Source organism: Prionailurus viverrinus, chromosome B3, assembly GCF_022837055.1.
Source record: "Prionailurus viverrinus isolate Anna chromosome B3, UM_Priviv_1.0, whole genome shotgun sequence".
NCBI classification, from domain to species: Eukaryota; Metazoa; Chordata; class Mammalia; order Carnivora; family Felidae; genus Prionailurus; species Prionailurus viverrinus.
Window position 1 is genome coordinate 46,367,790 of NC_062566.1, and position 72,089 is coordinate 46,439,878.

General features: G+C 39.0%; 1 pseudogene; it reads left to right on the top strand.

The window, feature by feature from the left end:
* The first annotated feature begins 17,159 nt into the window (after positions 1–17,159).
* On the top strand, positions 17,160–38,426 carry LOC125168044 (tubulin alpha-1 chain-like; annotated as a pseudogene).
* The last annotated feature ends 33,663 nt before the right edge of the window (positions 38,427–72,089 follow it).

Genomic DNA, 72,089 nt, shown 5'->3' on the forward strand with positions numbered 1-72,089 from the left:
TCCTATTGCAGGAGCACCTGGTACAGCCCACAGGAGGAATTGAGCTATTTAAGCTGGAACAAGGGGAGCACACTACAGATACCATGCCCAGAAATCTGCCAGACTGCTCAGAAGGAGGAAGAGGAATTAAGATTCCTGCCTTGCACATTAGCCCTGGATCTTGAGAATGAACTCCTCTATATAAACTGGCTTGGGGCGCCTGGGTGGCGCAGTCGGTTAAGCGTCCGACTTCAGCCAGGTCACGATCTCGTGGTCCGTGAGTTCGAGCCCCGCTTCAGGCTCTGGGCTGATGGCTCAGAGCCTGGAGCCTGTTTCCGATTCTGTGTCTCCCTCTCTCTCTGCCCCTCCCCCGTTCATGCTCTGTCTCTCTCTGTCCCAAAAATAAATAAACGTTGAAAAAAAAAATTTAAACTGGCTTGACTGTCACAGTTATCCATGGAGGCAAGCTGCCTTTTTTATGGAAATGCCCCTTTGTACACCAGGAGACCCAACCTGGAAAGGTCTGGAATGTGAGCAGACCCGAGGAAGCTCTTAAAAGGGAAGTCCTGGTAAGCCTGGGACATTTGGTTTACATGGGGCAGTTTTGGCTTATACCTGTTGCCTGGCATGAATGCCATTATTTCTAGATAGTATGCTAGAGTATACAAAAGAATAGATACCACTACTAAGCATTGCTGTCCTGATAGTGTGTATCAAAGGTTGACCCCACTGAGAAGGAGAAAAAGGTGGGAAGGGGATGAGACACAGAAGTTAGCTGAATATTTATTATGCTTGACTTAACCCAGTGTGTTTTAAGATACCTCAGGGAATCCAAAAACATTCACAATTATTGTAACATGCCAGGCACTTTTGCCTAGGTACACTGTTCTAAGGTCTTATGTTTCATTTTGCCGACAGTAAAATTAAAGCTCGGAGAGGTTAAACAACTTGTGTCGGCTCACACAGCAAACACAAATTTGGCTACAGCTCGTGTGGTTCCCATCACACCTTACCAGAACACACTGATGGCCTTCATATCCCTTCAGGCCTTTCAGGCTTTTATTTGGCCCTGGAAGCATAGCTGAAAGCTGGCCCTTTCCACTGAAGTTAAGAGTTCTCCCAGCTTTGTTCTTCCGGCTGTTAAGCTGAAGTCTTTCTGAATTTTGGGAAACTTTTTCTATCCAGGCTTTTAGGATGTATCTCCTCATCCCCATTCCAGGACTCCCTGAATCTTTAGTCAAGTTAAACAAGAGAAAAAGGAAATTACAGTAACTAATCTAGCAATGCAAGCATCTAGTAATGCACACACACATACACACACACACACACACACACACACATACACACACAAACACGTACACATGCACACACAGACATAAGTACCTGCTAGCGTCGCCAAATGAAATGAAAGAGCCCAGCTAAGTTTGAATTAAGATAAACAATGAATATATTTTTATATAAGTACATCCCAAATACTTCATGGGATATTCTTATTCTAAATCCTTACTATGAATATCTGTAATTTAAATTTAACAAAGCATCTGTTATTTTTCTCTGATAAGTCTGGCAACTCTTATTACCTGCCCTTTCATCTAATATTACACGTACCATCAAATATAGACTAACAAATACACTCAGTCACACACACACACAGAACTATACAAACTGTAAATGGAAGGAGTATGCATTTGTTACACATAATTCAGATAGAAAAAATAACTTTAAACAAGCTTTATATGCTCCAATTAAAGTCATATATGGCTCTGAGCCTCTATTCATAGAGTTATGATATTATTTTTTTTTGTTTATGTTTATTTATTTTTGAGAGGCTGCAAGTGGGGGAGGGGCAGAGAGGGACTAGAAGATCAGAAGCCTGCTCTGTACTGACAGGCTGACAGCAGCAAGCCCGATGTGGGTCTCAAACTCACGAACATGACCTGAGCAGATGTTGGATGCTCAACTGACTAAGCCACCCAGATGCCCTGAGTTGTAATATTCTAATCTCAGTCATGTGTTTGGAAACCCCATCACCTCCCTAGGGTTATATAGGAATCTGGGAAAGAGCAGCCATGTGGCTGTGGAAATATGGGAGGACCCTCATCTTTGGTCACATCACCAAAACAAGGTAGCAGCTTCATTCAATGAATGAATAGCACCAATAGTAAAACAAAGATCCTTCTACCATGGCTCCCACCCACACCCTGATCTCCTGGCAGCCAGTCAGGCACAATTCGTAATCCACCCTCTTCTGGGTTCAGGGTAAGTATGAGACACAGCCCCCACTCCTTTACAGAAACATGTTATGCCCTCTCTTAGGAAGACTATGTATCCTAAAAAATCCAGGTTTATGTTACCTATTAGCTAAAAGTTAGCAAAGCAAACCTGTTTTTACTCTTTCTTGGCTAAGTGAGGACACTAATCTCCAAGATACTTGAAGCTTAGTTATTTTTGGTAGACAGAAAATAGAATGGTGACTCCAGAGGAGAGAGAAATATAAATTTATGATTAAATACACTATGAAAACTGCTGCAGATATATATTCAGGAACTCAAAAAAAAAAAAAGCTTTACATGTCATTCACAATGACCTTTCTATTATCACCATGTTATAGATAAAGAAACTGAGATAGAGATGAAATAACTTGCCCAAGGCCACTTAGCTAGTGAGTTGCTATGTGCAAGATGGTGTGTATGACAGAAGTGGAGTAGGGGATTGGGGAACACCAGGGAGCACCTCTGGGGAGAAGGCTTGAACTGAGGGTTTTGGCAGATGAGCAGGAACAGAGAATTCTACTCTGCGGAACCTGCAGGAGTGTCACACAGAGGCATGGGCCTGTGTGCTGTGTGGAGAGCTACAGGTCTTGTGACTGCTGATGTGGCAAAGGATGGGGCTAAAGGAAAATGAAGAAGTTTGAGCTCCATCTTAGGAACTAAGGGGAGTCATTGAAGCTTTTCAACAGGAGCATGACAGGATTCAATTCATAATTTGGATCAGACAGGAGAAATCCAGGATATAAGGAACACATCTATAAGTAACCAAGGGCTGTACAACTCTAGGTGGGCTTATGCTGCCTGACCTCTTGTCATATCCTTAGTGGGCTTCTGATGATTCCTACTCAACCAAGACACCTTCTATGTTGCCCCTATCCCTTTTCCTTTCTGTAATGTCTTCTTCCATTTTTAATGTTCTTTTTATATTGGAACAACAAACCACAAATGCTCTTCTTTCTATGACATTATCTACGTAAACTAAAAAACAGCTACAATAATTTTTGACAGAAATAAAATACTTCTTAAGTCCTAAAGTGGTCTTAGCAATAACTCCTTTTGGAACAGCTAAATCAACTTACACATTTTTTAAAGCAGACTTCACCAACAACCCTTTGACCAGATTGTGTCCCCAGAAAGAATTGTGACCCAGAGAAACTACTTGACAGAATTGCTTTGACATCTGTCTCAGAACAGAGAAAGTCCAGCAGTAAGCCTGGAGTAGAGAACACACCCAGCTTAATTGGCAGCATAAAAAGTATTGATAATAGTTTGCAATCTTCCATTATTTTTGTAATAATCTTCTATCAATGGAGGTGTGGGTGGTTGTTTTCAAGGTCAAAATTCTTTCAGACACCAAAATTGAGCTATACCATCTGGATTGTAAAGAGTTTGCAAATCAGGGACTGTCTCACTGTTGCTTGAAAACATCTTATCAAAAGATAGTTTGGGTTTCCATATCCACTATCTCTTGACTCAGAAAAGAAAGAAATAAAGAAAAAAGAAAAGAAAGCTTGATGAGACAAAAAGCAAGAACATTAGATAACCACCAGTCTATATGACCTTTCTCCACAACAGCTCTCCAGATCTCATAGAATTTTGTAGAATCCAAACCAAAGTCATAAGGATGTGATGATCTGCCTTCTAAGAGGACAAATTCTTTGTTTTCAGCTGCCAGAAGCATGTGGCCTCTAAGTAACCATCAGAAGCTCTGGGTTTAAGCCTTGGTTCCATCTTGTGGGATCTTAGACAATTCAGTCTCACTGGTCCTCAAGTTCCTTGGTAATAGAAGAGAATCGAGATTGCCTGTCCTCTCTTCTTCATATGTTCACTGAACACACTGCATGCTTTGTACCGTTCCTCTTTTAGAGAACATGCCACACTGACCCATGAGTATTTATGACCTTGTCTGTCTGATTAGATTTTGAGAAGTAGAGAACAGGCTTGCAGTTCAGGTTAGCTCTGAGCTCCTAATGCCAAGCACAGTAGATGTGCACAATAATTGTTCGTAAAATAAAAGCTGGGGAAGTAACCACCAAGTTGTTTAAAAGCTGAGCACCTGTGCATTTAATGATATTTCTCAGCCTCTTGCCATCCCCAGGCTAAAACTCGGAGCTAGCAGAGAGAAATCTGCATGGACCCTGAAGTGAGTTGAATGGTGATCCCCAAAGGAGATACAACCAAGTCTTTACCCCAGTACCTGTATATGTGATCTTACAGTAATCCTCCTTATTCACAGTTTAAGTTACCTTTACCCATGGTCAACTGCATTCTGGAAGCAGATTATCCTCCTGACATATCATCAGAAGGTTAATAGTAGTGTTATGCTACTTCTCAGTGTCTATGTTATTTACCTCATTTCATCTCATCATGTAGGTACTTTATCATCTCATATCATCACAAGAAGAAGGGTTAGTACCATACAATAAGATATTTTGAGAGAGAGACTACATTCACATAAATTTTATTGTTATATAACATTACATAATATTCACATAAAATTTATTGTTACAATTGTTCTGTTTTACTTTAGTTACGTTGTTAATCTCTTTTTATGCCTAATTTGTAAACTAGTATTTTTCATATATATGTGTGCAAAGGAAAAAACATAGTATAGATAGGGTTTATTACTAAATGCAATTTCAGGCATCCACTGGAGGTCTTAGAACGTTTCCTCCACAGATAAGGAGGGACTATGGTATTTAAAAAGATGATCTTTCCAGATGCAATTAAGAGTCTCAAAATGAGATCATCCTGGATTAACAGGGTGGGCTCTAAATCCAATGACAAGTGCCCTTAGAAAAGACAGACAAGAAGGCCATGTGAAGACAGAGGCAGAGATCTGAGTTACATAGTCATAGCCAAGGGAAAACTAGAGCCACCAAAAGCAAAATAAGGCAAGGACATGTTCTCCAATAAGGTCCCCAGGGAGTATTACCCTGTACACAACTTGATTTTGGACTTCTGAGAGAGAACATATTTCTATTGTTTTAAGCCACTAAGTTTGTGGTACTTTGTTTTGGAAGGCACAGGAAATTAATACAGCTCAAAACCTTTAAGGTTTGTGTCTGCCTGATCTGAGTCCCTCTTTGGGGCCTCCAGAAGCCATGGACCTTGTGACCAGCAACTAGGGGCCTTTGGAAGCTCAGACTCCCTGTTATGAAGACAGGTGATCAAAGTTTCATTTGTCGTTTTTGACCACTGGCCTTAGAAATAGTTAGAAAGTGATGGGAAATTCAGAGTAATGTGATTTGTCATCCAGAGAGCAACTAGATGAGAGGGCACCAATTACTGGCTTGCTCAGCAGAGGGAAATGAAAAATAATTGTTGGAAGTAACACAAAAAGCTCCCAGAAACAGAAGGTCTATCATTTGTGAGACACCAGCCTCTGAGAAAGCTTCTGGTGTGAAACTGCCTCTCTGAATATTATTAGAAAGGTCTGTGTGCTTCAATAGTTGAAATACGGCAAAAATTAAGTTACATGGATTTTGTGTGGCTGTTCTGTTGATTTAAATTCAAAATTATCTAAATAGCTTATGAGTGGTTAGATGGTTCTCTCTAAGCCTCAGTTTCCCCATCTATAAAATGAAGACAACAATAATTCCTATTTCACAAGTTTTTGACAGCAATAAACATAGTTTTTATAAATAGTTAGCATAGTAATAAGAACACAGTATTCAATAAGCACAGCCATCATTATTATTACCTTTCCTACTGTTGCTGCTCTCTATGTCGAAAGGCAGTGAAACAAAAGAACAAAGTGGTCAAAGCTCAGGCTGTGGAACCAGAAAGGCATGGGTTTGAATGCTGGTTCCAGCACATATAAGGAGTGTGATACTGAAAAATATTCACAAAGCCTCAATTTCCTCATCTATAAAATGGGGATAACAACAGTTATCCACTCAAATCATAGAATTGTTAAGAATTAAAGTATCAGATATAAAGCATTTAACACAATGCCTGGCAAGTGGCCATTCGTGCTCCATCTTGTTCACTTTTAGGGGTTAAATTTTACTTATTCATTCATTGATTTGACAAATATTTTAAGATCTGTTAATGCTTTATGTCACACAAGTTCTAGGGGTTTAGCAGTGAAGACAGTAGTCATATTATCTGCTCTCAGGGAGCTTACCTTCAAGTGGGAGAGCAATTAGCTAATCATGAAATAGATGGAGATGACTGTATGTGTCAGAAACCCATTAGAGATGGCTGGCATTTTTAGAAAAATTAATTGACATGCTTGCTGGAAGTAGCAGCATATGTAACTCAATGAACCTAATGTTGGTAGAACCATTTTTATCTCTTCTGGCTCCCAAAAGGAAAGAAACCATAGATCACTCTAAACTCTAGTGGCAGGAAGTGAGGAAGAGATGAAAGGTAGTGCCAAGGAAACATTAGACACCTGTGCACTCTGGTCCTTTCCTGTCTCTCACCTCTTTAACCAGGGTCTAAACACATGAATCGCTTGATGGCAAGTGGATTTTCTTTGGTTGAAAACCAGTGAAGAGCCAAGCTACAATATTTCCATCTAGGTTATGAGACACAGGGGACAGGGCACAGAATCTTAACTGCACACCCCAGTTTTGGAAGAGGACAAAACAAAAGCAAACTTGTAAATAAGGGCTGGGCCAAGTTTAACTAGGTGTTCTGGAGGTAAGATGGATCCAAGCCACACAAATAGGTTTCCTTGAAGTGACTATTTAAATATAATTGGGGTCTGTATAATGTGATTAGTGTTACAAAAGCTGCCAGAGCTTAATAGAGTAGCTAACATGGTGAGAAATCAAGAAAAAGCCTCTGAGGAGGTGATGTTTAAATTGTGATGTGAAGACTGTTATGGGGCCAGACCCATGGAAGCTGAGCAGGCAGCAAGAATAGCATGGATTAAGGTCCAGGGCATGAAGACTGGAGTCATGAAATGATGAGCAAAAGGGAGTGTGATATGGGAGGAGACCAGAGAAATTTGTGAGGGCTGACAATGCAAGGCCAAGGAGGCCAAGGCCAGGCATTCTGGTAAATAGCCCTTTAAGACCAGGACTTCTCAGAGACCTATGGAGGGCTGACTCCTATGCCATTTCACTATGATGAGATGTTAGAATAGGGCTATCAGAAATGTGATAAATTGAAATATTTACATTCCATAAATTAGCACTTCTGTCACCAAAAATGCAATGATATATAAATGTGCTATTTGCAAGATAATGGAAGGATTTGTTTTTAATTGATAAACCTATAATACACTATAGTTTGTGTAGTCTGGAAATGGAACACAGGTTTCATGATGTATTATCAATGTCTCTGTTCAACTGTATCATGATATCACTAAAACCTAACTTTAAGAAAAGGTCAGAAAACGTACATTAGAGGGCTTTGGAGACATGGCCCCCGCGTGCAGGCCTTCTACCTCTGTTCCTGGTTCTCTGATGGGGCCTCAGCTTCAGGAATCTGAGAGAACCAGGGTTTTACAGAAAGAGATAACTGTTTCCTAAATACTCAAGACTGCCGTATTCACAGTGGCCAGCTCCTTGCATACTGCAGAGCTCACAGTAGATACTCACTAATGCTGATGAAGAACTTTTCACAAATGACTGGCTGTTGGCACAATTCTTTCCCATACAAAAAAAAACAACCCAAACCAAAACAAACAAACAAGAAAACATCCTATAAGACATGATTGACTCCCCTACGGCAAAAAAAAAAAAAAAAGAGAGAGAGAGAGAGAGAGAGAGAGAGAGAGAACAATATGAAACTCAGAAACTATCAACAGTTTGGATGCCCCAGACATGTTTTTAAATTAACTCAGTTTTTCTAATGCTGTTTTCTATCCCATTGCTGCTGTAGTTTGAAGCGGAGAATGTGGTGGACTTTAAGCACTAATAAACAACCACAGAATTCCATTTGGCATCTGCTCCCATGAGCCTTGCTAGCCTAGGACCGCAACCCCAGGCTTCTCACCTTACAGGCAGAGGGTAGCTTTGAAAGAACATAATGTTACTCAGAGCTGTGTTCTCATTTTCACTGTCTGGGAGAGGAAATGAAAAGACTCCAATGCTCAATCTTGGATAATTTATAAGAATATCTCATCTCTGCTCTGAAACTTATTTATAGAAGTTGAATCTTTATTAACTTGCTGTGTGACCTTGAGCAAGTCAGTTAAACTCTCTGGGACTCCTGATAAAGTCTAAATTATATAAAATTTACTTCATGAGACTATTGCTGGGCTTCCATGAAAAAAACATTTAGTAAATAAATGATAAATTGCAGGGGCAGGTCCAAACTTTCTGGGAACTGAAGCTACTAATATCATTTTGAGGGCCCTCTTTTAGAAAAGGAATTTAAAATTCTTAAGTACAAGAATTTAGGAGGTGTCTATATGAGTGAGAGTCTCTGAATCTTAAGCTTCATGGCAATTCTCTCTTGTGGAAAACAATAATAAGATTATAATTATTATAAGAATTATTAGCACAAACTCATTGGGATTTCCTGGAAAGTATAGGCTAGAAAGGAGATTTTTTTGACCATGCCTGCAGTTGCTTAGAGAAAAGAAACTGCATTTCCTGGGATGGTCTGCATGACCTTTGCTGCCTGAAGATCCCTTTTTACTCAAGCTGGGCTCAGACTTTAAGTTCTTTCCTGTGTAGACAAATATTCTCAGAGTGTGATTTCAGTTGAGTCAATCTAGTGCATGCCTCTGGCATATACTTCAAGAAGACATGGTGTTTTTCATTGTGACTGGAGCAAGATCCAGACGGAACCTGGATGGACAGGGTTCCTGAACTCAAAACTTGCAGTCTGCCTGAGGAGAAAACCTAGATACACATCAAATAAGTAGAGAATATGATGCTAAGGTATCATGGCAAACTGCAATGGTGCTCATCAAATTCTCACCCTCTTTCTGAATAAGCTTAAATCACTCTTACATTATAAAGTGTGCCCTGAGTACCCAGCCCACAAACTCCCTGCCTCCACCCAACACATGGTACACTTAAGTTCAAGAATACATATTTGGCATCTTCTATAACAACTCTTGCATCATTCTCTTGCTATTTAATTGCATGCGGGGAGTGGGAGTGGTGGGGGTGGTGGTTGTGGTTGTTATGATGATGTTTCCTCAACAAAATGATCAGCATTTTGAGGGCAAGAGCCAGGTTATTTACTTTCATATGATCCTGTGGGCTCTGCTCTGTCCTACTAAGTGAGGGAATATGTATCAAATATTGAACTGGACATTCCCACTTAGCTTATCACATGCCATGGGCTGATACTGATAGAAAGAGAAGAGAGGGATGCTGGTAAGAGGTATAGGGGAGGCAATCAGGAAGGTTAAGTTCAATCTTCATAAACTTCATTTCTCAGAGTTAGTGTACTTCCCCCTAGCTCTGCAGTTCAGCATCCCCATTTTTCAGCCTCATGTACCAGTTAGGGCAGAGGCAGCAGGGTGATTTGCCAATATAAGAAGGGAGGTTTTTCAAATAAGGAAGTGACTACAGAAAAGTGGCAGCAGTAGATATTGGAAGAAGATAGTTACTACGCTGTTTTCATCTTCTTTGGAGAAACGGGGATAAGCCAGCGATCAAGAAATCGTGAGACTTTAGGGGGTCTGGTGAAGGCCAGTGGTGAGACTATGGCTGACGCCTTAAGGGCAAACAGCTGTGAACTCAATACCATGCTGAACAGAAATGAAGGGACAATTGCGTGGCAACCAGGTGAAGATGGATTTTAGGACAGCAGTGATCCACTAAAAGCAGCCACAGCCACAGCATCCTCAGTGACTGCTGCAGATCAGAGCACAGGTGCCAGAGAGGCTGACTCAGTCATCATTCCTGCTGGCTCCTGAGGGGACCTCACCCTCCAGGCAGAGCCATGTCCTGCTTATGGATGGGCCTGGCTGCAGGTAGCCTTTGTACCTCCTGATGTCAGTACCAGGAATGCCTTCTCACCTCTCATGGTCACTCTCACACCTCCTGAGATACCTCTTCTGATGCCCAGCCAGTCCATCTCAGTCTCTGCATCCTGCATCGTCAGAGGCTCGCAGGGAAGCACAGCTCCCATAGCACTTACCTAAGATGACCCTTTGCCCTCATGGAATGGTGCCCTCTTTGACCAATGGAGCAATAGAAAAAAGAAAGGGCCACCAATCCAGCCAATTAGACCAGCTGGATAATCAACCCTGGCAAAGACGGCATGACTGACAACTCTGTAAGATGAAATCCTTTCCTATCTCGTCCCAAGATTGTCTGTGCCCCTCATATTTACACGTAATACTACACTTATTGGTATTGTTGTCTACATATCTTGATGCTTAGGCACATAATAGGCACTCACCAAATCCTCACTGCCTGAATTGGGAGTAGGGTTCCATTAGCTTTTCCCCAACAGGGGAAAGATACAGGATGGAAACATCCCCTGTTGTGGGAAAGATTCAATTTCTCAGAGGGATGATTTCTTTCTGGGTACAGAAAAGCCTGCTGCTGAGACAGAGCCTCCTTTTAGACCCCAGGGCTAACTACCACTTCATGGACTCCACCCCAGAAGGGCAAAACTGTCCTTTAATGAAACCTCATTTGGCATTAGGGAGCCCTGGACATTCCCTTTGCAGTATCTTCCTGTTCTGATTGTCTCTTCCAAAGGGACCACTGGGGACTGCAAGAGAGGACTGTCGACAACTGATAAATGCAGTCTTCAAAGCCACTCATCCATTCTTAATGGACAGCCCGTTAATTTGAGGTCTAGGTCATGAATTTGAATGCTATGCACTGAACACCTCTTCAGCAAGAAAACCTGGTTTTGCCTCAGGGTAAATGGTGATTCATTAATTGTAATTAAATTAGGCTGGTGGCTTAAACTGGATGTGACAAAATGAAAATCCCCATATAAAACCTGAGATGCATATCGCAGGCCTTCTGTCAATAACATCTAGTTTTTGTCTAAGTGGATTTAAAGGGAACAAGATGCCTCTTCTTTAAGAAAAAAATAAAATAAACTGCCTTGGTTAACTAGGGAAATAAATAACTTCTGAATGTTTCTCTATTTCTTATTCATTCAGGTCCTGGTATAGAAACCTCAAAAGACTAATAATAAGGGCTTGAAGTCTTCCCTGCCCGGCTGGGAATGAGCAACGTCTCAAATTTCACCCTTGTGGGTAGGTCAAGAAGTTGATCTATCTGCTCTTGAGTTATAATCTGGGTTCTATTGGCCCAACAAATACAATTGCCTCTTAAGACTGTGGGTGTATGGCTAAATCTTTAGATGGAAGTCTGCTGTCCTGAGATCTTATTGGACCTCACTCAGTAGGTAGGTGTCAACTCTGAGACCCTTTGTGCCCGAATTTCCTCATCTGTGAAATGAAAGGGTTAGACAAGGTCTTCCTTTACAGAAAAATAAAGTTCAGCAGAAACCCAACATGAAACAAGTAATGGGAAGCTTCTCTGGTTGAACAAAATGGAGGAGCCTCACCTGCTGACACCCACAGTCTCATCTCCAAGACCAGAAGAGTCTCGAAGGAAGTCAGATGACAGTAGAGCAAAGTCTGAAACAGGCCAAGTGGGTATTGTCTCAAGACCCTTCTAACTCCAAAGCTTGTGGAAAGCATAATTCCCATCATGCTCTTTTACTGACTTAATGTTCTCCTTCTGGGGGAAGTACCTGAGTTTGTTCACAGGGAATGAAGTATGGGTGTGATTCTCTGCCTACCAAGGACGTAATACTAACTTTAATACAGAATAGTTATATTAATGAGATACTAGAACTTTGTCACAGGTCACTCAACCAACTTGAAAATGTTGTTTGATCTATGTCAGGCAATAGAACAGAAATCATACCAGACCTTTAAAGAATGTCTCCAGTCTAGGAGTCACAAACCCAAATGATTTGGGTGATCAGGCATAAAATATAAATGAGTGAAAAGGGCCAGTTGGGAACTGCAGCAAATGGACAGTGCTTGCATCATCCTGGGGAACAGGTGCTACTCTCCTCCAGCTAATTGTGGCCACAGCCACAGGAAGTGTGGGATCAGCATGATAAAGCCTTCTGTCATGAAAAGCTGTATATTCAGATTATCAAATTTTAAATAAAAAGCAAAGAAAAGTGTTAAAGTCAGAGTCTGACCACAGAAGCAAAACCATTCTTAATAGTGAAAAACGTGGGATTTTTAACAGGGATTAGATCTTACACAACTCTGAGAAGTGGTGAAGAAGTCTCTGCAAGGGTGTTGCACCTGGCATTGGGCTGAATTTACTACTGGTCAGCTGTGATAGCAGCTGGGGAGAAAAAAAATGGACATGAAATAAGAGAGAGCAAGGGCAGACTGGAACTCATGTCTGGCTTTTAATGACTAATCTTGATGAGGTGGGTGACCTGCAGAAGGTGGCACCTTCAGCCCTGGGACCAAACCCATACCTGACCCAGGAAGGTGAAGGAGGAGGTCTGCCAGGAGGGAGGGAGGCCTGGGTGCGGGCCAGCAGATCTGCAACAAGGTGCAGGAGCTGTCTGGCTCCCTGCAGCCACTTTTGGTGCTTCAAGAAAGGCTGCTGCTTAAATTCACCTTCCAAATCTTATGTAAATATCTCTTGTGACCAGCCCTAATCCAAAGGCCTACAGGACAGAGAATTCTGGGAAACAGCTCCAGCTTAGCAAAGTTGACAAAATACAAAACCACCTTGTCAACGTGTCCATACATATTTCCTTAACCACACATAACTTCCAAATAAAGACAATAGCAAAATCTTATTTACAACTAACTTGATGCAACTATTCTTCCTGCAATCAAAACACACTAACTCTCTATACAAAGGGAAAACAAAGTCATTCTACTCATAGTTTGGCTGATGTTCTTTCCTCTTCTGAGTCACATTCCCCTTTTGATAGCCTGACATTTATATTGAACTATAAGGTTAACTATTGTTAACACATTTTTTTCTATTCTCATTGCGTTATAATTGACGTATAACATTGTTCTAGTTTTAGGTTTACAACATAGTGATTTAGTATATGTAAATATTGTGAAATGATCATCACAATTAGTTTGGTTAACATCCATCACCGCACATAGTCTCAATGTTTTTTTTTCTTATAATGAGATGAACACATCTTACATTTGAGAAATGGGAAAGGGAAAGACAGAATTGGCTAATATATATGCAAACACATTGAGACCAAAATATGGAAGAAATTTTCATAACCATTATAGTCTTTGTTTCTGTAACTCGTCACATGGTTACACTTAGTATTTAGAACTCTGTTATCCCACACCCTTTTCATGTTTTATTACCTTTGATAAGCACCTTGGCTAGAGGTGTTCCTAGTCTGGTGGGGTGACATAATTTTCATGCCTGAAGAGTCTGGGTCCTGCCTCTAGTGAGCTGTCACTGTTTTCCATTGACTTTTGTCACAGAGAAGTCCAGGAGGGGGATTTACAGTATACACTTTTGGTAGTGCTGCAAGCTCCTTCCTCTAGGGGATTCAAATGCTACTTCATTCCAGGGACTCCAGGTCTGCACTCTGGTTCAGGTACAGGGTGTGGTGGGGTTGAAACTTTCCTGCTATGGTGATTTCACCCAACTTGCAGTTACCAGGCTCAGGATGTTTCCTCTTACACAAATTAAGTAGACTGCTCATCCAATTCAGCACTAGAGACACCATAATCAATTAGCCAAAGTCAAAGACATCCTGTGTTCCACATTTACAAACAATGTAATGATGAAAATCCTTATGTATGCATCTTTCATACTTGCATACTTGTGCAAGTATAGGAAACATTTATAGACAGAAAGGCATAGAACATTTTTGTTCAGGCCCTCCTGGTTTTATCATACAATGCTTAGCCATTTGTTCATCTATCTCAAAGTTCATTCTTCTAGGTTGATGGTAATAATTTAAAAAATAATAATAATCATTGCTATTTTTAACATTTACTTTTGGCTAACTAAGCTTTTTCTCCCTGGAATCTCATTTACTCCTTAAAACTAGGCAAGTGTTATTATTCCCAATTTACAGATGAGGAAATGCTCACAATTCCAAGAGCACACACAGGTATAAGATCTGTGATAAAAAGGATGCAAGAGACTTGAGCCAGATCTCACAGTCAATGATTGACATAATCAAAGTTTAAGCTTTCTTTTTCCAAAAACCATTTTTTCTCTATATTGTGGCCCAGAGAAAAGATAATGCACATATCTATTTTAATAATTTTAAAAGTTAGTTTTATGCCTTGTCATGGGCACAAACCAGATACCAGAGGAACAATGGGAATTTTGAAAGCATGTGGACCAGACAGTTCAGATAAATGGTTGCACGAGTAGTTAAAGATGTTCAGAAACTGGGAGGTCTCTGGGAATAAGGGGAACATAACATGGTGGAAGAGAAAAACTGCAGCTGATCACTACTGGTGTAATTTTAGCACATCAGTAAACCTTCATTGCCTCATCTGTAAAATGGGGAAAACAATAAAATATATTTCACAAGAATGTTGAACAGAGTCAACAATATGTGCAAGGGCCTAGTAGTTATTGCCATAGTTCACCAGCAAACCAAATAACCCAACCTCAAATTAGCAGTAATTACAGAGGCCATATGTGTATCTCCTAGATTGGCTAGGGTATTCCTTATTTAATACTCTTGACACAGGATCCCATTTGGTTTAACATTTCCATGCTCTGAAAAGTAGTCTGAATTGAACAATAAGTTATATGAAAACCAAAGGATCAGTGTTGGAGCAAGCCAGCCATTCAGCAGGTGAAGTAGCCTGCTAGCACAGTTTCTACTCTTGGTTACTCCTCTTCTCCTTGGAGAGAACTAAATCTAAGTGAGCCCAACCAAGGATATGGATTTCAGAAAGCATGCATGGCTAAAAGAGAATTCCCTGACAGTCTAGCTGATTGCCCACCACTGGTTGGTAAACCAGACCTGGCAAATAGCATGCATTACCAAATAGCAAGTGCTTATGTTGAACTAATTATATGCCAGGCATGGTTGAAAGTGCTTTATATTATCAACACATTCAATCCTCACAACAGCCCAGTAACACAGGTTATCATCCCCATTTTACAGATGAGAAATGGAGAAATGGAAAGTTAAGTAAAGTAGAACCTTGGTTGTGAGCATAATTTTTTTTTCAGGAAACATGCTTGTAATCCAAAGCACTTGTATATCAAAGCAAATTTCAACAATCATTGGCTCAGTTGTGATCATGTGACATTCAGTGCCACGTAGGACTCCTATTGCAAGAGGAATAACTGTATCAAGTTAAAATTTATTAAATTTATTAAAAATGTTTGCTCATCTTATGGAAGACTCAGAGAACAAGTTGCTCGCAATCCAAGGTTTTACTATACATTCTCCAAGATGACAGAGCTAATATGTGGCAGAGACCAGAGTTTGGGCATAGGCGAACTAGCTTCAGTCTGTGCTCTGCACATGCAGTATAACCTCTCTCTCACCCACTTGAGTCTAGAGAAGCAGAGTAACAAAGGCCACACAGGCAACATACTAGAAGCAAAAACTCGTCATTTTTCCCTAGGGAAAGCATGTAGTGGAATTTCAACTTTTGAATAGACAGTAGAGATTCCTTCCCATTAGTGGGCTTAGTACTCTGCAGCATGTGCTCAGTACTACCCCCATGTGTAATGAGGTGCTGAGGTGTCTTACAAGGATTTGGAGCACCATGAGTAGGAGGATTTGTGAAAATCTTTCCTACACTGATATAAGTATGTCAAGGTAGGCTATACTTCTAATCACATCAGTTTCAAGAAAACTTTGTGACTCATTACTGTTGAAGGTCTTGTAGACAGAGAATGGAGTAGAAGGCAGATGGACAGCACATTACTTGGTGTCCAGATCAGGAATTATTTGGACAGGAATTATTTGGGTAAGATGGATTATAAAAGAAATGAGAAAGGTGGTCCAGTCTTGCTAAATTTAGATCCTGAGAGTCAGGGCATCTGGGGAATCTGGGAACATTTGGGACATTTGGGACATCTGGGTGATTGTTGATTGGCCATGTGGTATCAGATACCTGTGTCAATCATTCAAACTCTCTGTGTACATCCTAGCCCACAGGATTTTTCTGAAAAGCAAGGACAGAATAGATGAAAAAAGATTTGAAGAAAAATCTTAAATGCCCTAGCAATGTAAAGACTCTGGATAAAACTTCCAAGAAGGGAAAGAGGAAAGATAAACTTATCAGAAGAGTTGTGTTAAAATGGATCAGAAGAGGGGCGAGTGGGTGGCTGAGTTTAGTAAGGGTCCAACTCAGGTCATGATCTGACAGTTCATGAGTTCAAAGCCCTCATCAGGCTCTATGCTGACAGTGTGGGGCCTGTTTGGGATTTTCTCTCTCTCTCTCTCTCTCTCTCTCTCTCTCTCTCTCTCTCTCTGCCCTTCCCCCATTCATGCTCTCTCTCAAAATAAATAAATAAACTTAAAAAGATTAAAATGGGTCAGAAGGAACTGGGGATTGAGTTAGCATGACTGAAATCCAGAGTGTTACATTTTCTTTCTAAAATGTTTACCTTATCAGGCATGCTTGGTGCAAAGAAACAGAAATTTCTGGTAATGTCATCCAGAGCAATGACTCTGAACAGAGCTCCATTCACCAAGCCATCTTGGACTGCCTCCCAGTTGACAGTCACATCCCTCATATTGTCAGACCACACCTCTCACACAGATAACCCCTAACTCTCCTCTCTCACCATCAGCTTGTGTCAAAGCAGCCAGGATGGCCTTCCTACCAAGAATCCCCCCACCTCCACACTACACCTACCTTTAGTTAGAATGAAGCATTTGCAGAACTCTACCTGAGGGACCTGTGAGAACAGAAGGCCAATGGTGGGGCAAAATGAAGCAGCACCCCAGGATTAGTCATCTTGCATGTGAGCGGCAGGATCAGCAGGCAGTTCTGGGAGAAGTTGAACAACTATGAGCATCCCTGAAGCCAGGTGGCCACCCAGACCCCCAGCATCAGCTTGTTGCTGGGAAGCGGCTGCCCAGCCAGGAACTATGTATCACAGTGGCCCGGCATCTAGATGTGGCTGTGCCACTAATTTTCATGAATGGAATGTGAATGGGTCTCAGTGGATAAGAAGTAGGTATGTCTTCCCCTTGCTTTGTTCCCCACCTTTCAGTGGCTAGGGAAGACTGTGAAGCCCTAAAAGCAGCAGAAACCACAAGGTAGAAGGAACCTTGGTCTCTGAATGATCATGTGGAGTAAAGCTGCCCTCCAGACAGGAACATCGGACTTTTGCATATATGACAAAAATGTATGTTGTGCTAAACCACTCAGGGCTTTGTCTGTTATTGGGCTGAGCTACTTCAGTCACTAACACTTAGGAACTGAACCCTGTAGGCCGCAGTGGAATTCTCACCTTTGCCTTTGAAACAAATGCGTTCTGGAAACCTAAAATCTAGCATAGGGATTGCTTAACCACACAGAAATGGCAAGGGCCTGTATTAAAGAATCCCCACTTTCTAGGGTGCCTGGGTGGCTCAGTCAGTTGAACATCCAGCTTCAGCTCAGGTCATGATCTCACGGTTTGTGGGTTTGAGCCCCACACTGGGCTCTCTGCTGACAGCAAGGAGCCTGCTTTGGATACTCTCTTTCCCTCCCTTGTTGCCCCTCCCCCCTCAAAAATAAACATTTAAAAAAATCCCCATTTTCTCTAGCCAATATAATGCCCCTTCTCTCAAGCTTCTGTTAGAATCTTTTAACCCATTCTATGCTGCATAATGCAGACGGCAGAGGAGAATGTGGAGTCCTCACACAGGAATACTCCAAGAGGAACTTGAACCCTCCTGATTACCAGGGTCCCCCTGGGTCTGACAGTGTATGCTCCTGGGCAGCCTGCATTAATATTCTGGCTGTCCCTGAGGGAAACCTAGGCGAAGGTCATTCTGTTAAAATCTTTCCCATTCTCACTAAATAAGCTGTTTGGGGCCCTATCTTTTGGGCGTAGCTAATTGGAAGTGGAACAGACCACCAATGATTTTTTTTTACTTGGTTTGGAGAAAAAAATTAAGCCTAGATGGAAGAATATCAAAGTGTGAAGAGGATATAATATTATTCTTCTGAGTTGATTTTGATTTTGAAGAATGTCCCTGCTAGGGAAGATGTCTAAGCATCATCTTTCTCATTTCACCTCCAGCTCCTGCAAGGAGTACAGAAGTGATCAATACCCTTCCAGCTCCTTCCTGGCATAGGCCTTTCTCTGCAGTGCAGCTCAGACCCTGGGTGCTGGCCCGTGAGGCCTGTTGGGGCCAGCACAGTTTACATGTGTCCAGGTGTATGGGACACCCTCTTATTGCAGCTGCCCATGACACTCTGGGCAGAGCAGCTGCCTGACTTTTCCTTACTAATTTCTTCTCCATGCTGAGCTACATGGAGGAGAATAATTGCCTTCACTCTGAGCTCTGACATTCCCGCATTCAAGCACCTGCTCTCCCACTGTTCTCCCAATAGGAAGACAATCTCTGCCACACTTGGTGTTTCCTTCACAGCAAACCTGCTTATTAGAGAGACTCACATTAGAAGGGACAGTTGGGGGCCTGTGGATGTGGCAAGGGCCAAAGTGGCATTTTGAAAGTCTCATCAGTATTTTTCCCCAGTGAAATATGAACTATGGTGGGAATTCCCCCGAGGTGCTGGGCAGAAGGGAGAATTTTCTGGAGCTGCTCAGACCCATCTCATTCTCTGAAAAGGTCCCAGCCCTGTCAGCAGAAACAAATCAGGGAAGCCTAAATCCAATGAAAAGGAAAACTAAGTCACCACCATCCAACGATATCATGTTGAACTTATCAGAAGCTTTCTCAAGATTCTCTGAGTTATTTTACTGCTACTAGAGGGTGGGATCAATTGATTCCTCTTAGAATGTGTATTTTCATTCTAGATTATAAGGTGTGATACTGTAGCAGTTATTAGTCTCCTCAGGGCCAGGGGCCAGTATAGCAACATCTCATGGGGGGAGGGGTAGGAAAATCTTAGACTCTAAGATTCCCCTCTCTAGAAGTAAGCCACTGCCTTAAGAAAATATCTCTTATTGTCTCTTTTTATCACCCGCACAAGAGCCAATCACTAGGTCTTAATTAAGTTTACCAGGGTGTCTCAACTTGTTATTCATATAGGTATTAGACTTTCAGTGTAGAAACATTTTAAAGCAGAGGTTGAGAGACTATGATCTGCAGGTTAAATCTGGTCCTCCAACTGTATTTTCAAATAAAGTATAAATACAGCCACACCTATTTGTTTAGTATTGTCTATGACTGCTTTCACGCTATGAGTTGAGTGTTGAGTAGAGTTGAATAGTCGTACTCTGACCTGGATAGTCATATAAATTTACTAATTTGGACCTTTACAGAAAAGTAAAATAAGGGGCGCCTGGGTGGCGCAGTCGGTTAAGCGTCCGACTTCAGCCAGGTCACGATCTCGCGGTCCGTGAGTTCGAGCCCCGCGTCAGGCTCTGGGCTGATGTCTCAGAGCCTGGAGCCTGTTTCCGATTCTGTGTCTCCCTCTCTCTCTCTGCCCCTCCCCCGTTCATGCTCTGTCTCTCTCTGTCCCAAAAATAAACAAAAACGTTAAAAAAATTTTTTTAAAAAAGAAAAGTAAAATAAGAAAAATAATTGAAAAATAAACCTCTCATAATCCCACCACTCAGAAATGGCTAATGCTATATTCTTTCCTCCCTTTTATTCCTGTGGAAGTGACTCTTCAGAAAAACAGAATGGAATGTTATGAATTTGATACAGATGTTGAAACTAATGATGCCACACACACACACACACACACACACACACACACACACACACCAAGAGGGTATGAAAGCTTTATTATTTATATATTTGAGACTTTTCTGCGAGAGCAGGAAATACCTCCCAAAATGGTCTGACAATCACTTGAGAGCAAGAAAAGTAGACCTGCTGGGAGTTTCACAATGGTTGGGGATGGGGCCAGGGTGGGAATTCCCACCGGAGGGATTTCATGGCCTGAATCTTCCACTGATGCCAGCCTGCTCAGATGTGGGGCAGAAGGGAAAGAGGTAAACAGGTAAAAGCCGTTTACAGTTAAACATCAAAAGATGGAGTCAGACTCCTAATGACAAGGCTACATTCCCTGTCACACTGGTCCTTCTAATCTATGCATGTTTCCTCCTTCTGAAGAAGGAAACCTTCTGGTTTATAACAGAAAGCAAATGCATGGTTTTAGCCTAAGCTTCCATTTCTTCTGGAAAGAATTCAAGGTTCCTCCCACTGCCATCCCCTGATGTGTTGCCTCCTCTCAGGAAGAGGGTAACAAGAATTAGAACATTGCCTCGGCTGCCTCCAGGTGGAGTGAGGAAAGGAGGGAATAAAACTCAGAATCTCTTGAGGAGTTCTCTCATTTACTCCTCATGGCTCCCACACTCCTCCATTTTATGGCTTGTTTCTTGAGAGCCTGGTCCCTGAGAAAAGGCAGGCACTGTCCCCTTTTGGGGACAAGGGGCCATCTCTGTGGCAGTCAAGAGTGAGCAGCTGAGCAGAATTCCACTCTAGGCCCTAGGGAAAAATTCTTTCTTTCCCTCTTCATTCTCTTCAGTTTGTTTTTCTTCATCATCAGAGTTGAAGTATCTACCTATTCAAAATCAGGATATGAGCCCAAAGGAAAGACCCAAGAAGTTACTTAGCTGGCTGAGGTTTTAAGTCTGCCTCTGGCCTATGGAAGGTGCCCTGAAGACTCCACAGAGGGCCAGGTCCCCGGTGCCTTCACTGGGGTCTGCATTTAGAGTCCTGAGCTTATAACAAGAACTCCTTTGTCTGATGGTGTCCACCTTTCTAGGTCTTCCTTGGGGTCCTCACTAAGGAGCATGTGAGGGTAATGCAGAGGTCCTGGGGTCCCAGGTATATTTCAGTCACTCCCTACCTGAAGAACACCTACCTGAAGGCTAGGAATGACTAACCATGAAAGCTCAGAGGATGAGAAAGAGAGAGAAGATTGAGTGGGAAGGAAAGAATTGTCTGCTATGTGCTAGGTGCTTTATATACATTCCCTTTTATAAAAAGATTTTTATTATGAAAATGCTCAAACATACACAAAAGCAAAGAGAATAATGCAAAGAACCCTGTGCATTCATTACTAACTTAAGTGCTTAGCATTTAATAATACTATATAATTAGTACAACAACCCTGAAATATGGGTATTAATCTTAGCCATTTTTAAAGGTTTGGGGACTTCAGGTTACTTGCCTAAGGCCACGGAGCAAGTATACAGCAGAGAAAACAGTGGTTCTCATCTAGCTCTAAATGCCACACTTCCGAGGTCATGCTGCCTCCAGGTAAGGCTTTGTGAAAGACAAAAAACTTAACCCGAGCCAGAAATGTCAAAGAAGTAGGAGGACATATTCAGAAGGACTGAGAAGGTGAGTCCACGTCCAGTGGCAGTGATCGAGAGGGAGGCTTGGCACAGACACTGGCTGGGAGCCTCAGAAAGAACCTTCTGGGCTTTGCTGCTATAATGTTCCAAAGACTCCTCTCACTGCCCCAGTCACCATGAAGACAACCAACCATCAGGTGGAACCAGGAATGGCATTCTTTAGGCCCCCACCTCCCTATTGCAGTACTGTTTGCTAAGTGAGGTTAACCCTTCCTTTTAGATGGAAAGACACACTAATATGTGCCTTGTTATAAAGTCCCAGAGTGGATGTCCTTTCTCCACTTCCTGAGTATATATGGAAGTGGTGTCTCATCACGAGCCTAATTTTATTTATTTACTTGTTTGCCACCAGATTGAATACTGCTCAGCCATTTCAGAGGGGGCTGTGTTTGCTGCTTCCTGCTTTATTATTAAGTGCTTCCAAATAAGGAACAAGTGTCTACAGGAAAGGGAAATGAGTCTTTGAATCTGCCAGAGGATGCCAGAGGACATCTTCAGCAATTTTAATAATAGCTTTGGAATAGATGCCTGCATGATCTTGAAATGATGACCACTAAAATCCTAAAGAGCTTTACTGTCTCAGGGAAGGAATAGTAAAATTGGGGAGGATGAACATAAAATAAATAGAATAAGAAGCTGAAAAGCCCACTTTCGTGTTGGCTTTATTAATTTGTTAAATAAATTAAACAATAAATAAGGACATATGTCTACTTTTAAATTCCAAGATATAGATATCTTACATATAATTCATGTATAGTGTATATCATTTAAAAAAATTGGCCATATTTATGTTTACCCTAAATATTTTCAAACTTTGAATTCATATATGAAAAACAGAAAAGCAAACAGTCTTTTACTTTTTAAATTCTGGGATAAAGTTGGGGCGCCTGGGTGGCTCAGTCAGTTAAGCACCTGAGTTCAGCTAAGGTCATGATCTCATACTTTGTGGGTTTAAGCCCCATGTCAGGCTCTGTGCTGTCTGCTTCGGATTCTGTGTCTCCCTCTCTTTCTGACCCTCCCCACTCATATTCTGTCTCTCTTTCTCTCAAAAAAAAAAATGAATAAACATTAAAAATTAATTAATTAATTAATTCTGGGATAAAGTTGTGTGGGATGTGGGGTGCATGGGTGGTTTAGTCGGATAGGCGTCCAACTTCAACTCAGGTCATGATCACACAGTTTGTGAGTTCAAACCCCTCGTTGGGCTCTGTGCTGACAGCTCAAAGCCTGGATCCTGCTTCGGATTGTGTGTGTGTGTCTCTCTCTCTGCCCCTCCCCCACTCACACTCTGTCTTTCTCTCTCAAAATAAATAAACATTGAAAAAATCTAAAAAGAAATTGTGTGGGATGTGACTCCTTGGCCACATTTATTTTTATTTTTTATTATAATTTCTTTCTTTTTTAATGTTTATTTATTATTTTGAGAGAGAGAGAAAGAGAGAGAGAGAGAGAGGGAGTGCCTGTGTGTGAGCAGGGGAGGGGCAAAGAGAGAAGAAGACACAGAATGTGAAGCAGGCTTCAGGCTCCAGGCTGTCAGCACAGAGTTGGACGCAGGGCTTGTACCCATGGACTGCGAGATCATGACCTGAGCCAAAGTCGGACGCTTAACTGACTGAGCCACCCAGGTGCCACTCCTTGGCCACATTTAAATGAGAAACATCTCTGAGATCCAATTTATTAAAGGCATCAAAAAAATTCCTATTAAACATCTGCCAGCAGAATTTAAATTTTTTCAGTACATTTTAGTTAATTTCTATTTGGAAAGTCCATAAACAAGTTTAGTCAAGTTTAGAAATGTACATTTTAGAGAAAAGTATGAATACCATTTTCAGAAAGTGAGAGGAACCTCCATGCCCATGTCTCAGGGAATGTTAGTTGTGCAAATGAAGACAAGTGTCTCTGTAGTGACAGGATTTGGGCTTGAGATAGATGAGACATATATGGAAGAGAAGTACACAGTAGGGGAAGAAAAGGAGAATAATTTCAGCTCCAAAGTTTTCTCCCTTTATGGTTCTGACCAGAAACTTGTGAGCTGCCAGCCATGGTTTATTGCTCATCTTTTTATTCTAATTAGAAAGGAGGCATATGGTAAAGGACAATGCTTTTTATGCAAGATTTCAATCTTGCTTGGGTATTTAGGGATTGTGTATGTCCTTCAAGAGGGCCTTTTCATATATTTCTGTAAGGACAGAAAGAGAAGGATGGCAGGTTGAACAAAATGCTATGAGCCAAAATGATACACAGGAGGCAATTTAGCATCAAGCTTGTAAGTTTTCTGGTGGGACCAAGAGATTTGACACAGACACAGAGCCACATGGGACCAGCATAAATGAGTTTCACTGCCACTGCTCCAAATTGCCAAAAAGCTGCAGTTTGAAAGAGATTGAGCCTTTGCTACCATGGCAGTAGATAGGTATAAATGGCAACACACCAACTCCCAAGCATATCCAGAATGTTTAAGGAGTGTGGTGGCTCAGTGGCTTGGCTCCAGAATCCTTGAAGAAATGATAATCCAAATGCTGTCCATTTACATGAGCTAGTCCTTAATCTTACTACAAATAGTACTGGTTTCATGTTCCTGCTGTTTTAGTGTCACTATGACCTCATGGTCACATCTCAGTATGATGTGACAAACACAAAAGGCTATATTGAAGTTGATATTTGAAGTTAGAATTCAGTAATTCTTAGGAAATATACTACCACTATCAAATGACTAATGGGATTCTGCTTTACTGTATCAATGTGTGTTTGTACTTTTCATTTCCTACGGAAATAAAGATTCTACATTTTTAGGCCTCCCGTATTGAATTTTTAAATATGGGCCAATGTGGAAAAATTATTAGATTTCTAATTAAATGTTTATGAAATGTTTAAATGTTTCAAAATATTGTTCTAATACAATAGAAGAATGAGCAAAAGACAAGAACAAGCAACACACACACATATACAAATACAAATGGCTACAATGCATATACAAATATGTCTAATCTTAATAGAAATCAAATAAATGTAAATTAAGACAATGATAAGTACAGATTTTCCTTATCAGATTGGCAAACATAAAAAAGAATAATACCGGGAGCTGGTAGGTGTTGAGAGAAATGGATATTTCTTTCTCTGGTGTTAGGAATATAAATTGTACGCTCCTAGAGGATGATTTAAAAATACATGTCAAAATGTAAATACACATACTTTTTAACTTAGTGAATTTGCTTTTAGGAATTAATTATAAAAATAAAATCAGACAATATGTTAACACACTTGTTTACAAAGGCTCAATATAACAATGTCTATAACACAAAGTAATAGAAACAAGTTAAATGTTTATTAATAGAGGATTGCTTAAATATATGGCACAAGCCAAACAATAGAATACTATGCAACCAATATAAAGCTATATTATGGAAAACACAGGCTTGTGAAATAGAAGGCACAGATTAACACATTCACTTTTTTGTGGAGGGAAGGATATGTACCAAAAGGAGCATTGTTACAAGTGTCTTATGCAGGTAGAGGGAAGGATTCAATAGATGGTTTATTTCTCTTCTTTATAGCTTTCTTAATTGTTTAGGTTTGTTTCCTTACTTGTTTACCTCTATGTTCTATTTATTCACAAAATTAACTGAGCATTATCGTGTGCCAGGTACTGTATTAGACAATGAAGACAGAGCAGTGAACTGATACTACTAGATACAAATCCCTATCTTCTTCATAACATTTGCATTTTATTGCAGGGAAAACAGAGAATGAAGAAAGTAAATATAAATGCAATGCTACGTTAAATGATGTTAAGTACTGAGGAGAAAAAGACTTTGCTAACACAAAGGCAAGGAACAAGGCAGAAAGGTTATCCATCTTCTTCTGTACTGGCCCTGGCCCTGGCACAGTTTATGGTCCAGAGTAGCAGTCAATATTACTTGCTGAGTGAATTGAAGAAGAGGATTCCAGTCAGGGCACTCTGTGGCCAGGGTACCATGCTGAAGATACACTATAAGACCTCTACCCTTGGGTTCTCCTTTCTTGGGTATATGCAGATGGTCTGTCTTCCTTCAACCCACACATTTTTTTTCCTCCAAATCCAGGTAACATTCAGCTCGTCTTATCCACACCTTTCCTTATTTAATAACATTCTAGTCTGGCTTCTCTCAGAGTAGTATATGTTCCTTGGACTAACCTGATTCTTTCACATCTGGTTATTTCCCAATAATTTTGAAGATGGGATTATCTTATTGCATAGCCAACCTTTTTCACTATATGCCGATGCTTCATAATGTCACATAGTCTACTTACTTTGGGGATGTATCATTAAGTTTCTCCACATAATTGCCACAAATCAAACACATCTGACATTTATAAATGTGTTCTTGCTGGGTGCCTTCCCTTATTTCCTTTGGCTTTAGCTTGTGTTTCTTTGAATTCTGCTATGGTTAATTCTCTATGATTTTCTGTCCCAGGAAAAATTAGTCAGAGTATACAAAGGGGCTACAGCAAGTTAGAAAGGCAGAAGAAATAGTAACTAATGAGCATCCCATTATATATATATATACATATATATATACACACACACATATATATATGGTGTGTGTGTGTGTGTGTATATATATATATATATATATATATATATATATATATGGTGTGTGTATATATATATATAGGGTATATATATATATATGGTGTATATATATATAGGGTATATATATATATATATATATATATATATATATATATATATGGTTTCCTTATGTGCACAGAGATAAATGTCAAGGGCAATTTGGGTCTTTAAGCCTGACAATGTAATTTAGGATACAGAGAACAAAGAAATAAACATTTGGCATTATCTTCCACCTGTCTTCACAAATGAAGTGGGTGAGATCTTAATGAGGGATTCAACTGCTAAGAGTGGCAGATGAAGGACTAGCATATACATAGATTAATATCAGAAATGATCATGATAAGCTTAAAGTATTAGTAATGATCACAACCTAATGCCTTTTTAAAGTAGATAGACATGAATTCAGTTTTTGGAATTGCATAATGATGACTATTTAAGGATATCCTCATAGGAAATTTATTGTTTAAACATTTGAGGTTTCTGCCACAAGAAAAACAATAAACAAGTACTTTATCAGATCTTAGAACCACGCAATGAAATAGTCTATCAGTGGTTCTGGTTTGCAACAATCACAAGTCCCCCTAATAAACTCAGGAGGGTATGTCATATTGCCCCCAAATTCTCTACAGATTCATTTTCAAGTATGTCACTTCTATCTGAGTTTGAGTTTCATTTATTCTGAGAAACAGCTTCCTTATCAGTAAAATATATGCATTAACATTTGCCGCCAAACCAGCTCTCAGAAATGATTTGTGAGGTAGAGCGTATTCTCACTAAATTTCCTGAGTTTCCCTGCTTAAAAAAAGATTTTATTTAATTTCTTTTAACGTTTATTTATTTTGGAGACAGAGAGAGACAGAGCAAGAACAGGGGAGGGGCAGAGAGAGGGAAACACAGAATCTGAAGCAGGCTCCAGGCTCTGAGCCATCAGCCCAGAGCCCGACGTGGGGCTCGAACTCACAGACCGTGAGATAGTGACCTGAGCTGAAGTCAGACGCTTAACCGACTGAGCCACCCAGGCGCCCCCAAAAAAGATTTTAAAGCACACATGATGAGCTGTTCAATAGCTTTGTGACAGGCAAATAAGCTTCAATGATGAAGCTTTCCATTGGTCTCACAAAATGATGCAGATATTTTGCATACATTATTTTACTTAATTATCACCACTCTGTGGAAAAAGTAACTATTATCGTAATTTCATAAATACAATTGAGACTGAGTCATCAAGTATCTTGTTCAAGGTCATGCAGATGGGAAATGACAGAGTCAGAATTCAAACCCTGACTTCATTGATGCTACCTTATGTTTTTTTACCTAAAAGAACAAACTTTGTTCCACTCAAAATGATGTTCCTTTGGGCTGTGTCACCTCCCCATATTCCTATCCTCAAATTTTAAGTCACCCACCTCTATTAGTAGGATATTTGAGGCTTCCAATTAGTTTGTTAGGTTATAAGCACAATCCCAAGCCTACCTCAGCACAATGACTTATCCATTTTACCAGGCAGTTTTCTTCTGTGTCTGAGTACCTTGTCTCTCGTATTAGAGAAGAAGAGGTAGGTACAAAGACAGGCATAAACCCTAAACTTCAGTATGCACTGATCCTCAAACAAGCATGCCGGTAAGATGGAACAAATGGAAAAATATCCCCAATTGAGAGGCTAGCTCTGACTTGGAAGCAATATTAAGTACATCTTGTTCTGTGTTTTGAGGTTTCAAGGGACAGATGTTCATTCAAACCAGCTCCAAACAAAGAAGGAGACATTTTTCAGAAGTTCCATGAGAAAGAATCTGAACAAAGCTGAAAAACTGTGGCTATAAAAGCACAAGAGCTAGGGCTGCTTTTTCTCTGCTTTTTCTCTCTCTTTCCCTTATAGCACGTCCTGCCTTGTAGCTGCATTCTCTTCTCTTTCTGAGGGTAAGCTGTTTCATCTTACACATGGTCAGTAATGGCTGCCTCACCATATCCCTATAAAACCTCTTGCCTTGAGTACATACCCCACAGGCAACCTCTCATTCATCTCTCAGTTCCATATTTCAGACAAAGAGTCTGATTTACCCAGCAAACCAGAACACATAATCCTATGTCACTGACTAGTTTATGGGTGGGTCACCTCTGGATTAGAGGCCCACACCTATTCCAGTTGGCTGCAGGGACAGAGGGTACAAGTCTCCTTGTCTACCACCCTCTCTTTCTGAAATTAGAGGCACAGATGGCAGACATCATGAACTCTAATGCACATATGTTCAAGTTCAAGTCTCCCTTGTTATGAGAAGGTGTCCTTGCCATCTCTTCTCCAAAGCAATGGAGACAGACAAGATCCATTTTCAGTGAGGATGTTTATGAAAGAAATAGTGTCACTTCATAAAATAAATAGTAAAGTCATAGAAGCTAAAATATTAAAATTAAAATTAGAGAGTTAGGGAGGAAACAACTGGTATATGGCATCAATTTTCAATCTTGTTCTAGTAAAAGGAATGTCAGGCCATATCTGTAGAGTACCACTCAACTGAGCATTTGGAAGGCAATCTGGAATTTTTGGGTTGGTACAGGCTGAGACTTGATAAATGGGTCAAACTCCCATAGTTTGAATTTAGTCAGGAAAATTGTCTGCAGAAACTAGCTGCAATCCTACAATTTGGGGTTATTTTAGCAAATAAATTTGATGAACAATGTGTTCATCTGTTAACATCTGGGGACTTGTTTAAAGAATCATAATTGCCTCCCAACACTTCCACCATTAATACTTTATCAATATGGTAGTGAAGTGAAGGGGACTTAAAATACATTATTATAACCCAAAATGTGCATGTCTCACATCCTTTTCAATATTCACTTTGCAATTCCATTACTGATTGTCTCTGACAGCAGGTATAGTACAACTTTATGGGCAGTCTTTTCATTTTATGAAGCTCTCCATCTGAAATATTAGAGAGTTGGGATTAGTGATTTCATAGACAAAAGTTCCATCATTCATAAATCTTTTATCTTAAAATGGAAAGCATTATCTTTAAACATCTTTTACAAATCTTTCATGGGAATAGAAGGTCATTTATGAACTATACACAAGGTGAATAAAAGAAGTATACTTTATGAAGTTTTTGGACCATTAAGTCTAGATTTTGCTTTTTTTTTCATTCAAAAAAATTGTATCTTTGAATGTTTTGAGAGAGTGATGGGAAAATCAGCTTCAATGAATTTTCTTTTTGTGGCCACTGATGTAGGTCACCAAGGTGATTGAAGTCTCCCAGCAGACTTTTAAATATTTGAAGCTGAAAATATTTAAGAGTGTACCAAATGAATAGTGCTTTAATTTTATTTATATTATATTTTTGGTATGGTTGTGATTATAGCCTCACCAAGACGGGTGATCAGTAATGAATGTGTCCTGTTGGCAGATCCCTCCAGGGCTCTGATTCAATCTTTTGAGTTATGGGATGAGGACAAAATGAACTATTTTTCAAGCTTGTAAATATGTGACAAATGACAGTGCAAGAACTATTGATTCCAATCACAGTGATACAATGTTTCATAGTCAAGACTGACTCTGGCTTTACAAATTACTTGCAAGTTGAACAGTAAACCCATGCACAACACGCTTCAACCTGGATCAATCTTCAAGAGTATTTGTGTCAGTATTCGCCTCCAATTTGAATAAATTCCCAAAGTGAAACGGACTTTTCTTTTTTTACATTAAAAGGTGCTGTTGGGTTTACCCTAATCTTCAAAAGGAAGAGGAAAGCAGAAGGAACTCTTGTAAAATCCCCAGTGACTCTATACACAGGTATCTGCTTGTATCTTTATTAAATAGTCATAATCAAATGTAATTGTAAAGTGCCACTCAAGAATAGGAATCTTACAACAGCTAAAAACTTGTAAGTATTGCCTAGTTCAGCACTCAAATCTTATTAAAACATATCTGGAGACAAAACAAATACATAAAACTCATTCAGTAGATTAGAATTTGATACCACAGTAGCCATTATGTTCCTGTTTGGGACAATTGGATCTGATTATTTTCGAAAAAGCCTCTCAACATGACAGATAATTATATATGAAGACAGACCCTCTTAAAATCCTCCTTACTTGGATCATGAGCACTCCTGTGTGTGAAGAAAACTTTTCCTAAAGAACCACTACACAAACCCAGTAGAATATAGTTTTGGGGGGCCAGAATTTTGCAGCGATTGTGAGAAGGCAGCATCTGTACTGACCCCAGCCCCAGCCCCACCCCTACCCTGTCGTGGAGCACCATTTTAAACTTGCCCTCAGGTTGTCACGGTATATTTTATGCAGGACTGACCTTAGCGGAGACTCTGCATGCTGATGTATTATTGACCTTCTTCCCCACTGCTTACTCAAACAGGCCATCTGGGTACCAGGACGGTACAGGGAATATGTCCAACTTTCCAGACCAAGATAAAAATAAATAAAATGCGGGGGCGGGAGGTGGGGTAGAAGGAAGGCTCTTAGCTTGTACTATGGATTTGTTTATTCAGACATAATTGGCGTGGATCTAGCCAAGGCACAATTTCATTCTTTGTGTAATCCGCAGGCCTCCTGGCCCCTCCCCTCATTGTTCGTCTCCATTAAAGTGTGATGAGCCACTAGGCAAGAAAGGAGGGCAGGGAGGCTGCAAGGCCACCACCAGCCCCTCATTATAGAGTCACACTTCTGGGGAGGCTAGAATTAACCAGGGTGTGAAGATGGACACTGAGCAAAGACAGACCCAACCTCAGCCCAGTCCACCATGGTGAGGGCTGCTTCTTCCTCCCGTCCCTCTACTGTGCTAGGAGTGAGTGCTGCGGATCTGGAGCCTGGTGAGCCAGGTTGTCATTTCTAGGGGTTTATCTGGCCAGCAGCCCTCAGCTGTCCCCCAGTTGAATCACAAAGAGCCCAACCTTGCCAAGACAGGCCAGGCACATTTACAGCTTCCCTGGTGAATTTTTCCTAGGCTGGAATCCATTTTTAGCGGCTTCACTTGGTTGATCAATGGTTTCCTTTCAATGGTGATATTGACTTAGGAAAATAGCTCAGAATGTCAGATTCAGTTCATACTGAACTGCTCTCCGGGACCCAAAGATAGTTGTGAGTTCTCCATAGCACAGAACACTACCAATGACAAGGCGGGGGGAGGTTATGCTTAACCTCTTTTCTTCATCATCAAAAAGCTCTTTCTCTCCTTTTCTGGTGTTAAGTGTGATTTGTTTATAATTTAGTTAAGGAGCATAAAGATTTTTAAAAATATATAAATTTTAAATATTTTATTAAGAAAAAAACATAGTAATCTTTTGGACCTCAACCTTAACAATATCTTTCTGGATCTCTCTCCTTAGGCAAGGGAAACAAAAGCAAAAATAAAATATCGAGTCTGCATCAAAATAAAAGGAAAGTGAAGGAAATCATCAGCATAACAAAAAGGTGAGGTCCACAATAAAAAGGCAATCTACTGAATGGGAGAAGATATTTATAAATATGAAGAGCTCATACAACTCAACACCACAAAAACAAATAATCTGATTAAAAATAGGCAGAAGACCAGGACAGACATTTTTCCAAAGACATGGACAACAGAAACATGAAAAGATTTTCAGCATCACTCATCATCAGGGAAATGCAAATCAAAATCACAATGATGCATTAATTCACACCATTCAGAATAGCTAGTATCAAAAAGACAAAGAAATGATAAACGTTGGTGAAGATGTAGAGAAAAGAGGACTCTTGCACACTGTTAGTGGGAATGTAAATTGGTACAGTTACTCTGGAAAATATTATGGAGCGTCTTCAAAAAATTAAAAATACAAATTCCATATAAGCCAATAATTCTATTCCTGGGTATTTACGTGAAGAAAACAAAAACACTAATTCAAAAAGATATATGCGCTCCTATATTTACTGCAACATTATTGGATATAGCCAAGATATGGAAGCAACCTAAGTGTCCATTGATAGATGAATGGATAAATAAGATGTGGTATATATATATAATGGAACAGTAGTCAGCCATTAAAAAGAATGAGATCTTGCCGTTCACATCAACATGAATGGACCTAAAGGGTATTATGCTAAGTGAAGTAAGCCAGACACAGAAAGACAAATATCATATGATTTCACTTACATGTGAAATCTAAAAAAACAAAACAAGCGAACAAAAAAACAACAACAAAAAAGAGAAACACACTCATAAATATAGAGAAAAAACTGGTGGTTACCAAAGGTGAGGAGGGTGGGAGGATGGGTGAAATGGGTGTAGGAGATTAAGAGGTACAAACTTCCATTTATAAAATAAATAAGTCACAGCACAGAGAAAAGTACAACATAGAGAATGTAGTCAATAATATTGTAATACATTTAATTATCATCAGCATTTCATAATGTATGTAACTGTTGAATCACTACATTATACACCCAATTTTTGGACTAAATATTCAGCACAGTTTTGTGTGGCATAGAAATGCAGGTGTTAGCTAAGAACAAGTCCCCTCCTCCCTGAAGCCTTCTCGCCCAACTGTTCCCATCTAGTTCCTCTCCTCCCTTCATTCTTCCACTTTGTAGAGATTGTTATAATATCCTCCATAATATAATGTGTTGTTCATGCATGTCTACCCTTTCCAGAGTCTGAAAGGCTACGACCACATTGTAATTATCTGTACCAACTCAGTACTGTGCCTAGTACAGGGGATAAATTTAATAAATATTTGCCAAATGAATGACTAATTATAACTAGTTTCCACAGATTTTCCTCAATTTACAATGGGGTTACATCCCAATAAGCCCATTGTCAGTTGAAAATATCGTAAGTCAAAAATGCACTTAATGCACCTAAATTACCAAACATCATAGCTTAGCCTTACCTATCTTAAACATGCTCAGAACACTTACATTAGCCTACAAGTGGGCAACAGCATCTAACACAAAGCCTATTTTATAATAAAATGTTAAATATCTTATGTAATTTAGTGAATACTGAAAGTGAAAAACAGAATGGTTATATGGCTACAGAATGGTTATAAGTGTGTTGGTTGGTTACCTTTGCAATTGCGTGGCTGACTAGGAGCTGTGGCTCACTGACACTGCCCAGAGTCATGAGAGAGTATTATGACTGCATAAAGGTAGCCCATGAAAAGGTCAAAACTTAAAATTTGAGGTACAGTTTCTACTGAACGTGTATTGCTTACCTGCTGTCGTAAAGTCGAAAAATTTTAAACTGAACCATCATAAGCTGGAAACTGTATTTAGAATTTAGAAATGTACCTGGCATTTTAGTTAATCATCTCAATTTGAGGAGGTGGGTATTTCTCTCATCCCCATTGTAAAGAGTGGGAGAGAGAGGTTAAATAGTAGCTAAAAACCTATGAGTCAGTTTGTACTTGGCTTGATTACAGAGCTTGAATTCTAGCTACCACACCACATGATAACAGATGAATGTTTATCCCTCCCATTGTATGCAAATGAGAAATTTATGCTTCCATTTGGGGTTAAATAAAAACAGTTTTACACAATCACTGGGTATACTGGGTTGTGACAGTTATTCAGAGCCTTTGGGGAGACCTAACACAAATTGTAAAATGCATTGAGGCTCTGTTATATTTGTTGAAACTTTTTTGCATTGGCAAAATTCAAAATGTGTAAGCACAGACTTTGGATATGCATTAATTTTGTCTTCAGAAAAGTGCATCAATCTGTGGTATCCAAACGCACAAAGATAGTAATAATGTTGTTTTACCATCCAGGCTCTGCAATAGACAAAACTCTTCCTAGCAGCTTCTCTTATTAGGCATGTGCCTTTGAACAGCCAATACAATTTCTCTGACCCTCACTTTCCTCCTCTGTAAAGTGGAAATATTAATAGTGCCTTCCTCAGAGGGTTGTTGCAAGGAATAAGTGAGATAACACTTAGGAAAAACTTAGCACATTAACTGGTACATGTTTAGGAGCTTAATCAAAGATGGGCATCTACATGACATCAAAATACCTAAGTATCATTGAATACCTATTCAAAGTAAATAAAAATTAGCAAGGATAATATAGAGAACACACAAAACATAAAAGAGAAAAAAAATCTGTTCAATAGCACTAAACTGTACATTTAAAAATAACTAGAATGGTAACTTTTATGTTATGTATTTTTTGCCATAATAATAAAAAAATCTCTCCATTATCCTCAGTGTATATCATAATGAGAAAACAAAAAATAAAACAAACCTTCTATCACTGTAGAAATTTCTAAACTATCTAGAACAATATATACTATTTATTTTCATGAATGTTAAAATTTAATACAGTGAAAATTTTTCATTAGAATATTTTTGTGTGTCAAATAATGATAATATCTAAACAAATTTTTATTGATGTTTCTAGGACTTTTTCATATCTTCTTTATATTCTCAAGAATTAAGTAGGCTCCCACTAAAATTTTTACATATTCTAATATTTAGGATGTTAATTTTTTTAAAGCACATTTTAAAATCACATTTTATTTGCAACCCTTCTAAATTGATATTTCCCACAATCTGTAACAAAACACAAATCTGAATCTGAGGCGGTGACTTGCTGAGGGTTTGTTGGTACCTGTCTAAGAAAGATGGGCTTTCTTAGGCTCAGAAAAAGAAGAGAGGAACTATAGAGTAAGAGCGTGGCATAGGCAAAAAGCTGGCTGGTTCCAGCCTATGGCTATGGAGTCCCTATTTCATGTGCCCTTCCTGCTTTCCCTCAGTGAATTGCCACAGTGAGTAGCACACAGTGCTATAACACACAGTGCTATAAACACAGTGTTTTCATGTGCCCTTCCTGCTTTCCCTCAGTGAATTGCCACAGTGAGTAGCACACAGTGCTATAACACACAGTGCTATAAACACAGTGAATTGCCACAAAGAGTAGCATTTGCCATCCTGATATTTCTGAGACCTGTCCTTAAGCCTGACATCAGGCCATGTGGGGGATGTTAGAAAGTTCAAGAGAACTTTCAGTTCCTCAGAGGTTAAGGCCAAGAGGTTGAGCATGGATAGTTACAGTAAGAAGGGTGGAGGGTAGCCTCCAGGCATGTTGTCTAAGAAAACAGACAGAAAGTATAAGACAGAAAATATAGACTCAGGGTGCCCTCATGACAAGCACTTAGCAATGTCAGTGGCCTTCTTTGGCAGTGTGGCCTATGGGACCAATGGCACCTCTACTTACCCTCTGCCTTCTCTTTTCTTTGCTTTTCAAACATGATGTAGACCTGAATGATAGTGGCTGTTCCACTTGCAATGGGCATTGTCTTCAGGAAGCTTGTGATCAGCATGGTGTGAAAGAGTGATGTTGCCACCCATGGTTGGTCAGCCGCAAGGAAATTTGACGCAAGGCCATTGAGTGCCTCATAAAAGAGAAAGAGAATGTGTGTGTCCAGGGGTTGGGGTGGAGGTTGGTCATTACCACCCAGATATGTGGTATCTCCAAACCTGGCTGGTGAGCAGAACTTCCTGGGGAACCCTATACATCCAAAGCCAATATATCAGATTCTCAAGAGATATAGCTCAGAAACCTGTGATTTGAAAAATAACAAAAAACAAAAAACAAGTTCTGATGATGAGCCAGTTTAACAACAACTGGAATGGTATCTACATCCAATTCAACAGATTCATCATAATAAGAGTGAATGTGCTCAAAGGAATGATAGGATTCCTGATGGTACTTCCTAAACATATCCATTTATTTACCAGTATTATGGGACACATTTTTATTGAGGACCTATGTGCCAGCAATGGCAGTAATGAAAATAAACATAGCCTTTACTCAGACTACTTATTGTAGACTGAAAGAGACACCATGTATTCTAGGGCTCTTGATTTTGTTCTTCTGTGTGAGGACATGGAGACAGTATACCCAACCTTTTCTTGAATAAAGTCAAACCAACTGCTTAGCAAAATGTAAATCAAATGGCTTATACCAACTGTATGACAAATACTAAGTCATACATTTGCTAAGTAATATGGGACATTCAAATATTAAATTAAAATACTATATATGATTTAATGGCAATAACCATAATTTGTTAAACACCTACTCTGTGCCAGGCATGGTTAGACATCTTCACATTTAATCTCCAAAATAACGTGGGGCCTGCCTGCCTCCAAAGCTCTTTGCGGTGCTGCTGTTCCCCCTTCACAACCATGTGAGTTGTCTTACATACCCCTGCTGACTGCAGATCTGTCACTCAGTTGCCTTGCAATCTTGGCCAATTTACCTAATTTTTTCTGAACCAGTTTTCTCACCTAGAAAACAGGGGAATGTACAACTTACTTTGCAGAGTTACTGCAAAGTAAAGTGAAATACTGTTTCTAAGGTATCAAAACAGCTGCTTGATGCATAGCAGGTGCCCAGTCAGTGCTAATTCTTTCAGGTCCCTAACTATTCTCTCCTGTCAGCTGGCACCCATCTTGTGAGATTCATTCACACTAAACAGGAATTGGAACTGAAATTCTCAGAGTTTCCCAAAGGTTATATATATCCGCCACAGGTGACACATTTATGTAAAGGAGACATGCCACAGATGTAAAGTTATGGCATCACACAGCATGTGAAAAACACCAAATACATGGCCACAGGCATTAGGTGTTGGGAAGTTTGGGGAGGAACAAAGACATTGTGGACTTGGTAGCGTCAAAAGTTCAGAGTAATAGTGAGATTTGATGACAGGGGTTTCAGACGCATTTTAAAAAGGGAGAAAGTAGGCAGGTTCTCTTATATCAACCACCTAAGAGTTGTGCTGTGCTGTAAAAAGCAATGACTCTCCTTTTCCTCTCTGCCATCTGCTTGGAAGCTGCAAAGTAGCAAACATACGTGAATGCATCACCATCCATGTTGGCCAGGCATGTCCAAATTGGCAATGTCTGCTGAGAGCTCTATATTGCCTGGAACATGGCATCCAGCCTGATGGTCAGGTGCCAAGTGACAAAACCACTGGGGGAGGAGAAGACCCTTTCAACACCTCCTCCAATGAGAAGAAGTCCTGGCAAGCATGTGCCCAGGGAAGTGTTTGTTGATCTGGAATCCACAGTCATTAATAAGTCTACACTGTCACCTACCACCAGCTCTTCCACCCTGAACAGCTCATCACAGGCAAGGAAGATGCTGCCAATAACTATGCCTAAGGGCACTTCACCATTGGCAAGGAGATCACTGACCTTGTTTTAGACCAAATTTAGAAACTTGCTGATCAGCACACAAGTCTTCAGGGCTACCTGTTTTTTCCATAGTTTTGGAGAGGAACTGGTACTAGGTTCACCTCCCTGCTAGTGGAACATCTCTCTGTCGATTATGACAAGAAGTCCAAGCTGGAGTTCTCCATTTACCCAGCCCCCCTTGTTTCCATAGCTGTTAAGCTCTACAACTCCATCCTCACTCCCCACACTACCCTGGAGCACTCTGATTGTGCCTTCCTTGTAGACAATGAGGCCATCCATGACATCTGCCATAGAAACCTCAATATTGAACTCCCAACCTACACTAATCTGAATAGGTTGATAGGTCGAATTGTGTCCTCCATCTCTTCTTCCCTCAGAGTTGATGGAGCCCTAAATGTTGACCTGCCAGAAATCCAGATAAAGCTGGTGCCCTACCCTGCATCTACTTCTCTCTAGCCACATATGCCCCTGTCATTTCTGCTGAGAAAGCCTACCATGAACAGCTTCCAATTGCAGAGATCACAAATGCATGCTTTGAGCCAGCCAATCAGATGGTAAAATGTGACCCTTGTCATGGTAAATCCATGGCTTGCTGCCTACTGTACCATGGCAAGGTAGCTTCCAAAGATGTCATGCTGCCATTGCCACCACCAAGGGCAAGTGTGCCATCCACTTTGTGGACTGGTGCCCCATTCACTTAAAAGTTGGCATTAATTACCAGCTTTCCACTATGGTACCTTGTGGGGACCTGGCCAAAGTATAGTGAGTGAGTTGTGTGCATACTGAGCAAAACCACATCCATTGCTGAGGCCTGGGCTCACTTGGAACACAAGTTTGACCTGATATATGCCAAGCGTGCCTTTTTTCACTGGTATGTGGGTGAGCTAATAGAGGAAGGAGAGTCTTCTAAGGCGAGGAGGAAATGGCTGCACTTGAGAAGGATTATGAGGAGGTTGGTGTGGATTCTGTTGAAGGAGAGAGTGAAGAAGAAGGAGAAGAATCCTAAAGTTAAAAATGTCACAAAGGTACTGCTTTTATAAGGAAGCTTATTCTGTTTTAAACATTGAAAAGCTGTGGTCTGATCAGTTAATTTGTACGCAGAAGTATATATTCTCACATTCAATTACTGACCTATGCTTTAAAACATGACACTTTGTTACAGACTCAAGCTGTCCATTTCTCTTATGGGTTTGAATAAAGTATTCCCTATCTTAAAAAAATAAAAATAAATAGCAAATAAAAAGAAAAGCATGTGATTCAAGATAGACATGGAGGTGAAAAAGCCCAGGTGTGCTCAGAGGTCAATGAGATGCCAGGATGCAGGGGTATGGGATTTGTACAGAGGTTTAAGACAAGCATAGGACTTAAAAGTTCAGATGGGCCAAATTATCAGTGATCTAGAATGCGGGTATAAGGAGACAGGTGATAAGGAGCCATGGTTTCTTGAGCAGTCAAATAACAGGGTGAAAGCTATGTGCTGGGGAATATTTGTCTGGAAGTTATATACCTGATGGAATGGATGGGGTAAAGTAGAGGTCAATTGCAGGTAGTGGATGTGCCCATATTTAAAGGATTCTCAGCTGGACTCCTTCAACACTGACTTTATGATTTACTTTAAGTCACCATTTTGGGGTCTGCCTCCATTTATTCCCTATCCTTCATCCAAGCCAAGTATGGCCAAGGCCTTTGTCCTTCAGACTCAAAGTTTTATGATCATCTTCTACTCTTTCCTATCCCGTAGTACCCATATCCATCTAATTGCCATTCACATTGACAACCTCATTCATTCATTTCATTTTAATAGTGTGCTTGGCATCATACCATAAACATATGTCATCTGTGTGCTGGCATCTCCATCCATGATGCCAATCCCTTATTCTAGACTTGTGTCATTTATCATCTGGTTGACTTGTGCCTCTTCTATTTGGGAATCTATTTATCAAATATCACTAGCATTCCAGCTAATGAACAAAGCACACAGAAATAGACTATTAGTGCCAGATAGAGCCTTAAAAGTCATCTAGTCCAACACTTACAATTTATTAAAGAGGAAACTGAGGCTCTGAAAGGTAAAGTCACTCTAGACAGTAGACGAACATTTTAAATCCAGGTCTGCTGATCTCTGCAGCTGTTCTTAACATTTGTTATATTATCGCCATAAGTGATTACGGTGTATGACAATTCCACTAGCCAATAAAGCACAAAACCAAGACCTGCAGAGCTAGAAATAGAGTCTAAACTTGCTGCTTAATAAAAATAAGAAATCCTCATTTACATTTACAAGAAGGTAAAATAGTCATCAGCCTCCTTCCATTAGAGCCAACAGCCACAATCCAAAGAATCTCACAAAAAGACTAATAATCAGGGAGTAGGAAACTATCACCCATGGGCCAAACCAGCCAACTGCCTGCTTTCAAAAACCATGTCACAGTGGGTGTGGCTTGGATCACAGCCACACCCATTCATTTACATATTGCCTATGGCTGGTTTTGAGCTAAGATGACAGAGTTGAAGAGTTGTGACAGAGACTGTATGACCTACAAAACAGAAAATACTTACTTCTTTTTTCTTTTACAAGTTTTCTGAACCCTGGATTAGAACATTTTAGTTTTATGCAAAGCAAAAATGAATTCCATATTTGGGTGAGGGTTTTCTGGGAAAGCTATCCAAGGTGGTAGCTGGCTGGCCTAGAGTTTAGCACCACAACTCACTGTAGTTCTTAATTCCTACCTCTTTGGGTCCTAAGTTTTGAGCTCCTTTGATACCAATTCAGCCCAAGTCTTTTTCTACCTGCTCAGGCAGAAGCCCATAGATATAATTCCACCTGTCAGCAATCCCTCATAACCTAGTAGTCTCCCAACAGGCCTCCCTGCCTTCAGTCAAAATGTCCAAGCTGCATTCCCCATAGCTCCCAGTGCTCCTCACTGTAAGCTAACTACAGGGCACATGCCGAGCAAGGCCTCCCTTCCCATGTAAATTGTTCCAGTGGCCTCCACTGCCTAGGGTAAGGCTGCTTCACCCCAGCTGCACATCAGAGTCTTGGGATGGTTTTTATAAGTATAGATGTCCTGGTATCACCTCAAAAGTACTAAATCTGAAAAGTACATACTCTTTTGAAGCCCTTAAGAGAGGGCTTCCCTGCCTGTCCTATCTGAAGGAGAATGCTCCCATTGGTCTCTGTCCTATTCAATCCTATTACCTTGTTTTATTTTTTTAGTAGCATTTATCAGGGTCTGACAGATTAGAGCTGCTTGCTTCTTTATTGTCTGTCTTTTCATCAAATAATATGAGCTTCCTGAGTGTAGACTGTGTCCCAAGTACCAAGAACAGTGTCTGACCTACAATAAGGATCCAAAGATATCTGTGAAATTTTTTTTGGGTAGTCTTCCTTCATCTGTCCTTGGCTAACCTGTCCCCACATCCAGGTTCCTCTAAACCACCCACTTAGAGTGGTCCCAGTGCACAACGCTGCCTCAGTACTGTCATGCGCTGAGTTGCCTGGAATGTTCTTTCCCCTCCACATTTGCCTGCTGAGTACATGACTGCTCTTCCACAAGCCACTGCAAAGTTGCCTCTCTGTTCCCTGACTCCGGTAAGCAGAGGTGAGCCTACACCTTTCAGCTTCATTACACATCTTCCCACTGTTAGGATTATTTAACACATAAAGACCTCCTACCACTTAACTGGAGGCTCCCTAAGGGTATTCACTTTTTATTCCCAGAACCTAATACTTTACTCAGCAATACCAAACCTTAAATAAATGTTTTTTGAATAAACTAATAGATGGGTGGGAAAAGAAGGAAAGGAAGCAAGGGAGGAAAGGGAGAAGGAGACAAGGAGAGGAAAAAAGGGAGAGAGGGAGGAGAAAAAGAGAGAGAAGAGAAGATGAAAAACCACCTTGTGTTCACAGTGATTTGTTGCTAAACCAGCAGATGCTGTAATGTAAAGTTGAGTGGTCAGCCCCAGACACATGATCTATTCAGTGATTTCTTTTGAAGACTCTACTGTTTGCTACTGCAACGTTTTCTTGAAGATGCTGCCACAAGGAAGAAAGGATGGGCCTTCCCAACCAGACTTGGGGGATGTTTTAAAAGCCTTTATTTGGGCACCTCCAGTCACAGACTTGGTAGTGTGGTGGAGGAGAGCAGCAGAGAAAACAGTTAGTGGGGACTGAACAGCCTCAAAATTACCTGGTTTCAAATGTGTTTATGCATCCCCTGCTCCTTTCCAACACATTTTCAAGGCCATCTGTGGCACTGAATGTTTTAAAGTAAAGGTTTTATGACACCCTTAAAGTATACCTATGTGAGAGGCTAATACAGGAATATTTTTCTAAGGTGGGGAAGCAATCAAAATTGTTTTTCTCTATAATGAAACATGGCCTTCTCTAGTAAATAGTAATTTTCACTTGGGTTAGGGATGCATACAAGAGGAGAGAGAGACAGCAGTTGAGGAATTTGCATGTACTTCGAAAGGGCATTTCGCATTTGGCTATTTGTGATGATGTGCCTTTAAAAGTATAGCCCTATTATGGATGCATTTCATTAGTTAAAAGGGTGACATTTCTTCGTATTAATAAAATAGAGTTAAGTTCTAATGAGATGAACCTGACATAAATATCCAATTTTAACTGATAGAGTTTTTACATTTTTCATTGATGATAAAAAACGGCTTCCTGATTAAATGAGAAATTCTAGCAGCTTCTTAGAAGAATAGTTAGGAGGAAAAAGAACATAAAATAAAGATGTATTGCAGAGGACAGCAAAGCTATGCAAGATTTCACATTTTTCTTAAATGCACATGACAGGGCACCAGTGGAAAGCGCTGTGTGAAATGATGTACAACGAGTGAAACTAAAGCTCAGATAAGTTAATTGAACTTGCCCCCAGTCACTCTGCAAATCTGCGGCAGGAATGGGACTTGAACCCAGAGCCACTGAGTTATGATGCCGTTTCTAACCTTGGGAGCACACACATTTATAGAGACATCAGGAACATCATTGCAAAGCTTAACACCAAAAAAAAAAAAAAAAAAAAAAAAAAAAAAAAAAAAAAAAAAAAAAAAAAAAAAAAAGAAAGAAAAGAAAAGAAAAAAAAAAAAAGAAAAGAAAAAGAAACCGAAAATACAAAAAAGAACAAAAACCAAAAAACCAAACCCTGGCTGCCAAAGCTGATTTCTGTTGTTAATTCTATTGGGCTAGATCCCACGGCACTATGGTCATCTGCTAGGTTGTACCACTGACTGGTCATTCTCCTTTCAAAATGTGCAGTAAGACTGCAGTCGTCTATTTTTAGAGTTTACTGTTTCTTTTAAAGCTATTTATGTCTTTGTAATTTAAAGGGGGAAAAGCTTGCTGAATCATGTACAGTTAAATTTTTCTAATCTAGGCCTCATTAAATCCAGGATTTGTGCTAATTCCATCCAAACTGAGCTGAATTGTGTGCTATTTTTAAAGAAAAGATGAATAAGCAAATTGACAGCATAGTTAAAGAACATATTTAACCTACTTAAATTAATTATGTGTTTTTAGGTATGTTGGCAGGGAATGATTTGGAGTGAATATGCTAAATGATAGTAACAACTGCCAATATGCCACATGTCTGTGGCCAGACCAAGAGTCAAGAGATAATGTGACATATTATTGACTTTGATCTTATGAAATGGTCCTACTTTACAGATAAGGAAACTGATAAAGATGTTATTTCATGTGTCCAAGGTATCACAGTAGGGGAGAATCAGCATTTAAACCCAGGTCTGGCTGGCATCAAAGCCTGTGTTCTCACCTTCATGCTCTATTATGATAATTCCTGGTCATCTAGGAGTCCCAGGCTTCATAAGGATATGATGAAAGGTGAGAAGCAAAACATGTTCCAAATGTTACATATGATCTCAAAGAGGCTTTGGCTCAAGAATGCCTATCTTACAGCCTATTTTTAAATCTCTTCTGTTCATAAAAGTGGGGCATCTATTCTAAACCATTTTGCTAGCAGAGTGTTTTTTGGATAACTGTATCAGAAAGCAAGGCAACCTTTTTATTTGCAAATAGATTAATTCTGGCTTCTCATCAGTTCCTCCTTAGTTGATGTTAGTGAAATTTTGTTGTATAGAGATGGAGTTATCTTATTGATACTAATTGATAAATTATACAATCATTTTATTTGGGGCAGTATCCTGGTTGTTCCATAAATTGGTCCAGTGCAAAGCTGGCAATAAGCCTGGCAGTAGGTGCCAGCACTGTGTTAGAGTCCAGACAGCTGCTAAAGGCAGTGCCGCTCAGAGCTATGTTGGAGCCTGAAGTGGAAGGAAAAATAAGCAATAGTGATCATGTCTTAATTTAAGATTTCAATATTTTCTTCATCATGGATTTTTTGCTTTAATTTTTATTTTTAAAATAATGCATTAAGATATTACTTATCTTAGGGCACCTGGGTGGCTCAGTCGGTTAAGCATCCTGCTCTTAGTTTTGGCTCAGATCATGATCTTATGGTTCATGAGTTCAAGCCCCAAGTCAGGCTCTGTGCTGGCAGTGCAGAATCTGCTTAGGATTCTGTCTCCCCTCTCTCTGCCCCTCCCCTGCTCATACTGTCTCTGTCTTTCTCAAAACAAACAAACAAACAAACAAACAAACTTAAAAAAAAGATATTACTTACCTTAAAAAAGGATATTACTTATCTTGATCACTTCTGAGTTTTGATCACCCCCTTAAATGCTGCATCTGAGACCAGTACCTCACTTGCCTCACCTTGCTCCCAGACCTGGATGGTCTGGATGTGACCAACAGAGTGTTCTTAAAAATGGAACATTTCCCATGAAAATCAGTATTTCTAGCATCCCTTGTAAAAATTGGAAAAAATGGCAACATTGGACTTGCCTTTTCATATGGCAAAAGGTGGCTTTATCCGAGTGGCAGCTGCCTCGACTGGAGAGTAACTGCAGATTTCTCAGCATCCCCCACCACTTCCTGACCGGTTCAGTTACTGCCTAACCCCTGTAGGAGTTGAGTTGAGCATTCTGGGGTTAGACCAAATGTACAAATATTATTCTCTAACATTCAGGAAACATGTTTTGCCATAGCCTATAATATTCCTTCAGGATTACCAATGTGCCACTCTTGACATTAAATCACAAGTTAAGATCACTGTCAGCAAAACCCTGAAAATAACTCCATGGACCAGCACTGAGGATCATAGATCACAACGCTGAGGGTGCACTTCATGTGTTTCCTATGCAGAGCCAACTACTTTTTGCATATCAAGGACTGAAGTACTTTCTATCATCACTAATATTTTTTGAGCACTTAACAATGTGCCTAACTCTATGCTGAAAGCTTTACATATATGATCTTATTTAGGCATCAAAAAACCACATGAGATATTCATATCCCCATTTTACAGATGTGGAAACTGAGTTACTAAAAGGTTGGGAAAATTGGCCAAGAATACATAGCTGGTACATGGAAGAACTTGCATTCACACCCAGAGGAATGACACCAAAATCCTACCCTCTTTACCACTACACACACTCATTCTGTGGCCTTCTGTTGTCTTTAATAACAGACATTCCACTTGTTAAATTTGCTAATTGCTCTTTGCTATCAATGGCACTAATATTTCACAAACACACGGAATTTGAACCAAGTGTACACAACAGCTGCCTATTGTATTAAATTAACTTTAAGAGCCTATCTTCCTTGTTTTTGTGTCTTTTTTTCACACCAGATTAATTTTTCAAAGGTTAATCACATGACACTTATTTTAATTATGCTTCTCCAGTCATGACAAATGACAGCATTTGACTTCTCGTTGCCTTCCTTTGTATTGTGTGACCAATGAGATTATTAATAAATGCCTTTTTATTATGTAGTCATGCTGTAGGTGCCCACAGGGCACGGGCCAGCCTCATGTATTTTATTCTGGGTGCAGTGTCAGCAGGGCCTTGCGGATTTGCTAATGAGCTAAATCCGGTTAGTGCCACATGCCCTGGACTGCCAGGCATCTTTTAAATACATCACTGCTCTCAGAGACTCAGCTGGGTTCAGTTTGAGAGAGATTAACTTCTCATTCCAATTAGCAGAGAGTCATATTGTTAGAGGGAGAGCTCCTTATGTAGCCCCAAACCCAGAGCCCTCTTACTGATGAACCAATGGCTGGTCAACAACAAACCCAGATTTAGAGAAGGATGGCCTCAAGAAAGGATTTTGATGTTGTTGTTGTTGTTGTTATTGTTACTATTATTTAATTACTTGTTTTGTGTATGCCTTAGAGGTCACCAGGGAGAGGCTTTTTCTTTTCAATGTGGAAAACATATTGACTGCTATCCAGCACGATGGAAAATTAAAAGGCAAGGGACTGGGGAATTTAAAATAAATGTAAAATTGAGTATTTATAATCCTTGACCACATTCCTCTACCTCAAAATACTGGGTATAAATGTTATTCTAAATTCCATGTTTTATTTTTTCAGATAATAATAATAGCTAACAGTTATTGAGCACATATAGAGTCAGACCTTTATAACTGCTTTATGAGTATGAATTAATTTAATCATCATAATAACTCTTGGACAGAGATATAATTATCCTCCCTCTTTGTACTATTTCAGACAAAACGTGTAAGATAATGTCTCTGCTCATCTTGTGTTTTTGTCCTTTCACTTATCTTGTTCTTGAGTTGAATTAACATTTTAAACTATGAATATTGTAGTCCATGATTTTGTCCAAAGGGCAAGTGGACAATTATTTTAAAGTGGAATGTTTTGGAGGATGGAAGCCAGGCCCAAATCAGGGCCTCTACAAAGATACTACAGATGTACAGAAAAAAATAGAGAAGTTCCACAGACATAGACAAGCAAGAAAAAAAAAGGTGCCTCTTCTCAAGTACAATTTCTGATGAGAAAAAGATGTGCAAAAAAATAGCCTGAAAATCAAGAAAAGAGTAGAAATGCACATCTTTCTTTCATTTAAGATTAAAAATGATTCAGAAAAACAAACTTGAAAATATGCTCAATAGTAAAGAAAAAAACATCCTTTTTAGATTAAAATTATCTCACCATAGCTCTGTAGTAAAACAAGCACACTGCCCCATCTAAAGAGAACTCCAGAGGTATTCCTGAATAGAAATCAATGTGCACACCCTAACCACAAAGCCCATCTAAAAATCAATGAGGTTTTTTTAAAAGAACTTGTTTTACAAGAGAATGTATTCTCTGCAAGCCATGAAAACCGAAGGAGTTATATTTGGGGGTCGGATAAATCTTTTTTTGAAAGTAATACCCCACACTTTAAGTATTATAATCTTTGTTTTAACAGAAGGCAAAGATAAGAAAGGATTCTAAATGTATAAATGCTCTCTGAAGCTGTAATTGTACACATATGCACACACACACACACACACACACACATACACACACACACATATACACACATAATGGCTTTAAAATGGCCTTCCTAACTAGAGGCAGCCACAGGCAAGACATGCTATGGGAAAGGGCTTGAATGGACATGTAAAGTGTTCATAAATGTGCTTTTTCAAGAGTGTAATTGCTTCCTTATCCTTATTGTCTGCCAGGGAATCAGAATGGCTGGTACTGGGGCATACAGCAGAGCAAACAAAGGATCCACTTGAAAAATTATAAAAAATTTGATGGGTGTGTGTTTGCATATAGGCAAGGGGTGGAGCACTGGTTTGTGTGGTAGTTGGAGGTAGGGGATACGCGCACCAAAACTAACCAAAAAAAATTCCCACAGATCCCAGAGTCTCACTTTTGCTCTCTTATAACCCATAGTTAATTTTACCAAAGAAACCTGTTAGTTCCCTGTATTTCTGAAATGGGACTTACTCATCATTTGGGTCCCAATGACGATTACTCATCATTTCTTTTTTCCTTATTAAAAGCAGCCTCAGAAGGATTTACCAAGTGAGGAATAAAAATGTCTCCTTTCTAAGGGTTGGCACTCCATCCACTGTCTGGCCCCACCTCTCTCTTGAACTGGGCCGTGGCTTCTCCTTCATGCTGCTCTGGACTACACAGGGGACTGATAACCACCTCTGGCCCTCTCCAAGCTGCCTTTGGCTCAGTGGCCTGTGGGCCTTTGGAGGGCCACAGCTGAATCTTGCTCATCCATGTGTTCCCTGAACAAAGGACACAGATGCTACAAGGTTAGTAATGCTTTGCTAAATAAAGATCTAACTCCTAAAAAATGTGTTTATTAAAACTGATAAAGAGGAAAGCAGAAATGTTTATGATAGCCATTAGTCTGCAAAACTTTATTTTTTAAATCAGGATAATTTTTTTCATCATTAATATGTTGCAAAACATCATTTTCCAACTAATTAATAAATATCTAAGGTATGAGTAATTTGCCTGAAGTAAGTGTTCAGGAAAAAACAACATACTAGTGCACAGGGAGGTATCTTTGATGCCTTAAAATTGAAGAGTACAGTGCAGTTGATGAAAACAGATGAGCTTATAGGCTTTCGGGCTGAGTCCTTGAGCAAGGAGATTCAGCCTGAAAACCTTAGTGGGGGTGATGGCAGCACAGCGATTGGCCTTGCAGGACTAGAAACTTCAGGTTGGAGTCATCATGGGAATAACTGAACTTTGGGACTTAGGTTTGCCACCCTCAAACTTATGTAACACTGATTTCTATCAGAAATTTAATGTGTTAATCTATAATACAGTATCTCTTAAATTTTCAGTATGTGCCAGACATAGTATTACCAATTGGCCAAGACAAGGCCCGTATCCTTCACAGGGTTTGCAGTCCAGAGGGAGACGGTAGGGAAATCACTACCTTAGATTCTCAAGGTGTGGTTCCCAGATCAGTAGCATCAACGTTGCCTGGGAGCCTGCTGGAAATGCATGGTTAGTCCCTACCTGAGTCATGCTAAATCAGAAACTCTGGGGTGGGCTAATTTGTAGTCTAATAAGCCCTCCAGGTGATTCTGATGTACTTTACAGTTTAGAACCAATGGCCTGAAGACCAATTACAGGCAGTTGTTTTTCAACTCTTGCTGCATATTAGAATTGCCTAATGCACACCTTCCCATACCAATTAAACGGAATCTCTATTCATTAGCACCATCTTCTTTAATCACCTTTTCCATGTACCTGGGTTTAATCACACCATTATAACTACGACCATGCCAGAGATGCTACTGACATTTACTATGTCCAACACTCTCCCTGAAATTTCTTCCATTATGTTTTTCTTAGATGCACTTTCTATTTTTAGCTCTCAGTTTAACTGAAGATCTAACTTCATAAGAATTATTTCAGATGTTCAAGAAGTTCCAAATGTCCCTAGACATCTTTCATTAGCAATTGCCTGATTTTCCCTTTTGAGTTTTATTTCTCTAGCTTGAAACTTTTTTCCCTGTTCAGATGAAATTCTGCTGACAGAATAGACAATAATCAGTCGTTGCAGTTTATGAGTAAAGATTCTAATATAGAAGTGCTGAATGGAAGATATTAATAAGGATTCAAAGGGTAATTACAATTTAAGTTTCCTTGTTTTTGGCTGGAATGATGCTATCAAGTCAGTGTGGTAAGCCTGGTTATCTTGTACTGATAAAATCTGATTGGAAAGCAGCTCTGCTCACCACAATGCCACCAAGGCAACTAATCACCAGGGAAATGCAAATCAAAACCACAGTGAGATATCACCTGACACCTGTCAGGATGGTTAGTATCAGAAAAAGAAAAAAAAAAAAGACAACAACTGTTGAGAGGCCATGGAGAAATTAGAGCTATTGCACACTGTTGATAGGAACGCAAAATGGTGCAGCCACTACAGAAAACAGGGTGGAGGGTCCTCAAAAAATTATAAATACAACTACCAGGCCCCACATCACTCATCATCAGGAAAATGCAAATCAAAATCACAATGATATATTACCTCATACCAGTCAGAACAGCTAGTATCAAAAAAGACAAAGAAATGACAAGTGTTGGTGAGGATGTGCAATCCCACTTCTGGGTATTTATTTGAAAGAACTGGTAGCAGGATCTTGAAGAGATAGAGAACTCCTGCACTCATTGCAATACTATTCACAATACCCAAGATGTAGACACAACCTAAATGTCCATTGGCAGATGAATGGATAAACAAAATGTGGTATAAACACCCAATGTAATACTATTCGGCCTTTAAAAATAAGGAAATTCTAAAATATACAACATGGATAGACCTTGAAGACATTATACTATGTAAAATAAACCAGTCATGGAAAGACAAATACTACTTGATTCCACTTATATGAAGTATCCAGATAGTCAAATTGATAGAATCAAAAAGTGAAGTGATAATTTCTGGGAGCTGGGAGAAAGGGGAAATGGGAAGTCACTTACCAACAGTCAAGTAAGATAAATAAGCTTTAGAGCTCTGCTGACGATATTTTATCTATAGTCAACAACTGTATTGTACACTTAAAAATTTTAAAGGAGGTAGATATCATGTTAAGTGTTTTTATCACAACAAAAACAAAAATTTGATTTGCATTTATGATAAATAAAGAAGTCTAAAAATAAATTAATAAAGCATGGTACATTAAAAATCTTTCAAAACATGGTATTTATGGAGGGGGGTGTAGTAAGTCACATCCTTGGTGGTTAAAAAGTTTACAAAACACTGGTGCTATCAGTCATGTGAAACTGAAAGAAAATGGCAGTTCTGAGGGTACTGGGTGTGTATGGAGAAGGAAGAAGGGGCTAGCTAAATACTGAGCCACAGAGAAGAAGAGGGTCCTTCCACCCTGCTCCCCTTACCAGAACAAATGAAGGCTGGAGCTTATGTGAAACCTGACCAATGCAGGGTTCCTGAGCTGGGCCATGTTGGGGAAGTCTGTTGCCTGAGGTTTTAGTAGGAGGCTCCAGGGTATAGTTACTAGTAGCAGGAGCCCATGGGAGTACCAGGTCAGAACAAGGAAGAGAGGTCAGGTCACAAGTTTGTATAGAACTGGACAGAGAGGAAGACCCTAGAAATGAAGTCAAGGAGGGATGATAATAAAAGAAGTTTAAGTTGACTCTTGGAATAGCAGAGCTAACAACTCTCTTAGGGAAAAAGGTATAGGACTACTCTAGATCCTAAAGACAAATTTATCAGTTTCCTTTATGAGCTAGCCCTGAATGGCTAAATCAGACACCTTAACACAGAAGAGCCCTCCTCAATCTGGGAAAGAAGACCTATACAGACTTAGGTCCCATTTGAGTAGCTGTGGACAAACCTACCAAGATGTGAGCCTTGTCTCTGAATGGATACTATTGCTCACTGGGGATTTTACTAAAATGATCAGATTCATTTTGCTTGGGTTTGCAATTGCAATAATGACATTATTTAAAATACCACCCATAAAACAGCTATCATCATCTGATTCATTTTTTGACATGTGCTTAGATTTTGTGGTAGTTTGAAAGAAATAGCAGTGAAGTTAATGCCTCATTACCTGGAACCTCTAAGGTTAGATCCTCCAACCTAAATCGAATCACAAAAATACATTTACAGCTAATTCACGTATTAGAACATCTTCCATCAATCATTATTTGTGCACTCAGAGATTTGCATACATCTTGTATACCACCCAAACTCCTCTCCTATCGAGGCATCCAGTTTTCAGCAAATGCTGCACAGTCAGAAAGCAAAAGTACAGGAAATATGGCTCGAAACTGCAGGGTGAAAAAGAGCCTGACTTAAACTGGAGGCATTCCCTCTACCACCATGTGAGGGCCGGAATAAGGTGAAGTTTTAAATCTAAAGGGACAAGGTACACAACTTAATTTCTCTGTGTCTCAACTTTTTCAATTGTTAAATGAGAGTAATACTTCTGCATGTACCTCATAGGCTTAAGTGTTAACTAAGAATTATCATGGTTCTACATAATGATGGTAATACATCTTCAGTTGGACTCAAAGAAGTTGTACTCTTTCAGCTCTTTTCCATCACAATGTTATATGAAAGAATTCTGACTATATTTTGGAGGACCTAGTGACCAACTCACATAGACAGAGAGTTTAAGGTTAGAGAGGTAGAAAACATGCCATTTTGTAGGATGCGCTGAAAGAAAATGAACCTCCTATGGAAATCAATATGAATTTCTCAGCTAAAGTCAGCAAACACAAAAGTGATGTCTGGGAAATAAGGCATCAGGGACAAGATTGTATATGACCATGTGGAACAAACTGTATATAGCTCTTATTATAGGTTACAGTAATTATAGGAGTTGCCTTTACTCAATGTTCATTACATAATGTTTATTTAATTCTTCCATCCAATCTAGGAAGTAAGTATGGGGTTGTCCTTTTTAGACATGAGGAAAGTAAAGCTCAGAAAGGTAAAGTGCCTTACCTAAGGTCACACACAATGAATGAAATGGATAAGTGGCAGTGCTGGGGTTTGACCCTGGATCTTTCTGACTTCAGAGTTAATGCTCTTAAATGTTATGGAAGCTATCTTGAAAGTATGAAGTCACCTATTTCCAACATATTTTCTTCTCACCTTAGCTAAAGAATTCCTTAGCTAAAGAATCCTTTCACATATAGCTATATATATGGCTACTGGAACTGGGAAGAGTATGCAATGGACTTAATATTTGTGTCGCCCCAAATTCACATGTTAAGACCTAATCCCCAAAGTGATGGTATTCAGAGGTGAAGCCTTTGAAAGACGGTTAGCTCATGAGGGTGAAGCCCTCATGGACAGAATTAGTACCTTTATGAAAGAGGCCCAAGAGACTTAGTTCCTTCCATCATTCTGCCAAATGATGATGCAGTAAGAAGACCAACATCTATAACCAGGAAGTAAGTCCCTACTAGTCACTGAATCTGCTATTACCTTGATCTTGGACTTCAGCTGCCAGAATTATGAGTAATAAATTCCTGTTGTTCGTATCCAGTGTATGGTATTTTGTTATAGCACCTGAATAGAGGAAGACACTCTACCCAACCATTACGGTCAGGATTCAGGTATATAGAAATTCTAGTTAAAAAAAGCAAAAAAAACAAAAAACAAGGATTCAGGTATATAGAAATTCTAGTTAAAAAAAAAACTGGATTGGGGCGCCTGGGTGGCACAGTCGGTTAAGCGTCCGACTTCAGCCAGGTCACGATCTCGCGGCCCGTGAGCTCGAGCCCCGCGTCAGGCTCTGGGCTGATGGCTCAGAGCCTGGAGCCTGTTTCCGATTCTGTGTCTCCCTCTCTCTCTGCCCCTCCCCCATTCATGCTCTGTCTCTCTCTGTCCCAAAAATAAATAAATGTTGAAAAAAAAATTTTTTTAATTAAAAAAAATAAAAAATAAATAAAAAAACTGGATTGACCCTGTGAATTTATCTGTTCTTCCTCTAGAAATCTCACTATCAAAGTAATAAAGGAAAAAAAAATAAAATCTTAAACAACTAAGAAAATGAGAGAGTTCGTCAGTGGGAAAAATGTTTCCACAAGTTAAACAGATGGAGAAGTGGTACCTGATGGCACAGGATAAAGTCCTAGCTTAGGATAAGCACAGAGGTTTACAGCTAAGAATATCAACAGTCTGGCAAAAACACAAAAAGGTTGAGTCTCAAATACACCAAGAATAATGTAGATGAGAGCCAGATTAAGATGTGGAACTGGAAACACTGTAACTAATTGAAAGTTTGTCAAAGGAACAGTGAATCATTACCTCCAATTCCTCCTCTGCTCTTGCATGGACCACCTTTAAGACAGTCAGGCATCTATCCCATAGACAAAGATGTCAGAAGGTTCCTCTTAAGAAACTCTTAAGAGGGTTTCAAGAGAATATCTTCAGGGGTTTCTTTGTGGTTTCTTAGGGCTCCCCTGTTACTGTGAGTTCTGCACTTATAACACAACAGTTCAATAAAATAGTTCTGCTGGTATACAACATATATTATCAATCAGATTTTTTGTTATATGTAAGTAAATGTAAGTAAACAAGCCAAGGTAACTAGACATTTGAGGAACCCCCCTTAGAATGTTAGAGAGATACAAAAATAAACAGTAAGACACAGCCCCTCGAAAAAATAATTTGGAGAACATAAGAAACTTTAAAAAAGAAAAAACCTCTAATCAATAACCTTAGATGTGAAGAGACAATGAATCTATAGGTTGATATATGAACAGAACAATCAGGCTTCAGCTTTTGGAAGTATGTTAGACGGAATATTTTAGGAAGTCCTCCCTTTATAAAACCCCTACATGATGTATAAACTTTAACACATATGCTTATCTATTGCTGAGCTCACTAAAAAAGGAAAATACCTAAAAGAGAGTTGAAGCCATAATGTTAAGGGAATAGATTGCACAAACCAGAGTGTTAAATGAGTACAGGTTATCCTGATGGCAAATGCCATTAACCAGAAGACAGAACTTGGGGGCTAATGGTAATATGTGGAGAATAAGACTCTATCTTATACCAGTGCCAAGTTGGAGCTGAATCTGAAAACTCCACATATAGCCAATATACTTTGATACCTGGATAAAAATTTGCTTGGTACCAAATGAGACAATATAGAAACTTGCCATCACCACATTTCTAGATAGAAAGTAATAGTAATGACAATTAATAATAATATCATCATCATCATCATTATCAACATCATTGTATCTCCTGAGAATTTTTAACCAAAGACCAGCTGACAGATAGGTCTGAGCTCAAATTTCTATTATGTATTTAGTTATGGGAACAACATGCTAAGAAATTCAATAAGTGGTCCCAGTTTAATGCCTCCAACATCTGACAGAAGTAAACACTAATTTTACTTTGAGGAATGCACTATCAGCCCAGGTCCCTTGAAATATCAATTAAGTTTGACAAAATATAAGCTCATGATAAAAAATAATACCATGAACATAAGGAGGTAAGCCACCCTAAGAGCAGAACAAAGCAGCCACAAAAATTAAAGTGACAAATATCAGATATTGGAATGATCACAGACTTAAGATGACTGTACATAAAATTATTGAAGTTGGTATAAACAAGGAAAAAGGATTATAAAAAATAATCAAGTGACTTATAAATAAACCAAATTAGCTTTTAACAATGGAAAAGAGAATAGGTAAAATGGATTAAATGGTAAAAAAAATTCCAGTTATAAAATAAATATGTCATGGAGATGAAAAGTATAGTATAGGGAAATATAGTCAATAATTTTGTAGTAATATTGTATAGCAACAGATGGTGACTACTCTTATCATGGCAAGCACTGAGCAATGTATAGAATCATCAAATAAATATGCTGTACAACTGAAACTAATATGACATTATATATTAACTATACTACAATTAATAAGTGAAATAAAATAAACTCATGGAGTAACTCACAAACCAGATTAGCATAGTGCTGGAACAAGTGGATATCCACATATTAAAAAAATACATATTGATGGGGCGCCTGGGTGGCACAGTCGGTTAAGCCTCCGACTTCAGCCAGGTCACGATCTCGCGGTCTGTGAGTTCAAGCCCCGCGTCGGGCTCTGGGCTGATGGCTCAGAGCCTGGAGCCTGTTTCCGATTCTGTGTCTCCCTCTCTCTCTGCCCCTCCCCTGTTCATGCTCTGTCTCTCTCTGTCCCAAAAATAAATAAATGTTGAAAAAAAAATTAAAAAAAAATACATATTGGGACACAAACATTACATACTTCACCAAACTTAACTTAAAATGTATTACAGACCTAAATAAAAACATATAAAATTCCTAGAAGAATATAAGATAGAAGACAATCTAGATGTCATTGGATTTGGTGATAATTTTTTAGATACAACACCAAAGGCATGATCCATGAAAGAAATAATTGATAAGATAGAGGTCATTACAATTTTTCAACTTCTGCTCTATCTCCCTCCAGAGATCACTGTGAAGACACGGTCAAAAGAATGAGAAGAAAAGCCACAAGCTAAGAGAAAATATTTGCAAAAGACCTAGCTAGTAAAGGCTAGTATCCAAAATATACAAAGAACTCTTAAAACTCAACAATAAGAAAACAACCTGACTTTAAAATGGGCAAAAGATGGAGCGCCTGCATGGCTCAGTTGTTTAAGTGTCCAATTCTTGATTTTGCCTCAGGTCATGATTTCACCATCCTGAAATCCTAGCATTGAGCCTGCTTAAGATTCTCTCCCTCCCTTTTTCTCTGCCCCTCCCCCACTTGCATGCATGCATGCACACAAAAAATAAAAATAAAAATAAATTTTTAAAAAATGTGTAAAAGTTATGAACAAAAACCTCACCAAAGTAGGTATGCAGATGGAAAACAAGCATATGAAAAGATTCTAAACATGATATGTCATCAGGGAACTGCAAATTAAAAGAAGACACTACACACCTGTTATAATGGTGAAAATCCAAAACACTGATGCCAAATGCCAGAAGGAACTCTCATCCTTTGCTGGAAGAAATGCAAAATGGCACAGCCACGTTGAGAGATAGTTTGGCAGTTTCTTACAAAGCTAAACACATTCTTACCATACCATACAGTAATTAGGCTTGGTGGCATTTAACCAACTGAGTTAAAAACTAAGGTCCACATAAAAACCTTCACACAGGTGTTTATAGCAGCTTTTTTTTTTTCAACGTTTATTTATTTTTGGGAGAGAGAGAGACAGAGCATGAACGGGGGAGGGGCAGAGAGAGAGAGGGAGACACAGAATCGGAAACAGGCTCCAGGCTCTGAGCCATCAGCCCCAGAGCCCGACGCGGGGCTCGAACTCACGGACCGCGAGATCGTGACCTGGCTGAAGTCGGACGCTTAACCGACTGCGCCACCCAGGTGCCCCTAGCAGCTTTATTCGTAACTGCCAAAACTTAAATGCAAACAAGATACCCAGTAGGTAATGGCTAAATAAACCATGATACATCCAGACAATGGGCTATCATTCAGTGCTAAAAAGAACTGAGCTATCAAGCCATGAAAGAACGAACATGGAGGAATCTTAAATGTGTATTACTATGAAACAAGATGGTCCGAAAAGGCTACATACCATATGATTCTGACTGTATGACAGTCTGGAAAAGGCAAAACAATGAAGACAGTAAAATGCTAGGAGCTGCAGGGAGGGAGAGATAAATAGGCAAAGCACAGGTTTTTATGGTTGTGAAATTATTCTATATGATACTATAGTGGTGGATATATGTCATTTACATTTGTCAGAACCCACAGAATGTACAACACCAAGAGTGAACCCAACAGTAAACTATGGACTACAGGTGATGTAGATTCATTGATTGTAACAATGTACCACTCTGGTGGGGCATGTTGATAAGGAGAGAGGCAGTGCTTGGGGTCATGAGGAGTATACGGGAACTCTTTGTACTTTGTAAATTTTCCTGTGAACCTAAAACTGCTCTAAAAAGTAAAGTCTATTTTTAAAAAAAGTGATTACTTTTGTTTTAGGGTGGACTTAGAAAAGACCAACACTCCCACTAGGAACAGCTGCAAATCTCAATAAATTATAAAACTCATATTTTTAAGGCATTAGAGAGCTGTGTAAGCAAGAAGACTGGAGAGATGGACCTGAAAAAGAACAACCACATATCAAAACATGTGGATGAAATTAATGCAGTACTTTTGAGAGGAATATATAACTTTAAAAGCTTATGTAAGAAGACAGGCTGACAGGTAACAGTGTAAGCGTTCAAACAATGAGCTAAAAAAATAATATAGAACAAAAGGAACTAGAAAAAATAGAAATAAGGTTAAAAACAAATTAATTAAATAGAAAATAGACCACCAACAAAGACAAAATTTGATTTTTTGAAATGACAAATAGATAAACTTCTGGCTAGACTGATCAGGAAAAGAAAGAAAATACAAATATTCCAGCAATTTTTTAAAAAAAGAAACTAGAAATATGTTAGGGAATTAAATCAATCAGAATAAAATAGTTTCTTATCAAAAAATTTAAATTTTACATAATTTAAACACTTAAACTATTTAAAGAAATTACTAGAAAAATACACTTTCCAAAGGGAATCAAGAAATAAAAAGAAAATGAATATGTAATCTTCCAACAATAAAAACCCCAAGCCCAGATGATCTTAAAAATAAGCTTTAAAAACTTTCAAGAAGTATACTTTCACCTATATGCAAATTCTTCCAGAAATTGGAAGATAGAGTGAATACTCCCCAGTTTTTGAAAACAGTATAATCTTGATATCAAAACTAGGTAAGGACACTATAAGAGACAATGATTATAGGCCAATTTCATTTATAAACATAGACGCAAGGATCATAAAATATTGGCATATGGAAGGGCACCCGGGTGGCTCAAATGGTTAAGCATCCGACTCTTGATTTCAGCTCAGGTCATAATCTCAGTTTGTGGATAGAGCCCAGCACAGAGCCTGCTTGGGATTTTCTTTCTCTCTCTCTCTCTTTCCCTTCTCCCACCCCTCCCCAGTTCAAGCTCTCTCACTCTCTCTCTCTCTCTCAGAATAGATAAACAAACTTTAAAAAATATATTAACAAATTAAATTCAGCAATATATAAAAAATATAATAAATCATTACCAGGTTGAGCTTATTCCATTAACTCAAGATTGGTTTAACTTCAGAAAAATCTACAAATGTAATTCGCTACATTGACAGGTGAACAAGTAAAAATGAAATGATTTGAGTAGACATACAAAAATTATTTTGTAATATTTAAAATACATTAATTTTTAGTGAATTACAAGTTGAACAGAATTTAATCAACCTACTAAGGGATATCTATTAAAAAAAAAAAACTGCAAATATCTTATGTAAAGATTTCCTTAAACACCAAAAATAAGAGACAGATGTCCAGAGTCTCTGCTTTATTCAACATTGTATTACCAACAAACATAAAACAAGAGAAAGAAAAATACATAAGGGGAAAAAATTGTCAATATGCACAGATAGTAAGATTGTCAAATAGAAATTCCAAAAAATTATTATTCTAGATAAGAGAATTTAGCTAGTTGATTAGATATGAATTAGCATATTAATGCAATTATGTCTATATACTGGAACAGTATGTTACAAATAATATTTTAAAATGTGTCATTTCTAATAGCAACAAAAATAAAAGATACCTAATAATAAACATAAAAAAGTTATCCAAATCTTTTATATAGGATTTTAAAAAGAGTAATCTTTTAATAAAAGATGTTAGCGGGGCGCCTGGGTGGCGCAGTCGGTTAAGCGTCTGACATCAGCCAGGTCACGATCTCGTGGGCCATGAGTTCGAGCCCCGCGTCGGGCTCTGGGCTGATGGCTCAGAGCCTGGAGCCTGTTTCTGATTCTGTGTCTCCCTCTCTCTCTGCCCCTCGCCCGTTCATGCTCTGTCTCTCTCTGTCCCAAAAACAAATAAACGTTGGAAAAAAAAATTGAAAAAAAAAAAAGATGTTAGCTTGTTAGTTATTTGTTTCTCTATTCTGTGCTTAGTGGTTGCCATAAAGAATATCACATGTATCCTTGAGTTAATGGAGATGAATATAAGTTACTACTTTCACCATTCCATGAAAATACAAGGACCTTAGACACATTAATTCCTGAACTTTCTGTTGTATTTTTGACATGTATTTTAATTATCTTCAGATTTTAAACTCTGGAAGGCATTAAAATTTATCGTTTTGTACAACCAGTGTTCATTTAGATTTACACACAGATTTGTCCTTTCTAGTGTTCATTTCTTCCCATATTTCCATGTTTTTCTCTGAGATCATTTTACTTTTGCCTAGACAATTCCACTCAGTTTAGTATTTATTTTTCTTCTTAAATTAGGTTTATTGAGGGGCGCCTGGGTGGCTCAGTCAGTTAAGCATCCACCTTCAGCTCAGGTCATGATCTCATAGTTTCGAAGTTCAAACCCTACATCAGGCTCTGTGCTGACAGCTCAGAGCCTGAAGCCTGCTTCAGATTCTGTGTCTCCCTCTCTCTCTGTCCTTCCCCCACTCATGCTCTGTCTCTGTCTCTCTCAAAAATAAACATTAAAACAATAATAATAATAAATAAATAATGTTTATTAATGTGTAATTTACATACTATAAACGTTACCAATTTTAAGAGTATTTTTTCAGAATGATGAATGCTGTCAAATAATCACCAAAAACTATGTGAACATGATTACTATAAAGGGCAACAAAGTCAAAGTAGTAATCAAAAGAGTTCAACCCACAGAGATCAGTACTGGCTAGATAGAATTGAAATAGATAGGCAGACAACTCTAAGTCTAGTAATAAGGAAGTCTGACTGGAATTACCACAAAAGAGAGTCACAAATTCCCAGGATTGGGGCAGTTTACAAACTAAAAGCCCCTTGAATGAAGGGGAGTCTGGATACCTTTGAGGAAGCATCCCTGTATACCATCAACAATTTAGAGTGTGTATCTTCTCCTTCAGTCTTCTCCACAGGGGCTGTGGCCATTCATGACAGTGACTGTGCATTGAGGAAGGGGAATACTAGAGAATAGCTCTAAATTGACACAGATTCCTAGAGACTCAAAATGCCAGTCTGTGGGACACCAGTCACAGTAGGGGCTTATGGAGGTCAGATGATCAATAAATTTGGGCTCAGATCCATATCACTGCGGACATGGCATGATCTATAGTGATCCACCTGCTTCCCACAACCATTAACATGTGTGTGTGTGTGTGTGTGTGTGTGTGTGTGTGTGTGTGTTTGTGTATTAGCTGGTGAAAGCATCCATACTTAAAAGTCATTTAAAAAAAATAGGACAAGTATAAACTAAAGCATAGAATACATGGTTATGATATAATAGGAAATGTTAAACTTAGTCAAACATTCATGACTCTAAATATCTAAATGATGAATTTTATATTAGTAAAACCTTTGTGTGTGATGCCCTGCATTGTTCAACTCCCCACCAGACCAATCAGCACACTGATTGATAGGAGCTCTCTTTTGGGGAGCAAAAGAAAACACCAGAAATAATTATTTCAGAGCTCCACCTATATTTCACTGTCACAAAGATAGTAAAATATGCCAAGAATAGGAAATGAGATTCTAACTCTTCAGTGAAATATGAGAGATGAAACTTGATCCTTTCTCTTCAAAAACTGTGGGAACTACCTTGTCTTATAGTAGTAGGGTATTTTAATGATGATTCCCAAATCTGATGCTTATTTTAAGGCACTGTTTAAAAATTTACTTTGTTTCCTTACATCTTTCTCTCCATAATAAGTAGGAAGTCCATATATCCTAGTTTGTCCATGACAGTCCTATATTATATCTATGTCCAGATATCTCATCCAAGTTGAACACCCAATACTCTATCAAAGATACCACTGTATGAGGGATACATTAAGCAATCACCCTATACTCAAGGGAGACTTTATCCATGTGAAGTTTCATGATCTTTTTTGAAAAAATGGAAAATAAGAAACAAATGTCTTTTCTATGAGACTGACAAAAGATCAAGTATCTTTTTAGTCAAATAAGATAAGTTAAAAGACTTAACTCTTATCCTCAGGCTTTTTAGCCCATAAAATGTGACACAGGATGAGATTCTCACCCCAGTTGTCCATAAGAGTGATTTCTTATTACAAGAGATGGACTTCAACCTCATGGTAAATTAGAAAAAAACAAATGCTAAAGTCTATTTTTACTCTCACTTTAAAACCAGTTTGGCAATAAATTAATCCCACGCTTGGCCTTTTGGTAAGTTATCTCCAAGTCAGAAGAGTGAGGGCTCTTAAGTGCCGCAGAGGTGCCAGGGGTTCATGTTCAAAGGTCTCCTTTTCACTAATATGTTGTAGGTCTTAAAGTGACATTACGGAGAACCTATCACTGCCCATTTCACAAACTCTCATATATCAACATCTGGAGCAGAAGCAGTGAGGTCAGATGCTTCTGGTGGGGAGGCAGCCACCAGGTTCAGACTAGAACACTTGTCAGCACAAGTGAGCCATTACACGAGACGGGGACCTTCAAACTAAGAGTAGCTGAAGGGTAGTCATATCAAATTTAGCTTTGTTTTCTTTCTATAACAATGTGCCCCTTTCTCCTTCCATTTCCCCACTTACATCAGTGAAATCTCTTCCCATCCTTCAAGATTCAGGTAGACTGATACCAAGCCAGGAAGCCTTCTCCCATCTCTTCAGTTATGACCATGTAATATTTTAATGACCATGGAATCTTTCTTAAAGGATACCTAGTCCACACATAACTGCCTCACACAACCAGCAAGTACAGGCACCTTGAGAGTAGGAGCATGTCCTGTTCATCTTTGAATCACCTCAGCTCCTGTAGCACTGTCTACTATAAAAGCAAATATTTATTTGACTGATGTTCACAATCTGATGCCCTTCCTTTTATTAATTTTTCTTTTATTGCAAGTGGAACCAGTGTGCTTATAATTATGGCATAAATGTCAGCCTACTGATGAACCATTTGGAAAGATTCTCTCAGGTATCTAGTTGAGTACTCAAACTAAAGGCACTTCTCAATTATAAAGCAGCTACTCCTAGACTTCATTTCAGTGTTCAATGGTCTTCCAAATATGATTCACAAGACATCCGAGGAAGCAGAGTCCTTAGATGGTAACATCCAGTGCATTTAAAACATTGTAATTAAGGGGTATGTAAGTGGCTCAGTTGGGTGAGTGTCCAACTTCAGGTCCGGTCATGATCTCATGGTTTGTGAGTATGAGCCCCACATTGAGATCCACATTGAGCCCCACATTGAGTCCCCAGTTGGGGCTCTCCCCTGTCAGCACAGAGCCTGCTTCAGATCCTCTGTCTCCCTCTCTCTCTCTCTGCCCCTCCCCAGCTCATGCTCTCTCTGAATCAAAAATAAACATTTAAAAAAAAACAAAAAATTAATAAAACATTGTCATTAAGACAATTGCGTAGCATTTGACTTAGCATACGATACATGACAAGTAAAATCACCAGGCTCTGCTACATTCACTGCCCAAGGCAAAGTATTTTTTATATTTTCCCATTATTGATATATTATAGCACAATAAACAACAGAATGCACTATCTTTAAGTGTGCTATTGGATGAACTTATATATAAGAATACACTCATGTAGCTATGATCCTGATCAAGACAGAGATTATTTCCATTGTAGAAGGCTTCCTGTGTTCCTTCCCTTGGTCAGTAACCAAGGTGAGAAAAGTAGTTACTCCTTGCCAAAAATAACCACTCACCCTTATAGTTCTCACCCTTATAGTGTAGATTGATTTTGTATTTAATTCATATGAATTAGTTAAGAGTATATACTCTTTTTTTCCCGACTTCTTTCATTAAACTTTATGTCTGTGAGATGCATTCATGTTGTTATACATCGCAGTAGTAAGCAGATATCATCAAACAGTTTTTGATAAAGTAATTTAAAAGTAATTTAAAAGCAATTTTTACCATTTTACACCCTTTCTAACACTGTATGAGAGTTCCATTGTTCTGCATCAACTTGCTAACTTGATAACACTTATTATTGTCAATTCTTTTAATTTTAGCCATTCTAATGGGTAATATAGCTATCTCATTATGATTTTAGTTTATATTTCCCTTATAAATAATAAAGTTGATCCATTTGCATTTGTAAATTAGCTATCAAATGCCCATTTTTGTGAAGTGTCTGTACAAGAAACAGAATCAACGTTGAGGAGTAGGGAACTAGAGAAAGGAAAGAAGGGAAAAAAGGGAATTCCTGTAGTGGGAGGCATGATCACCCCCCTCACTGTACAAATCAGACAGAAGCAAGAATTTCACTATTTATCTTCATTTCTGCAAAGTCAAACATGTATAACCACTTATATATAAAGCTCCTAAAAATTATAACTGTTGTTGCTGTTTCTAAAGGACAAAAAAAAATTAAAGAAATCCTCCTGAATCTACACAGGGGGAAGCAGGAGAAGAAATTTTCAAGAAAAACATTGTGGACAGGATTTTCAAAATAGTGGAAGAAGAGAGACTGTGACAAATATGGCACATGGGAGTTTGATGAGAGCAAATGAAAATGATTCTCCAGTGAGCCATTCCATCCAAGAGAACAAGTGGACTGGGTATGGAACCTTACTGTGTCGTTATTTTCCTGAACTTTCCTTCTCCAGCCCTTCAATGCGGTGTCTATGCTAATTAGAAACTCACTGTGTCACTCCTTACCAGTCATAACTGCCATTTAATAATTTCAGGCTAGAAGTGAGACGTAGGTGCTGGAAGTAATGAAATAAACAGTATAGACTAGCAAACTGCTTTCCTAATTATTGAAGGAGAGAAAAAAAAATTGTTCTGGGTGAACAATAGGTTTGATTTCCAAGCTTGAGCCACATAAAAAGGAGACTGCCTGAAATCTTGTTCTCTGTGTGTGTGTGTGTGTGTGTGTGTGTGTGTGTGTTTCCCTTGTATAGTCCTTTCAACTCTTTGGCCCTGACTTGCTCACAAGCAGCCTGAGCTGCCTCTTCTGATTAGATCTCCTCCCTCAGAGTTTCATTGCTTGTCTGAAGGCAGTGATGATTCCCTTGGGTCTAGCTGCCTATCTGCTGAGATGGTCACTTCCCCTGGTTCTGCCACCTCTTTGGTGTTAGTTACCTGCTTTCCCAGTTTCACTCGTGAAAATAGATTCTTGTATTCGAGGGAATGCTCAATCATTATCTGCTTTTATAAGATTTCCCATATCCCACAAAAATGTACAATGTCAGAGCCAACTGCTCATCCTGTACAAGCCCTTCATTTAGCAAATGCAGAAACTAATGCCTGGAGAGGTGAACTGAACTGAACTGCTTAGAAATTAGTGACAGCTAGGACTGGAACTCAGATAGCCAGGCCTCTGGGTCTCTGCATTTGCCTCTCATATTATGGTTACATTTGTTTTGCTCTTAAATTCCTCCCACTCTTCCCAAGCCTTGCCCCAACAACTTGTTTGCAGAAAGTAATATAGATTGGAATAATCATTTTATGGTTTAGAGTCTGTTCGGTAAGTACGGGTAAATCCAACCCTAGCTTCCACATATGGAAGGACCTCTGAAAATTTGCTTCCTATCTGGAGTGAGAGTTTTAGTTCCTCTATGTGGTTGCAGAAGAAAACCCACTTCAAAACATATGTATTTTATGCACAAAATACAATGGATATTTTGCTGAGTTATTCCTTAAATTTGCCTTGAATTTCGAGGCAGAACAGTATCCGCCTAGAATTACTTTTGAATTCTGAATTGGACAATTAATAAAAATGGCAGTTCTGAAGGTGAAGCTTGAAGCACATCAGATCATTTCAATTCAGCACTTCTTTAAGATTTTATGCACACCAGCAAAGTATATGGAATAGTCACCACCATTTTTTTTTGTTTAATCATTGTGTACTTGCCTTGGTACTAAAGTTCCCACAGTGGAGGGAATTATGGGTTGGGGAATAGAGTTATTTTAATAGCAAAACTAGTTCTTAGATGCTGTGGCAAAATAATACAACTCTGCATAATTAGAACCAGCGATGGACACCAAGGAGAAGGCGATAACTGAAGTGAGAAAGAACAAGGAGAAATACAGAACAAGTCACAGAATTGAAATAAAGTTCAGTTCATCTCATTATCAAAGTTTGGTGCTACAGGAGGTGTTGTAAGTTTATACCCACAAACACTGCTTCCCCTCACTATTTTCTATAATATGACAAATAACCACAGTTTGAAGAAGACAATATAATATGAGGTGCCTCCGCTGGGAAAACATCTGCTGACCTGCATGTGAGTAATTAGGCTGGTAACCCCCTTAAACAAAGAAAGGATGGACACACTGAGTTCTTCCAGCCAAGAATCCTAGGCCCACAGGGTAACCATTAGCTTCCTCCTTTGGCTGGATTTTATTTCCCACAGATGGCTCCGCATCTGGATGCTCCCCAGTAGTTCAGCACATCTATTAAATTAAGGCTGTTGGCGGCTATTTCTTGAAACCCTTTAAAGAGCTGTTCCCTGGTGAACAGGGCAAATGTCACCTATAGCAGATCAGACTGTAGGTTACTATTTCTTCCTCAATTAAGTACAGACAGTCCTCATTCCAGCTTCATAATGCATCTTGGGTAGTGGGACAGCCCAGGGCTCTCAAATAAAGGGACAAATAGCACTCTCTGCTTTGGAACTAAACTTTCAATGCATTCATTGGATTTCTTTACCTCTATAAAAAATGTGTGGGTCAGTTATGAGTATTGTTTCTATTTTCAAGATTATTGATTGTAACTTTGAAAATAAAGCAACTTCTCTCTCAAACAAATGGACAAATGAGATAGACTCTGCTGATTTTTTTTCTTAGCAAAGAATACGAGAAAAAAAGCCAAAAAGCAAAGATGGTCACTATTATTGTTTCTAAATATTGTTGTGATAGGCATAACTGATGTTCTGGTTTTGCTGTTGTGAGACTGCATTCCTGGTGCTGCATTAACACTGCCTTCACATTTATCTGAATGGCCAGCCCATTAGAGAAAGCCTCATCCACTCTATTCATTTCAGTGAGCATATGCGCAGCTTTGCGCAGGACTGGTTCTGACTGCTTCTATGGTTTTCTCCATTTAAGAGCTGAGTAATTGGCACGTTCAGTGTAAAACGCAGTCTCTTATTATTGCATAGCTTGGAGCACAGCAAAGAGCATTGGGTTGAGAGATAAAAGAATGGAGAACCCTACTATGTGTTACTACTATGTTACTACTATGTGAACACTGAATGTGGCTCAAATATTCTGAGCCTCATTTCCTTCATCTATGAAATGTGGATGAGAATACCTTTGAGGATGAATTATGTATGTGACAATGCATTCTGAAGTCTAATGTTCTATAGAAAGGAAGTGTCAGTATTATTACTGCTAGTGGTCATTCCTAGAAAATTGATGCTGCTAGTGAGTATGATCTTGAAGTTCTCACCTGCATTAAGTGGGAACAATGAAGTCCCAAGGTCAGTGATGTTTGGGAAGTGAAGATTTTCAGAACCCAAATGGGATTAGAAAAAATGAAAAAGTTCAAGGCGAGGAAACCAGTTATAAGTCTGTTGAGGGTGATCCAGGAGAGTATATCTTGCCATTTGTTTATGTTTTCCTTAATTTCTCTCTGCAACATTTTGAAGTTTTCATTGTATAGGCCTTACGCGTGTTTTGTTATAATTATCCCTAAGTATTTCATTTTTTGATGCTTTTATAAATGTATTGTTTATTGTTTCAATTTCTAACTTTCATCACTAATATACAGAAATATATTTGATTATTGTGTAATGTTCTTGTAGCCTCACCTTATGTTGAATTGTGTACCTCCAAAAAGTTATGTTAAACTTTTCTGTCTGTATTTTATTTTGCATAGCTTCTATTGCTATATTTTAAAGTTCATAATTTTTCCCTTCTGTTATGCCTAATCTGTTTGTTAATTCCCTGCAGTGCATTCTATTCTTGTATCAGGCATTGTGGTTTTTACATTCTATATGGGTTTTTTTTTAAATATATTTAATGTCTCTACTTAACATGTTCAACCCTTCCTCCAGCTACTTGGCCATATGAAATATAGCTATAATAACTGTTTTAGTGTCCTTGAATATACTTTTATCATTTGAGTTATTTCTGGGATGGTTCGGTTTGATTAATTTCACTCCTCATTGTGGGTTATATTTTCCTTCTTCTTTGTATACATGGTAATGCTGGATTGGAATGCAAATATTGTGAATTTTACATTTTTAAAAGCTAGGTTTTTTCTACTGCTCTAAATATATTTGAATTTTGTTCTGGGATACAGTGCAGTTTCTTGTAAACAGTTTGATCCCTTTGGTTTTTGCTTTCATTTTCTCTCATCCAAGTACTAACCAGGTTCTATCCTGCTTAGCTTCCAAGATCAGATGAGATTGGGAGTGTTCAGGGTGGTAGGACCATAGACTAGATCTTGCTTTCAAATTCTGTTAGAGAGCATCAGAGTACACTTTGGTCTAAGACTGGTTTTTTTTCCTCCTGAGTACTCTCACAAATACCCCATGAGTTGTGATATTTTCTTCTCTGGCTTGCGGGAATGAAATTAGAAACCACTGCTACACTATGTGCACTCAGAAGATTATTTCCTCTAATCCTTTTGACTGGTTCTTCCCCAAGCCTCAGGTAGTTTTGTAACATGCATATACGAATTAGATTTGAGGGAGCCTCTCTTTAGAGAGTCTCTTTCTGTGTAAAACTCTCTTTGTGATCCTGTCTTATGAACCTCTAGCCACCTTGGTCTACCTGGGTCCTCTCTCTCTGCACCACAACTTGGGAACTTTCTCCAGGAAGTTAGCTGGGCAATCATACACTTCATCTCATTTGCTCCCCATTCTTCAGGGCTCCCTGTCCTTTATTGCCTAATATCTAATGTCTTGAAAACCACTGTTTTTAATTTTTTTCAGATAGAAGGGTAAATCCATTCTGTGTTATTTCATCTTGTCTAGTCAAAAATTTAAGCAGCAATGTGTTGGTACAACATCAATATCAAATTGAAGTCACCCTGAACAACAGCAGGAAAGGAATGGGGGAAACAGGTGTCCCTGTTTTCAATAGATAAGGAGTAAGTGGAATATTGGTAGGTAACAGTAATGGGGAGATGGAGAGAGTGGTTAAACCAAATGACACACATATCAATGAAAAGGGGTATTTCTCAGGATATTCTGGCCTTACCTCCTGATTCTGAAGCACTTGGAGTGAAAGAAAATTATGCCTCTCCTTAAGAGGCTGAAGAGAGTAAAGTTTTCAAGGAGAAGCCAGATTTCTGACAGGAAAGGAGGTGAAAGAAATGAACAATGAAGTTGGCAAAGGAGTTTGTTAATCCAAAAACAATGTTTCTGAGATAGGAGTAGAAAGAATGAGAGGGGGGAAGACTGGATTGGGAAGAAACACAGAAGGGGCTGGAGAAGAGGACCTGTGTCCAGGATGGTCACTTGGCATTGAGGAATGTGGAACATGGTGGGTGTAACCTGTTCAAGGCTGCCAACAGGATGCACCCACCACATCTCAGTGGGCACCCAGCCATCCCAGGAGTTATATACAGCTTGCAAAGACTGCAGTGTAAGAAAGTCTCAGGAACAGATGAAGAAAGTGACTTTAATCTTTCTTCTAGGATCCTATTGATTGAGTGAATCCCAGCAAGAAAGCCTCAGCATCACGCAGGGAATTGATGTCTATGCAGTAGTAAGCAACCTGGTCTGAGGGTAAAGACCAGAGAGTAAAGATCTGAGTAATCACAGGGGTCCAGGAACAGAGGGGGAGCATAGTCTGCTATTTGCTAAAAGCTGGCAAGAAACTGGACTCTAAGCTACCAGGGAGCAAAAGAAAAAAGGGAAACATGATCAATCACACATTTATAAAAACAAAACAAAACAAATACTTATTTAGGACAGACACAAATGTTCCCAATACGAGGACTGGATAGAAATATTTCTCATGTCTTTTCTCAGAATAAAAGAAGTATGTGATGTCCAGGTACAGTCATGTATCTCACAGAATTCATTATTAAATCATCTCATAATGTCAGTTAATTATTTGGCCTTTTAGTCCATATATATATAAAGGAGTCCTTTCCAATAATAGGAAATAAAGAGGGCTTCATCATGAGGCAGTAGAGTTCCCGGTCAGAGGCAGTTTTTATCAGCCTATAGGGTTTGGCATATAGACTAAGCTGCTCTATGTATATACATATAGGGGTGTATGTGTGTGCGTGTGTGTGTATAAAACCTTACCTAAAATCATGGAAACCATTTCAATTAATCTTTGAAACAACCAGAGAATATTATGAATAACTGAATGAATAGATTAAATACAAGTCAATTGACAATCAATTAGAATGAAAATAATAGTATAGCTCAAGTTAATGGGAAAATGGGATTTACTATATTTCATCAATTCAAAGATGTGTATTTTTTTTCAAATTTTAATATTTCTGAAATCACACTGCTTCTTAAAACAAAGTCTTAGAATGGCTGTCAGCATGGCAGTAGTTTGGTTAAGACTGCTTATACCAATGGTTCTAAAAGTGTGTCTGCTCCCTCACCCAAGCAGCACTAACATCACCTAGGAATCACAGAAGTGCAAATTCACAGGACCCACCCCAGACTTAACTAAAGCAGAAAACCTGATTCAGCAATCTGTGTTTTATTCTATTTTATTTTTTTAAATTTTTTTTAACTTTTATTTATTTTTAAGACAGAGAGAGACAGAGCATGAACGGGGAAGGGTCAGAGAGAGAGGGAGACACAGAATCGGAAACAGGCTCCAGGCTCTGAGCTGTCAGCACAGAGCCCGACGCGGGGCTCGAACTCACGGACCGCGAGATCGTGACCTGGCTGAAGTCGGACGCTTAACCGACTGACCCACCCAGGCGCCCCCAGCAATCTGTGTTTTAATAAGACTCCAGGTGATTGTGAAAAACTCAGGTTTCAGAACCATGGGCTAGCATGCTTGAAAGAACATAAATGCATTAATATCAAAACGTACAGAATAGTTATCAGGGTTGGAAGAAAGTCAAGGGGACAATAATGAAGTACCCTTTTAATCTCTAAAAACCAAATGCTTGTGTGCTGGGAAAGAGGATAATTAGACATGATTAGCAACATTCCCAAAGCTAGGCAAGCTCTACTTAATTGCAAAGCAAGTCTAGGAGCCCAGAATGAATGGCTTTTAGTTTACTTATGGATTTCTTTCAGAAATGCTATATCTTCAATGCACTTGATGGCATAAAGGATGATACTGTATGGAAAAGCACAGTCATAGCTAAGTAAAAAGGAAATTCAGATGAGTGAGACTATAAATGTAAGGGAGTTTTAAAAATATATCCACTTTTTAAAATATTTTTCTTTTCATGTATACATTTGGATGATAAGCTATAAAAAATTATGTTTCCTGGGGGCTGAATAAATTGTTCCAAGAAGTTTAAAATAAAAATTCTAAATGATAAGAAAACATAGTGTCAACTTAATTGGTTGCCTTTCCCTTTTCCCAAAGTATATAAAATAAATGGTGCATCTTACAATCTATGTGTCTTAGTTGGATGAAATATGGTAAGTCACATAAGTATTAGCCCCTGCTTGTTAGGACCCGTCTTTGCCAAGTACATTTTGTTTTAGGAAAGGTCCAAATTTTATAAAAAAAAAATATATATACACTCCTGATTTTGCAGTTTCAGAGAGAAAGTGGGCGGAGTCAGAGAAGGAGAAATGAAAATTCTTAGAGAAACAAAACAAGTTTTCTAGGTCTCTAAATACCCCTAACACATTGTATACTAGAAGAAGGTACAGCACATTGGCCAAAAAAGTATGTTTTGGATCCCAATGATATCCTGACCCTATCATGAGGCCTTGGAAAACGACTGGATTTATAAGACTCAATTTCGTCTCCTGTAAAAGGGGGTAATTGTTTATAGGGTTGTAGTGAGGGTTGAGGCAGATAATTCATAAGGAGTACCTATAGAATATCTATGCATAATAAATACTCAGGGATTAGGAGCTGATATAACTGCCTGCAACCTGCAGTGTAAACTTGCAGGCTGTTCTCAGGGCAGCTGCCCAAGGGGGCCTACCCAACAGAACAACAAAGGGAAGCCCTTGGCTAGTGATTTAACTGCTTGAACCCAAATAGGGAAGGTCAACCCAGCTTTTATTTTGAGAAATAAAATTCTGAGAAGAATTTCAAAACCATTTTAAAACTCCAGAAAGTAAGTCAATTAAAGAGTCTTTCTAATCCAATGTTACATTATCAAAATGAAAATACTTTTTCATTAGGGAAAAACATTTCAGAGGTTATAATTCTTATTGATGGTTAGGATCTTTGAAGAAAATGACTAGTAGTCAAAGACAAACATATTTCAAAGCGGCTCACCCATCCCCGATTGAATCAACAAGGAAATCATTTTTCTTTCCTGAACCAGTGTCCAGATCATCACAAAAAACTTGCATCGAATTCTCAGAGAGCCTCTTCCTTGATAAATAATGTAGGCACAGAAAGATAAAGAGAGCAGCTAGAAGGAGTGATGTCACACAGGTTTAGGATTTATTCTTTTCCTCTGTAGTATGTTGAACGCTGTCATGAGGTTAGAAACTCAGAGTTGTGGGCTCTGATCTGAAAGACAGGAAGCATATATCCCTTTATCCAAATATTATCTGCCTCCTGAATCTTTTGCTTTAGTTATTGATCTAGTAGACTCTCTGAACTATAATTTTAAGTCTGTGAAGTCTAAAACAAATGTGCTTAAATCAGGTACGCTCATGCAAAATAGATTATAAATAGATAGAGGTACCCACTGTCCTTCCTTTTTCTTTTTCTTTTTTTTTTTGATTTTTTCAATTTTTTTTTTATTTTGAAAAGTTGTGAGAACCCACTGTCCTCCTTCTTGTGAGTGTTACCAGGTTTGTAGATTGCCTAGGATTAATTTTTATCTCAATCCACTGTACCCCGGTCCTACTATTTCCTTATTTTCTCATTCTCTCTTGGTTAATAGTGAAATAATAGATATTATGAAAAAATAAGTTCACTATATATTTAAACCATGATGAAAAGTGTACTCCTCAGAATGTTAATATGATCCAAAGTCAAATACAGACTTTTATAAGAGAGAGTATGTTTTGGGTAGTGGACAGTATTGAAGATGAAGCTAATACTGTACCACAGTGTTATTAAACACGAGGTTACTTTGCCAATCCAGGGTGAGCTTCAGATGTGCCTATCCACAGGGTCACCATGGGTCCGAGGTCTCACCTCAGATTTTCAGATTTAAAAACTTGTTTTAA